At 48.5% G+C, this 52500-nt stretch overlaps 6 protein-coding genes across 6 annotated transcripts; 1 reads left to right on the top strand and 5 right to left on the bottom strand.

Moving 5' to 3' along the window:
* Positions 1-329: 329 nt before the first annotated feature.
* Positions 330-1343, bottom strand: LOC310817981 (12-(S)-hydroxy-5,8,10,14-eicosatetraenoic acid receptor-like; the record flags this gene model as incomplete). Its single annotated transcript, XM_083688739.1, has 1 exon — positions 330-1343. One exon carries the CDS (start codon positions 1341-1343, stop codon positions 330-332), a length of 1014 nt encoding a protein of 337 aa, XP_083544865.1.
* On the bottom strand, positions 1186-5520 carry LOC310818179 (12-(S)-hydroxy-5,8,10,14-eicosatetraenoic acid receptor-like). Its single transcript, XM_083688991.1, has 2 exons — positions 4355-5520; positions 1186-1325 (listed from the first exon to the last, which is right to left on the bottom strand). The coding sequence occupies exon 1, from the start codon at positions 5375-5377 to the stop codon at positions 4355-4357; it is 1023 nt and encodes a 340-aa protein (XP_083545117.1). The 5' UTR covers positions 5378-5520; the 3' UTR covers positions 1186-1325.
* Positions 5521-14143: 8623 nt separating this feature from the next.
* Positions 14144-20365, top strand: LOC310818541 (centrosomal P4.1-associated protein). Its single transcript, XM_083689517.1, has 9 exons — positions 14144-14206; positions 14282-14413; positions 16495-16546; positions 16673-16734; positions 17036-17227; positions 17431-17571; positions 18145-18229; positions 18484-18604; positions 19443-20365. The coding sequence occupies exons 2-9, from the start codon at positions 14378-14380 to the stop codon at positions 19630-19632; spliced, it is 879 nt and encodes a 292-aa protein (XP_083545643.1). The 5' UTR covers positions 14144-14206; positions 14282-14377; the 3' UTR covers positions 19633-20365.
* Positions 20366-20484: 119 nt separating this feature from the next.
* ttll2 (tubulin tyrosine ligase-like family, member 2) lies at positions 20485-23141 on the bottom strand (the record flags this gene model as incomplete). The annotated part of the gene is made up of 2 exons (XM_083688740.1): positions 22721-23141; positions 20485-22153 (listed from the first exon to the last, which is right to left on the bottom strand). Exons 1-2 carry the CDS (start codon positions 23059-23061, stop codon positions 20485-20487), a joined length of 2010 nt encoding a protein of 669 aa, XP_083544866.1. The 5' UTR covers positions 23062-23141.
* A 2175-nt stretch (positions 23142-25316) lies between these two features.
* On the bottom strand, positions 25317-30756 carry LOC310817983 (protein unc-93 homolog A-like; the record flags this gene model as incomplete). Its single annotated transcript, XM_083688741.1, has 8 exons — positions 25317-25693; positions 26281-26412; positions 26844-26979; positions 27246-27457; positions 27971-28096; positions 28799-29028; positions 29626-29807; positions 30682-30756. 8 exons carry the CDS (start codon positions 30754-30756, stop codon positions 25317-25319), a joined length of 1470 nt encoding a protein of 489 aa, XP_083544867.1.
* Positions 30757-31812: 1056 nt separating this feature from the next.
* LOC310817984 (protein unc-93 homolog A-like) lies at positions 31813-37583 on the bottom strand (the record flags this gene model as incomplete). Its single annotated transcript, XM_083688742.1, has 8 exons — positions 31813-32114; positions 32315-32446; positions 32922-33057; positions 34043-34254; positions 34601-34723; positions 35212-35441; positions 36772-36953; positions 37494-37583. The coding sequence occupies 8 exons, from the start codon at positions 37581-37583 to the stop codon at positions 31813-31815; spliced, it is 1407 nt and encodes a 468-aa protein (XP_083544868.1).
* Positions 37584-52500: the final 14917 nt, after the last annotated feature.

Genomic DNA, 52500 nt, shown 5'->3' on the forward strand with positions numbered 1-52500 from the left:
AGACAACACTAAAAAAAATTAAAAACATGAATCAATGAAATTCGAACATGAGGGAGAATCTCATCTTTGAATACAAAGAAGTATGTTTAACAACAAGCGTAACATAAGTAAAACAGATGGTTCATGTTGTTAAAAAAGACACAATATTTATAATCTTATAATAATCTTAATGTTAACATTAAAGCCATTATGTAATAATAAAAAACTAAAAAACATCAGCCCCGTCTATATCATGAATGTACTTATCAAAAAAACAGCTTTAAAATTATAGATTGCGCCTTTAACCCAAACAAATACATTTTTTTAATATTTCTTTAAATGACATGAAATCACACTGTCTTCACCTGGGAGGGAGACTGAGAGGTCATCCTCTGTTCATCAGTGCTTGGATCACTGCATCTCCTCCTCTTCAACAGGAATGGACAGAACGTGGACATGTACACGTTCTTAAACCCTGAGTAGCAGAAGCAGTACACCACAGGGTCCACCAAGCAGTCCATGTAGGACATCACCATGAGTCCGTCGTAGACCTGCACAGTTATCTCCTCGGCCGCCGGGAGGTCCTTCACCCTCACGATCAACAGCACCATCCTGGACAAGGTACAGGGCAGGAAGCAGATGGAGAACACCATCATGACCGAGGTCACCAGGAACACGGCCCTCCTCAGCTTGGTCCTGTCCCCTACCGTCTTCCTGTTGAGCCGCTTGACGATGCGGACCGTGCAGTAGACCAGGACGGAGAACGGGACGAGGATCTGGGTGAAGAAGACGACCTCCCTCATGGTGTCTGTGATGTCGTGGCTGTTGCGGCCATAGCTGTTGCAGCACTCGAAGGTCTTGAGCATGGTGGGGATGGTGAGGGGCAGCAGCAGCATCCAGATCAGGATGGAGATCTGCGGGGACTTCTTCAGCGCTCGGAGGAAGTTGTTCCGTCCGCCGTGGACCACGTTGAAGTAGCGGTCGATGGACGTCACGGTGAGAAAGGCGATGCTGGCGCCGCGGTTGAGGAACTGCATGAAGAGCATGGCCTTGCACACCACCTTGTTTTCGCTGTGCCGTTCGCCCCGCTGGAAGTGGTAGGCCTTGAACGGCAGGCAGATGAGCAGCAAGAGGTCCGCCACGACTATGTTGAAGAGGAAGATGCTGTTGGTCTTCCAGAACTTGAACCTGAAGAGGAAGACGTAGAGAATGGAGAGGTTGAGAGGCAGGGCCAAGAGGAACTCCCCCATGATCACGTAGGAGAAGATCTCGTAGGTCATCTTGTTGGTTATGTTACAGTCGTCCGGCGAAGGAGGAACCTGTGCAGTGGTGTTGGTGGAAGCGTTCTGAAGAAGAACAAACATTGTTGTCCAGAATTAGAAGTTGATTTATGGAACCTGGAACCTCTGCCAGTTAGGGAACCCACTGTATACTATGTTCAGCAAGGCAGAAAGAGCTTCTCTCTGTCTGTGCCTGTGCCTGTGTCTGTGTCTGTGTCTGTGTCTGTGTCTGTGTCTATGTCTGTGTCTACCTCCACCACACAGCGATAAATAGGGACGTGTAGGGCACTCTGCGTCAAACTGCTGCTTTTATCTGATATTCAGAGGAAGAGAAAGTAAGAAGGTGTGGTTTAAAGGGCTTATCTACAGGAACATAGCAGACACATACGTGAAGGAGGTTTATCTCTGGTTTCATCTAGCAGCCATGATACAACAAGTCCAGGAGAGGAATCTAGATAGAGTTTCTAAAGGGATGTACATATTTACCGGATAAAATTACCCATTTACAGTATGTTATTTCATTACTTATAGTATTATTTTCATTATTCTATTCAGTATTGAGCAGCATTGGAATACTGATGTGAAAAGATAATGAAATTACCTGCTTAAAAGGGCAATCTGTAATTGGTACATACATTTAAATTAATGATATATAGCCATTGATTCTTGAAGAATATTACTTATATACTAAATGCCTCATGAGCTTAGTTCAACTGTCTTACCCCATCAGAACCCAAAATATAACCATGTTTTACTTTATTGCTTGTAAACAATGCAATTGTAAGCCAACATTATGTAGCTTCAAAACATGGTTAAAACTATCATTTTGATCTCGTGGATGGTCTGTCCTCTGTTTATGAAATTGAGAGTGGTTACATTTCTCCAGCCCCATCCCTCAGCTGTTTACCAAAAAAGTGGCGGGGAGCCCGCTTTGTTCTTTGAATTACAGATCCCATCTTTAACTCGTTAATTGATATACAGTACCTCGATAGGCATTCATATGACAGTTATACAGTTATGATAAATACTTAGTTAAGAGACTGTTTCTGTCACTCTGCTGCTGCCTATCACTTGACAGGATAAACACTGAGCCAGGAAGTGATGATGTTGAAATATGATCTCTCTCTCAAGCAGAACCAAACTTGCATTCTTTAGAGGATTAAGGCCAACTCAGATGTCAGTGTCTCTCTCAGACTGTCAGCCATCGTTAACCTTCTGAATTCAGTTGGATTTACTGTAAGAACCACTCTCACTGGGCCAAGTTACTAAATATAGGACGGTGTGAAATGTTCATAACTTAAACAGATGTTACAGATGTGTAGTAGATGAGCTCTCTCTGACACATTTAAACTGATGTGGAAACTATTAGGGTTAGGGTTAGAACCGTCCCGGTCAACTAAATTGCTAAATAAATACCTAAATAATTGTTTCATTCCAGTGTTACAGCAATTAAGAAATGTTTTCTTCTGCAGTGTTAAAGCAAGTAAGACATTTTTACAGTATAGTAATTGTTTTTATTGAATGATCATTATTTACATTATTCACACATTGTAATAGGGTTGTACAACATGCAGTGTTTCTCAGTGGTGATTGGACAGAGAAAGACCTCATAGGATGACATTATGTTATTGCTTCCCTTTTTGATATAAAAAAAAACAAAAAACAAAATAATTCTAACTCTTTATCGATGCTTCCTTGAAACAGGAAGACCTAATTTCACCACAGTCTCATCAGATGGAACGTTCCAAACCTTCACCTTCAAGAGGACGGTTCACCAAACTGAATGAAACTCTCCCTGTGTTCCTTCCCTTAGGCGTGCTGTTCCCCACCCCTGCCTCGGGCCAGTGGTTGGGCCTGGGGCCTGCAGCAGCGTCTCCTGAGGTGGATGTGGACAGACCTCCTCTCCTCCCTGCCAGCGACAGCCCACTGAGTTGTTCCAAGAACTGCCAGTGGCCCAGGGAGGTGCACACCTCTCCAGCCTCCCCAGGAGATGGATGCTCGCCTGGGGCCGGGCCTGCGACGACGCGCCCCCCCCGCGGTGAGATCTGAATCATAGCTGACCACATGACCTCACCTTTGTGGGGAACTTTGGAAATGTTGCTCATGGGTGTAGTCTAAATAAGTAACTGTGTTCAGGCCAGGTCTCTCTTGTGTAACATTGTTTGGTAACACATCACATTCAGTATGAGCTGTACCTGTGGAGTAACACTACGTTTACATTACGTTAGCAGGTTATTACATAGTAATTAGGTAATTGCATGGGTATTATTATGGAGTTCAGCGGTTTGTGCTGTTAGGTAGGTACAGTCCTTAGTAATAACACAAACCGCCTTACTCCATTACTATGTAATAACAAGGCAATTACTAACATACAGTACTATGTAACAGAATATTGATGCAGTGTTGTTCCAAGATTAACTACAAAGTTATGACACAGGGTTAAGGGCAGTTTAATGTAATGTATGACTGAGAGTCTGAATGAGACTAATCTGAGAAGCTCAGATTGCAGCTCCGGTTGCCTTCTGATGGGTGTGGATAATGTACTGTTGAAGGTGGATACTTCAAATAGAGGAAAAGCACTCAAACACAACACAGATATAGACACAGCTGTGTAGACAGCCACGTCATTGTAGTGATAACAACACAAACAAACATTTCTCTGACACACAGACACACTTAATGAAGGGAATATTTCTGTCCCAGACAATGATTAGTCCCGACAGCGTTGTCATAATGAGTCGTTTAACGCGATGACATCATAGGTGAGAGACAGGCCAGGTGACTGTATCATTACAGAGGGGTAGGTAGTGAATCACACACACGTGATTGGTCAAGAGGACATTGATATGTCTCACCAGAGCAACAAACAAACAGGGAGAAATGCAGCCGTAAAAACTGGGGTTTTCTGGGTTTTTAGGGTGCGTGGGGTTGGGGTGGATGCATGTCTGGTTGGTAGGCTACCAGCTGAAAAACAATTGTCCACACACACACACACACACACACACACACACACACACACACACACACACACACACACCAAAAACCGCCGTCTCAAAGTCCTCTCTTTTTATAGAAACACTCACAGTTCCTCTTACCTAATACGCTGTGGTTGCGTTGGTGCGTTTAGGATTGGGGGTGTTCCCTGTAGAGTTCCCTGTGCTCTCAGGCAGCTGCACATCTCCCTTCACTAAGAAGGGGAAGTAGTTGGAGAGGTAAAGGCCTTTGAACTTGGTGCTGCAGAAGCAATACACTAGAGGGTCCAATAAACAATCCATGTAGGACAGAACCATGAGCCCGTCGAACACCTGGGCCGCCGTGTCCTCCCCAGTCCACACCTTGACCCGAGCGATGAGCAGAACCATCCTGGCGATGGTACAGGGCAGGAAGCAGATGGAGAACACCATCATGACCGAGGTCACCAGGAACACGGCCCTCCTCAGCTTGGTCCTGTCACCGACCGTCTTCCTCTTGAGCCGGTTGACGATGCGGACCGTGCAGTAGACCAGGACGAAGAACGGGACGAGGATCTGGGTGAAGAAGACGACCTCCCTCATGGTGTCCGTTACGTCCTTGACCAGCGCGTCTTCCCGCGTCCCGTTGTCCCCGCCGCGGCTGTGGCTGTTGCAGCACTCGAAGGTCTTGAGCATGGTGGGGATGGTGAGGGGCAGCAGCAGCATCCAGATCAGGATGGAGATCTGCGGGGACTTCTTCAGCGCTCGGAGGAAGTTCTTCCGTCCGCCGTGGACCACGTTGAAGTAGCGGTCGATGGACGTCACGGTGAGGAAGGCGATGCTGGCGCCGCGGTTGAGGAAAAGCATGAAGAGCATGGCCTTGCAGATCACGTCGTTGTCACTGCGGCGTTCCCCGTGGAGGTAGGAGTACGCCTTGACGGGCAGGCAGATCAGCAGCAGAATGTCGGCCAGCACCAGGTTGAACAGGAACACATTGTTGCTGTTGGACTTCCAGAACTTCAGCTTGAAAATAAAGAGGTGGAGCACGGAGATGTTCAGCGGGAGAGCGAGGATGAAGATGATTATCATAGCAGCCGCGTAAAACGTGTACAAACGGATGTTTTTAGCCTCGCAGTCCTCTATGGGAGAGACGTGTGCCGTCTCCATTCTGTGAATACCTTCGATAAGTCAGAAAAAAAAATCCTCTGCAGTCAGAAAAAAATCAGTCCCCTCGTGACTCAAGTCCAACAATATGTGTTCAGAAATCAGAATGTCCAGAATAGCAAAATAGAAGCAACTAAAATAGAAGTTGTCACTTCCCCGTGTCTGTGAGCTGAGCAGAGCTCCTGAGCTGTCGGGACGGTGGGTGAAACTGACGACTTCACTTGAGTCTGGAATTTATTGCGCTGCTGGCATGCGCACACACACACACACACACACACACACACACCCAACCACACACACACACACACGGCAGCTCCTATTGAGTTCAAAACTGTTCAGACTTGTTTGTGTAGCTCCACCCCTGCCTGAAGAGGCGAGTCACCGCAGGACGAAGCGCGCACACACACACACACACACACACACACACACACACACACACACACACACACACACACACACACACACACACACACACACACACACACACACACACACACACACACAGAAGCACACAGTTGATCCCCTGGGAGACAAAAACATTATAGAAACATTGCACCATCTCTGTCTCACACAGTATACGTCAGCCAGCCATGGTAGTCTATGAGTTGTCATGAGAATTGACCAACATATTCTAACATAGTTCCTAGTTAGTCCTGGGGGGTTCTCCTGAATGTAAAAGTAGTGTTACAGGAAGGGTTGCTCTGGTTGCGCAACCCAATCGGATCCCTGGGAAGATGAGAGATGGAGTTGAGCTTGGCTCAAATAACACATCTGATTGATGAGACGCAGGGAGAGAACCATACGAGACCACAGGGTGATGCTGGCTAGAAGTCAGAGAATATCTCCTCTCCTCTCTTCTCCTCTTCTCTCTCTTTCCATGGATTCAGGAATGCTAGCAATGTTTCTGAGAGGTTGTGAGACCTTCTCTGAGAGAAGTAGAGAGAATGTTCCATGTGGGAATAGGACAGATTTATAATAGAGAGGAATCAGACATGTTGTTGTTGTCTTAACCAACCACGTTTTCTAAATGTAAAGAAAAGTAAACAAGCCAGTCATTTGGAATGTTGAGTCCTAAGGGAGGTGTTTTTTTTTCTCTGTGTGTGTGTGTGTGTGTGTGTGTGTGTGTGTGTGTCTGTGTGTGTCTGTGTGTGTGTGTGGAATTGCATGCCTTAAACCCATTCTGTGGTTGCATTAGTAGCTAGTTCAGACTGGTTGACTTTCTACGGTGATGTCTCAGAGCCAGCTGAAGGACATGACCTATTTCCACCCTGTGTGTGTGTGTGTGTGTGTGTATGTGTGTGTGTGTGTGTGTGTGTGTGTGTGTGTGTGTGTGTGTGTGTTTCTTTCTCAATGTGTTTCCTATTAGATAATCCAGCATCATTTGCCGGCTCATGACTGGGAGTGAATTCAAGAGTAAATGATCAAACAGGAATGGCCTCAAGCAGTTTCTGTCCAAACTATATTCATGGTTTGTCCTTCAGTGAAAAACAACATACTTCCTGTGTATAAAGAAAGCATGTCTCTGTATTTATTTCACACTGTGAGTTTATTCGGCTAAGTGCAATGTGTCTAGTGTAGTGAATCCCAACTTGCACTCCTGTAGCTGGAGGACTGTTATGTTTTGAATTCCCTCTGAACGTCTGGTTACCAGGCTTAGTGTAAACATGTCCCAGAGGCTCAGAGGAGAAGGAAAACGCTCTGTCTTCTCTGAACTGTCTGTTTATGCCATTATCGATTCTTAAAATATCGAATTGTGACTTTATCTTGTTCTCGATCAGTAACAGAGAAATGAAACTCGTCCGCACATTCTGGGTTCAGGCTATTCGCATGTGTTGTGTGGTGAGATATGGCACATCAGCTCAGAAATAGAGAAGAACTCCCACACGTGGTGTAGAATATAACACGCAGGCTGTAATTGTCTTATTGTATGATATATAGACATCCCTTCAGCGGAGCAGAGGAACCTCTCACCAATCAAAGAGGAGAATACAGAGCAGGGGGAGGATCACTGTCCAATCAGAGAGGAGGATATAGACCCGGGGGAGGATCACTGTCCAATCAGAGAGGAGGATATAGACCAGGGGGCGGATCCTTGTCCTGTCAGACCATTTGGGATCAGGAGACAGCTGCCTGACGACCCTGAGGACAGGTATGCTAGCACTTAACATTGCTGCTGTAATGAGGCCAAGGGAGGCTGGTGGAGGCAGAAATCGGAGGATGGGCTCGTTGTAATGCGTGGAATGGAATGAGGAATGGTGTGTTAATATTCCACGCATTACAATGAGCCTGTCCTCCGATTCCTACCTCCACTAGCCTCCCCTGTATTAGGCCTACTGTAATTACCATCACATACCTGTGTAATAACCATTATAATTACCATCACATACCAGTGTAATAACCATTGTAATTACCGTACTCTTTCTTACAGCTCTGAGCCTTACCAGAACCCTATGAGCAGGGTAGAGAAAGCGTTACAATGAGCAATTATAATACAGCTCTTGTTATTACGCTGTAATTACACAGTAATAAGAACACTAAATATAAAGTGTGAATGCAGGCACTTTAACAACACTTCCATTCACCCACTTTTAAAGTCACGGAACGAAAGTGGAAAAAAAGATTGAATACTTATTTTTTTCTCTATCTCATTGGAGACCCATCCGACCTGCTGTCATCGAGAGAGAGAAGACGTTTGAGGAGTTTGTGGAGGAACAGCTGAGAGGGGACAAAGATGTTCGACAAACAGGAAAGAGAACAGCTGAGAGGCGGTACTTCCTGCGGAAAGGAGGGGGCGTGGCCAGGGTAGAGAGGAAGGGAGGGGGCGTGGCCAGGGTAGAGAGGAAGGGAGAGGGCGTGGCCAGGGTAGAGCGGACTAAGGACAGTGTCCAGCAGACAACCAAGAGAAGAGCCTCCCTCAGCCAGACGCCCAGGAAGGTGAGCTCAGGCCTGGGCTCGGACAGCCAGCAGAGACGCTCCTCGGCCCCCTCTCTGGAGCTCTGGGACAGGGCCAGGCTGAGGCCTACACACCCCATGACCTCCCAGAGGACCAGCCCTGCCCTGGGCCAGGCACGGGAGAAGAGGACCAGCCCAGCCCTGGGCCAGCCACGGGAGAAGACGACCAGCCCTGCCCTGGGCCAGCCACGGGAGAAGACGACCAGCCCTGCCCTGGGCCAGCCACGGGAGAAGACGACCAGCCCTGCCCTGGGCCAGCCACGGGAGAAGACGACCAGCCTAGCCCTGGGCCAGCCACGGGAGAAGACGACCAGCCCTGCCCTGGGCCAGCCACGGGAGAAGACGACCAGCCCTGCCCTGGGCCAGCCACGGGAGAAGAGGACCAGCCCTGCCCTGGGCCAGCCACGGGAGAAGAGGACCAGCCCTGCCCTGGGCCAGCCACGGGAGAAGACGACCAGCCTAGCCCTGGGCCAGCCACGGGAGAAGAGGACCAGCCCTGCCCTGGGCCAGCCACGGGAGAAGAGGACCAGCCCTGCCCTGGGCCAGCCACGGGAGAAGACGACCAGCCCTGCCCTGGGCCAGCCACGGGAGAAGACAGCTGGACCTGACACACGAGAGAGAGACAGCAGGGATCACCACACAGTCAGACAGGAGAAGGCACTGAAGCAGAGAGGGAAGATACACAGCAAGGACACTGACAGCACTGTTACTGCTGTGGATGGAGAGAAGAAGGATGGAGAGAGAGGGGATGGAGAGAAGAAGGATGGAGAGAGAGGGGATGGAGAGAGGAGAGATGGAGAGAGAAGGGATGGAGAGAGGAGAGATGGAGAGAGAAGGGATCAGTTGGGTGTTACAGCGTCACAGAGAAGGCTAGTCAGATCGCCACACGTGACCTCTGTGGATCTAAGTGATGAGATGATGATGTCACAGAGTCACAAATATGCAGCTAAAACAGACCCCACACACAAACAGGCTAAGGTGAATGAGCTACAGTTGGTGCAACCTCTTAAAAGTTCCCCCACACAACAACCGAACACAAACAGCACAGTTCCCCCTGAGGTCAAAGGTCAGCGCGTCGGCTTCAAGACCGTCAACGACCGCATAGTCAGAGTCACTGAGAACAGACCTCTCTCCGCTCCGTCTGCGGATGACAGGAGTGGCTCTCGTCGCAGAAATCAGCCAAAAGGTCAAAGGATAACGCAGGGTCGTCATGGGGCGCCAGGTCGAGCAGTGATGCCCGTCTCGTCTCTGAGCAGCCCCAGCAGCGACGAGGAGGACAACCCCAACTCCCAGTGCCGCCAGCGGCCCACCTTCCCCTCCCCCCCGCACCTGGGACACAAGGACCGGCATCTGGACCTGTCCGAGGGCGACTACGCCAGCGACGCCCCCAGCGATGTCGGGGAGAGCCCGCCGAGCGGCCCCCGCGCCCCCGGTGCCCCCCAGGCCCATACACACAGGCCCGGGTCCTCTCTCCTCCACCATCACCTCATCCATCACCCCTCCACCTCCACCCCCACCTCCACCTCCACCTGCAGCTCCAGCTCCAGCAGTGACAGTGACACTGAGCTCAGGGACATACAGTGGTACAAGACAGGACTAGGGTCACCACACACACAGCAAGCTAGGCTAACAAACTCAGGGCTAGGGTCACCACACACACAGCAAGCTAGGCTAACAAACTCAGGGCTAGGGTCACCACACACACAGCAAGCTAGGCTAACAAACTCAGGGCTAGGGTCACCACACACACACGTTATCACCGAGAGAGACCTGCCACACACACATCCTGGTAGGAACACGAGCTCAGGGACAGGGACTGACCTGCGACTAAACACACAGCAAGCTAGGGCCACAAGCTCAGTACACACACAGTCTGGTAGGAACACAAGCTCAGTACACACACAGTCTGGTAGGAACACAACCTCAGTACACACACAGTCTGGTAGGAACACAAGCTCAGTACACACACAGTCTGGTAGGAACACGAGCTCAGGGACAGACCTACTACTCGCACAGCCTGGTAGAGACATGAACACAGAGAGAGCTGTCTCGGGGGGGGACAGCAGCAGCAGCAGCAGAGAGACAGAGCTGAGGTCAAACCCCCCCCCCTCGTGCTCCTCCACCCCCTCCTCAGAGCTCAGAGCCGACCTCCTCCCCAAAGTAACGTCCCAAAGTGAGGAGAACAGGAAGGGCAGGCATCGCCAGGGCAACAAGCGTGGTGAGTGGACTGTATTCTGGCTAGATTCTCAGCAGGGGAGGCCGGTGGTGGTAGAAATCGGAGGATGTGCACATGTGTTTTTATATTACTCCTCCTGCCGTTCCATGAGTTCCAATCCCCCGTTACTGATCCTCATGGCCGGTAGTCTACAGTGAGCACGGTCAATTCAGACTTTAATCCACCCAATGGAATTCAGGAGTGAATCTGAAAATCAATTGATTAATTGAAAATTACCAATAGACTTCCACAAGGAATCATTAATCGAGTCTGAATTCAGTTCTTATATTGAGGGAATTAGAATTTCCAGTGAATTGAGCCCAACTCAGTTGTGGAGGCCTATTGTTTGTCCACCATTCACCATCCTCCTACTCTCCTACAGGAGAACAGGCGTTGTCAAAGCCGTACATGGTGAGAGCAGAAGTGAGTCCCGCGTTCCTGAACCAGATCAACGGGGAACGAGGGAGAGCAACGCACATTCTAAGGTAGAACCTCATCGTCATAGCGATTTTAGTAGATTGGATCAGTCTGTGCCAGTCAGGGGAGGCTGATGTCTTGATATGTACCCCATTTTTTTTTTCCAATGTAAGTCGCTTTGGATAAATGCGTCAGCTAAATGTACCACATCTTGATAGCCTTTACAAGCAGAGAGAGGCTGTGTAGGCGGAGAGATAGAAGAGAGATAATCCAAGACAAGAGATCATTGTGGTTTTTCACGTTTGTCAACTCTGCCAGCTCGTGGCACCATCTTGAAAGTGTTTTTTTCCCTCCGTTTCCATCTGAACTACCCAGGGAAAGGATGGAGCGCAGTGGGAGAGTAGAGAGAGAAGACAACGGCAGCTATGGAGCCTTACCAAGCCACAAGGAGAGACAAACATGGCCGCCTAGAATGGACCCTGACGAGGCCCAGGTAAACCTATGTTACTTGGACCCAGATTAAGATTACCTGGACCCAGATTAAGATTACCTGGACCCAGATTGTGGTTACCTGGACCCAGATTAAGCCCTACTCCTAGACTAGAAACCGGCCCTTGATGTCTGTTTGATTAGTTTATTTGTATATTTGTTTGTTTGACCATTTTAAAGACACTCAAAAGAAAGGGCGTGGGTGACTGAATACAAGGAACTAACATCCAACTAACCAATTCCATTCCAAGGATTCCGAGGTCCATCTTTACAATAACTGATTATTCAGAATTGAGCAATTTCCAATCTCAATGAAATCATAAACACAGAGCCATGATGTCATAAGCAGTCATTGCGGTTATTCCAATTCTTCGCAATTCCACATTCCGACATCTCACAATGTAGAGCCCTCAGGCCATAACTGTCCACTGCACCTTGTTAAACTGGCAACACCTGTCGAGAGCATCATTTGGGAGTTAAAGTGAAAGTGAAAGGGAATGGGAAGTGTGTGTGTGTGTGTGTGTGTGTCTGTGTGTGTGTGTGTGTGAGAGAGAGAGTGCGTGTGTGTGTGTGTGTGTGTGTGTGTGTGTGTGTGTGTGTGTGTGTGTGTGTGTGTGTACACTAAAACAGCACTTATTCAGTTACTCATGGTGTCATGTGACTTCCTATCTACTCGTCGGGTGAGTTTTATCCCAGCTCATTTCCTTTATGTTCATGTGGAAATCTTCCACTATTTCATAAAGTCATTGACAGGTGGAGATTTCAAGGAAAACAGGATGGAGAGTAATAGTGTGTGTCAGAGGGGCAGCAGGACTGGGTTTCAATTCCACACAGACACAGGTGTCTAGGTTAGTCCTGTCTTTGAAGACACAGGTGTCTAGGTTAGTCCTGTCTATGAAGACACAGGTGTCTAGGTTAGTCCTGTCTTTGAAGACACAGGTGTCTAGGTTAGTCCTGTCTATGAAGACACAGGTGTCTAGGTTAGTCCTGTCTATGAAGACACAGGTGTCTAGGTTAGTCCTGTCTATGAAGACACAGGTGTCTAGGTTAGTCCTGTCTGTGAAGACACAGGTGTCTAGGTTAGTCCTGTCTATGAAGACACAGGTGTCTAGGTTAGTCCTGTCTATGAAGACACAGGTGTCTGGGTTAGTCCTGCCTATGAAGACGCAGGTGTCTAGGTTAGTCCTGCCTATGAAGACACAGGTGTCTAGGTTAGTCCTGCCTATGAAGACACAGGTGTCTAGGTTAGTTCTGTCTATGAAGACAGGTTAGTCCTGTCTATGAAACACACACACACACACACACACACACACACACACACACACACAAAGGGCCAGTCCTAACCGCTAGACCAACCCCCTTTTACTGCCCATTTACTCTCATTCTACCAGTGGTAGAGGCTGGCTGACCCATTTCCTGTGTCCGTGGGTGTGAATCACTCTGGGAGGGTAAACACCCTTGTCTCTTATCATGTGTGGTTTGGACAGTTTATAGTTTATAGTCTGTACAAACTAACACCCACTCATCCCCTCATCGAGACTGTGATAAGATCAGTTAAATATGCAATATATTGGTGTGTGTGTCTGTCTGTGTCTGTCTGTGTCTGTGTCTGTCTGTCTGTCTGTCTGCATGCTTGTGGGTCTCTATATGTGTGTGTGTGTGTGTGTGTGTGTCTGTGTGTGTGTGTGTGTGTGTGTGTGTGTGTGTCTGTGTGTGTGTGTGTGTGTGTGTGTGTGTGTGTGTGTGTGTGTGTGCGTGCAGGATCTCAAACAGCAGATTGCAGCTCTCCAGCAGCAGTTCCACAGGAGAGAGTGTGATTGGTCCCAGGCCCACGGGCTGCTGCAGACTCAGATGGAAGCTCTGACCAGGGAGAACATAGAGCTGCGGGGGAGGCTCACCACCCCTGATCAGCACCACCTGGTGGCCAGGATGAGTACTGACAGAATCACTGCATCTCACAGAGCAACAGAGAGCCCAGTAAGAACACATACAGAACTGCACCTCAGTAATACCCAACATAATTCTTACAGTTTCTGCTTATGAAGTCAGCAACATTTGTATTGTTCTGTGGTTAGATATCACCATTCCAATGATTGTCTCAATGTGTTTTTCATGTGTCTTTATTCCACCAGAATAGTCTATCATCAGCAAGTCCTGCGATAGATGAATACATTAAAAAACATAACCAATCGGGGTGCTCAGTGGCGTAGCACACTAACGCACATACCATATCATCGCAAGGTCCCTGGTTTGATTCTGGCCATTGACATATCCTGCATGTCATCCCTCCTCTCTCTCACCCATCCTTCCTGTCAATCTCTACTATCTCTATCCCAATAAAGCAGAAATGGCCTAAAAACATATTTAAAAAGTCAACTGTCCTGATTACCAACCAGCACATAATCAATATGTTCAGATGTGGTCTTCTGTGGCTCAGTTGGTAGAGCATGGCGCTAACAACGCTTAGGTTGTGGGTTTGATTCCCACTGGGACCATCTATACTGAAATGTATGCACACACTGCAATGTAAGTTGCTTTGGATGAATGCGTCAGCTAAATGTACCACATCTTGATAGCCTTTACAAGCAGAGAGAGGCTGTGTAGGCGGAGAGATAGAAGAGAGATAATCCAAGACAAGAGATCATTGTGGTTCTCACATCTTGAAAGTGTTTTTTCCCCTCCGTTTCCATCTGAACTACCCAGGGAAAGGATGGAGCGCAGAGAGAGTAGAGAGAGAAGACAACGGCTTGGATAAAAACGTCAGCTAAATGGCATATATTATATATATATATATATTTATATATATATAATCTATATCTATATATATTCTATAGGTGTCTGTGGTGATCGGTGGTGCCTCAGGTCCGAGGGTGAGGAAGGCTTCTAGCTGCTCCAGCGTCCCTGGACCTCCAGTCAGGAGGAGGCTGGCGATGGACAGTTTACCCACGGACAAGTCTGACATACAGGTAACGATATTCTGTATCAGGGGAGGCTGGTGTAGGTAGAAAATGGAGGACGGGCTCATTGTAATGCATGGAACGGAATAAGGAATGGTATCAAACACGCGTGGGATAGAGATTTCTACCTTCCCCAGCCTCCACTCACACAGACGACCTTCATAGCACACGAGTTTGATACCATTCCTCATTCCGTTCCACGCATTACAATGAGCCCGTCCTCCGATTTCTACCTCCACTAGCCTCTACTGTTCTGTGGCTGTAGCAGAATGAAGGCCGGCTAGCCACCGCTACATGCTGCAGTAGAACTGACCACAGCCATATGAAAGCCTTTAGGCTCACAGTTTTCCTGGCAGGAAACATTCTGAGAATCCTGTATTTCTCAGAATATTTGGGCCCAGATCCCGAGATGTTTGAAGAGCGTGGCGCTGGATTGTATCATCAAAACCTGACTCATGTTTATTCGTGTCAAAATGAGCAAAAAATACAGAAAATAAAACGCTGAATTCACTGAGGAACATCACTTTCGCTTTCGTTTTTAACAACGATGTCGTTGGCGATCAAAGATAGCTATCGTTACTAAATAAATTGTTTAATCTGCCGTGACATGTTTACACGGTGGCGCCGGCAAGTTCACAGCGTGGCGCAGAAACACTCTGACGTTCTCTGAGGAGAACCCTGACATTACCGTGACCGAGAGCTCCTCTCTGTGGACATGCTGATTCAGTGACGGTGTAAAGGCTGATTCAGTGACGGTGTAAAGGCTGCTGTATACTCCTAGAGTCGGATCTGTCGCTGCTACATCAGTCCTAAACGAGGAGGCTGGCGGAGGTAGAAATCGGAGGACGGGCTCATTGTAATGCGTGGCACGGTAAACAGCATTGTAACCACTCTCCCTGTCGTAGACAGAGCTCTGGGTGCAGGGACTGACCATCCAGGAATGAAAACCTATAGTTTTCACCAAGTGACAGAGCGTTTGTTTACAATTGCATTGTTCACAAACAATGGAGTAAAACAAGCTTCTATGTTGGGTTCTGACAAGACGGTAAGACAGTTGAACGAATCTCATGAGGCATTTAGGTTTAGTTATATTCTACATTAATCAACGGCTATGTGTCATTCACTTAAATGTCCAAAAATGGATGTACCAATTACAGATTGCCCCTTTAACTCTGAGATATACATCACATCACTGCCTGCCACTCAGAGCCGTTAACTGCCCCCCACTTACCATTCTAGAATGTGGAAGGTGTGTTCTATCTGCTGTTTCAGCTGATAGGCATTGTTGCCATTCTGCTGCCAAAGTGTCAGTCTAAATCTAATTAGTCTCAAGTTATTCAGCTATAAAATGGGCTCTGAAGTGGTCCTTAAGCACCCCAGGAATAATTCATGACCATTTACAAAAGCTGGAGCCAGACCAGTGACTGTGACGATATGACTTATTCATGGAACGTAATGAATATGCTCATTGCCAATACGAAGAAACGTTTGTGTTCAAACCAGATTTTTCCTTTTCAATAGTTGGCCCTCTTCATAATGTATGAGGTAGGGGAGGCTGGTGGGGGTAGAAATCGGAGGACAGGCTCATTGTAATGCATGGAATGGAATGTGTTTGATACCGTTCCTCATTCCATGCATTTGAAACCATCCCTCATTCTATTCCATGCATTACAATGAGCTCGTCCTCCGATTTCTACCTCCACCAGCCTCCCTTGGTATGAAGACTTCTGAACCCCAGGTTCAATAATAGATGGAACAGTTGAGTTACCCTGACTGGACTTGTTACCCAGGCTGTCATTAAACCTGCATGAGAACCTTTCATAGGTCACCAAGGCCAGATGGACATTCAGCATACTAGATGCAGTATGTGCTAATTGGTGTTGCTTGAAGAAACTACAAAACGTATAAAAAAAAAAAAGAGAGAGTAAACTCTAACATTCAGAATCCGAGAATCTGAGGTTTAAAGTATGACCCTCGGCGGTGTGTGTGTGTGTGTGTGTGTGTGTGTGTGTGTGTGTGTGTGTGTGTGTGTGTGTGTGTACTGTAGTGTAACATATTCATTCATGCATCTTCCTTGTTGTTTTCTTTAGCCATATCGCAACATTCCAACCGGCGCAAGGGAACGGGGACCTGCCTGGACCGGTAAGAACAGGCGTTGTGTGTCTGGTTGTCTGTGGTATTGACAGATTGTGTGGTTTGAGGCCCCAGGAATGTAACAGCCAGAATTCCCATGTGCTTTGACAACTGAGAGCTTCTCATTGTTCTCAGGCAGTTCTGAGGACACCCGTCATGCAGAGGACCCGAAACAGCACAACAACGCTGGGGACCAGGTACTAGTCTGCAGCACACAGGACACAACACGTGATGTACAGCAAGGGAGGCTGGTGGAGGTAGAAATCGGAGGACGGGCTCATTGTGATGCATGGAATGAGGAACGGTATCAAACACTACGTGTAACACCTCTTTTACAGGAACACCTCTTTAGATTTTTTTGTTTGTAAAAGAGGTCCATTTGCTCTCAATGGAAACATAAATACATTTAAATTATGAGTTAAATAAATAAATACAAATATGCTTGTAATACGGCCATGGTTGGAGGCCTGCAGACCTGACTTCTGGCCCTGCCTGCAGTGTGTGTCCAGGTCAGAGGAGAAGCAGAAGGAGACGGGGGTCAGAGGTCAGACACTGAGCCGCAGCGCCACGCCTAACAGCCGGCGGACTCCTTCTGTGAGCAGATCCTCCTCTGAGTCAGACCACACCGGTGGAACACACACCTGCAGAGACAGAGACGTACATGAGGAAACACACTACCCAGACGGAAAGGTAGGAGAAACTACCCAGCATTGTCATTCCTTTGAATGAAAGGCCTCCTTAATTCCCCCCAAAATGTATAATATTCTCTCAGTCATTGAAGCTCTCCTCTTCAGCAATCCTCCACCATCACAGGGGGTTAACCAGTACATTTCACAACAACAACAACAACAAAACCCACAAACATGTCCTGTGACACCTCCCCCTCCACACAGGTAGAACAGCTTCTGTCCAATGGCTGCCGTGTGGTTACGTTCCGTAACGGAACCAGGAAGGAGGTCAGTGCCGATCGGAAGACTGTGAACATTAAGTTCTTCAACGGAGACGTCAAACACATACTGACGGACGGGAGACTGGTACATCCTGTCTGTCTCTCTGTATACCTGTCTGTCTGTCTACCTGTCTCTCTGTATACCTGTCTGTCTCTCTGTATACCTGTCTGTCTGTCTGCCTGTCTCTCTGTTTGTCTGTCTCTCTGTCTACCAGTCTGTCTGTCTGTCTGTCTGCCTGCCTTTCTGTCTGTCTGTCTGTCTGTCTGTCTGTCTGTCTGTCTGCCTGCCTCTGTCTGTCTGTCTATCTGTCTGTCTGCCCGCCTGCCTGCCTGCCTCTGTCTGTCTGTCTGTCTGTCTGTCTGTCTGTCTGTCTGCCTGCCTGCCTGCCTCTGCCTGCCTATCTGTCAGTCTGTCTGCCTGCCTGCCTGCCTGCCTGTCTGTCTGTCTGTCTGCCTGCCTCTGTCTGTCTGTCTGTCTATCTGTCTGCCTGTCTGTCATTCTGTCTGTCTGCCTGTCTGCTTACCTGCCTGTCTGTCTGTGTGTCTGTCTGCCTGTCATTGTGTCTGCCTGCCTGTCTGTCTGTCTCTTTACTGTGACTACAGTACATTGTTGTCCTACAACCAGTCTGTAATAATAACTTCAGTTATGGAATGACAGGTGTACTTCTATGCTGATGCCCAGACAACTCACACCACCTACCCAACAGGCCTGGAGGTCCTGCTGTTCCCTAACAAGCAGATAGGTGAGACTTCATCATGTCCATCATGAACAGAACACATCTAAACTGATAGATTAGGTTATTGTTCATTGAGATGTTGAATCAATCAATGAGTGCAAGTGTAAGTCAGTGAGTGGATGGATGGATGGATGGATGGATGAATGAGTGAATGGATGAGTGAGTGAATGAATGAATGAGTGAGTGAATGGATGAATGAATGAATGAGTGAATGGATGAGTGAATGAACGAGTGATGTTTCACTGAGCTGTGTCCTGTAGAAAAGCATCACCCTGGGGGGAAGAGGGAGATCGTGTTCCCTGACCAGACCATCAAGTACCTGCACCCAGACGGCAGAGAGGAGAGCATCTTCCCAGACGGAACAGTGGTCAAACTCTCACAGTAAGATACTCTCTGTCTGGTGTAGGAGGACTGTCTGAGCAACAGCTGTACTCTACCAGGGGAGGCTGGTGGAGGTAGACATCGGAGGACGGGCTCATTGTAATGCATGGAACGGAATGAGGAATGGTATCAAACCCGCGTGGTATCAAACATGTGTGTTTGACACCGTTCCTCATTCTGTTCCGTGCATTACAATGAGCCCGTCCTCCATTTTCTACCTCCACCAGCCTCCCCTGCCTGTCCTACGATGTCTACCTCCACCAACCTCCACTGCAGTACACAATAGGAAATAACCTGGGACCAAAATAGTCTTTGTTTTCTTTACTCACCTTAGATCCTGGGTAAGCTTGTCCAGACTGGTGTATGTTACTGTACCGTGTGGGCTGAGTGTGACTAGTCTAGGCTCAGACACAACGCCCAGTAACAACAGACAACAACAAATGCTACCTTTGACCCAGATCTGCTGCCTTTTATACCAGGGCAGGCTGGTGGAGGTAGAAATCGGAGTGAGGAATGGTAACACGTGTTTGAAACCATTCCTCATTCCATTAAATACTTTGCAGGGAGCCCGTCCTCTGATTTCTACCTCCAATTTTTATTATAATATGTTTTTTAGGGCATTTCTGCTTTATTGGGATAGAGACAGTAGAGATTGACAGGAAGGATGGGAGAGAGAGGAGGGATGACATGCAAGATAGGTCGAGGGTCGGAATCGAACCAGGAACCTTGTGATTACGTGGTAAGCACATTAGTGTGCTACGCCACAAAGCGCCCCCGGCCTCCAATGATTTCTTACAGTATTGCATTTTCATGTTGTCTGTGCATCATCCTTCATCAGGAGAGGGGAGAAGACGGTGGAGTTCACCAACGGGCAGAGAGAGGTCCACACGGCCCAGTTCAAAAGGCGCGAGTACCCCGACGGCACCGTGAAGACCGTCTACTCCAACGGACGACAGGAGACCAAGTTCCCCACCGGCAGAGTCCGCATCAGAGACAAGGACGGTGTCGTCATTATCGACAAGAAATGAAGGGAGGAAATGTGTGAGTTTATATGTGTGTGCGGGCTTTTATCCAAAATGACGTGTTGCATTTGTCGCAAATTGTTTTTTTGTTGTATGAACGGAGGTGTTTTATTGATTGATGTTTTTCTATGTGCCTTCGTATAAACAGATCTATTTTCTATGCTTTTTATATGTCAAATTTTTTGTGGAAATTATTGTACAGAATATTTGTAAAATATTTGTCATCATTACAGTATTTATATAATTTTTGGAGTGACGATCAAATGTACATACAGTACTGTTCTTGTGAAGAGTGATTTAAGGAATATGATTTATTTTACCTGGGAATATTGTCTTGAGGGTTCTAACCTAAAACTGACCTGTGGATAGGTGTCAGCAGGAATCTTATGTTGCACTGCATGGCCTATTATTTATGAGGTGTCAACATATCCCTTCCTTCACACACACACACACACACACACACACACACACACGCACGCACGCGCGCACACACACACACACACTAGCTGACCTCTGGGTCAATAGGGCCTGTTCGTTAATGAATCACTCAAGAGAATAACAAAATATGTTTGTTTACATACAAATAGTATCACAACATTATTGGCACTGTGGAAAAGTCTGTATGCTACATGTATGCTCTGATGTATGCTGCACTAAACCTAGGAATCAGTGGAAGCTGGTGGAGGTAAAAATCGGACATGACACCATCCCTAATTTTGTGCTCTGATTTCTGCCTCAACCGGCCTCCCTTGACTAGACTTTAAACTGTGTTTTCATTTGTATTTTACACCTTCATTCAGGCTGCGACAATGATTCAATTAAAAAGCTTTATTGTCACTAAACAGTACTGTGTCTCAGTCAGCTGGAGTGGCAGCACTCACTGAGCAGGGGTGGGTCCCTAGGCCCCCAGAACAGAGACCCGAAGTCCTCCTTCTCCTCCTCCACACGTCTGTCCATCACCTCCTCCTCCTCTCTCCTCCTCCTCCTCTCCTGGTTACACCCAGAGCCCAGCTGACTGATGAGCTTCCGGACCTCACGGACAGCTGTCTTGACGTTGAGCTTGTCCTTGGAGGCCTTCAGAGTCGCCACGTTGAAGGGGAACGTCAGGATGAAGTCCCCCACACGCAGCGGAGGTGTACTGGAGCTCTCGTCCTGGGTTCTAGAGTCCCAGGGGAACCTGTTCTTCTGGACGTGGATGGCCGGGAGCCTACATGCTCCTCCTACTGGGTGTCTGGGGGCAGAGACCTGCCGGGGGCTATCAAGTGTTGACACGTCTCTGTCCTCCGTCCCTGACTCCACCTCTCTGTCCTCCGTCCCTGACTCCACCTCTCTGTCCTCCGTCCCTGACTCCACCTCTCTGTCCTCCGTCCCTGACTCCAGGTCTGTATCTGAAACCTCAGACTTGTGACGGGCCTCAGTCTTGTGTGACATCGCCACCGCCTGCGGACGTGTCTTCCTGTTTCTAGTTACAGCTGCGGTCTTTGACTGTGGAAGGAGGTGTATCGGGTTCAACCTTGAGGAGGACGATGAGGAGGAGGAGGAGGAGGAAGAGTTGGAGGCGTGGCTCATGGGATCCCTGGCCGAGCATGTCCGGTTCATCTGCGCGTCGGAGGGCAGGGGTAGGTATCTCCCCCGGTTGGCCAGCAGTAGAGAGCGGAGGCTGGACTGGCTGTAGCTCCTCTTCTGGTTGTGAGAGTGGTGCTCACACACAGCAGCCCTGGCTCTGGCTCTGGGCCCGGGCCTGGCCAGGAGGACCGGGGCCTGGGGAGACTGGCTGCCTAGGTAGCACGGCCGCTTATACCTCTGCCTGAGGTACCCGCTCTGTCTGAGGCTGTCGATGGACCTGTAGCTCATCAGATCAATCAGGTCGTTGATTAACCCTTTCTTGACGGTGACGTCCGCCTGGCAGTCCAGGGAGAGAGCGGGACTGAAGTTGACCTCCAGGAGCCAGGGTTTGAACTTGGCGTCGATGAGGATGTCGAACCCGAACAGCTCGACACAGTGAGGGCTGGGGGGGATGGAGGGCGCGATGGTGAGCAGGGTCAGAGTGACGATGCTGTTGATCTTCTGCCAGAGGAGAAGCTCATTGATGCCCTGGCTGTGGAGAAAGCAGCGGAACTTACTCATGGTCCATTTACAGCCCTGACCCACCCTCTCCTTGTCTGTGGTGTAGAAGGGCCCGAACTTGTTGATGCTGGTGTTGGTGAGGTGGGAGTAGAGATTGTCCAGGGAGGACAGGTTGTATTTCTCTGTAGCGAAGCGCACCAGGCCCTCCTGATGCATGTAGATGGTGAGAGGCTGGAAGCTCTTCACACACACGTAGATGCGCAGGTCAAACTTGTACCCCGAGATCAGGAGGGGGTTGCTGATGTACCTCTGGACGATCACAGGGGAGTCATACACGAGGTCTTTGATGTCGTTGAATATAAAGATCCCCCTGCCACGTGATAGGTCGACTGGCTTGCAGATCCAGTAGCCCCGCCTCTCTCCGGTGGTCATGCGGTGTTTGGTGTACTCTGACAGGAACCTGCATCAACCAATAGGAGAGGGTTGGGTAGGAATTACTTTATGTATTTTTTCGTTTTTATTATTAGTTAATTTATGCATCAATATGAAGGGGAATTCCTGCTTCATTCATGCTTCATAAGCATAAGATGTGGAATTTGTTTTCTTGAATGAACGAATGAATTAATGAATAATTGAATGACTTGAAAATGAATGAGTTATGCGTCAATATGAAGGGGAATTCGTGTATAACAAGTGAAATGTGTTTTCTTGAATGAATGAATGAATGAATAATTGAATGAATGAATGAATAATTTAATGAATGAATGTTTTCCTTTTCATTCATCAAATACTGAATAACTGTTCAAATCCAATGATAAAACAGGAGACCAAGTTTCCCACAGGCAGAGTCCGCATCAAAGAAAAGGAGGGCGTCATCATTATCGAGAATATAGAGATAGAAATAGCATCTTACATATAGAAATAGAAACAAACCTGTAAAAAAACCTGTAGTTTTTCATTAATAATATACTGAATAATTGTTCAAATCCAATGAAAAATACTTCTATAGAAACATTTAAAACCAAACCTGGTGTAGTCGTTGGGGAGGATGAAGGCCGTGGGGCTGAAGTCGTAGAGAGCCGCTCCGAAGGTCCCCCTCATCCTCTTCAGATTGCGCGCCAGGCAGTCCTTCCGCGTGATGCCCACCGTCCTGGGGTGGTGGTTGAGCCGTTGCCAGGGCCGGAGGTTGTCGTAGTCAGAGGTGTGGAAGGCCGAGGCCCGCCAGTACAGGTTCCAGTCTCCCTCCTCCTGCTCCCGCTGTTCATACTCCTCCCAGCCCCGCTCCAGCAGTACCTCCCTGACCAGCTCGGGGGCTCCGTCGTGCAGCCGGAACACCAGGGGCGGGCGGCCGGTCACCCCTACGGCCATGCCGGGGCAACCGACAGACTCTGCCTTCAGTGAGAGAGACGGAGTGGAAGCATAGTGTTAGTCTTGATGTCTTGAACTGGGTGGCGTGGTTGTTTGCGACAGAATCAAATGGCATTGTTCTCCTGAATGTTTCCTCTATTGTGGGGTTGCTATAGATTAGCTACAATTATCAACAACACAAGAAGGATTAAATATCAGCCATTCAGTAAAAGTCTTTGAAAACGTTGCCTCTTTAACTTTATCTACTTACTAACTGGATTGGTTGACAAATAGACCAATAAAGTCAAACCCTGCCAAAGTAACATTTTCACATCAGATCATAATTATTTATGTGGCAATCATATTCAAAGATGAGAGATACTCGGGAAACTGAACTAGTTCGTTGAAAACTGCAGTCAGATGTGTTTTTGGACCAAATCATCACAGTGGGCAGTGGCCCAGAGAAATGTAGAAATGTAGAGACCTCTTCATCCCCACTACCCCCCCTGGGCAGTTTCTCTACTGTAAATAAATTAATAATAACAAAGACATTTTTTTAAATTATTCCTTCTTCTAGCATTGTGACTGCCAATAGCCCCTGGTCATAGCATAGATTACTTTTTCTTATGATGACTGATGGATAGATGATTCACTTACCAAATGTATTTGTTGTAAGTTGCTTTGGATAAAGGAGTCTGCTAAATGCCATAAATGTAAATGTATATCTAAATGAAATCCAGTAAATCGCCCTCCTTTGTTTACAAGTGTCCTGTGAACGCCGGTTAATGACAAAAACGCAATTCCATAATCCAATATACAGTATCTAGGATAATTTACTGTTTTAACGCATTTCTTTACCTTGAGTTGAATCCTGTTCTTTCCAACCTCGGACGGACAGACGGTTGTTCACCGGAGCTGTCGGTCGGTCAGGTCGCTTTACCGAGACCCACGCCCGTCATCCCGGTTGCTAGGAGACCAGCTGCGGGCTATAGATAGTGTATCATCCGGGCAGGACAGGTGAACGAACCCTCACACCAGTGGGTCTCTTAGGTACGTTTTTATGATTAAATGCAGCACATTTTAATGATCTGAAATGACTGAACACATCTAATTGTACATTCTATAGGACGTCCAAGAATCATCCTTCAACGTATCAGGCCATGCTTCCCAGCTGTGGTAATAGATCTAGAATATACTTTAATAGAATACAGAATAATAGCTTTATTTTACCTTAGAAAACTACAGGTTCATATGTTCAGTACATGTGTGGCGTGAGGATTAAATAGTACAATAATTACCGAAAATAATAGCAAAATGTAGGCTGCACAAAATAAGACAGATACAAATACAATACGCCATAGGAGACAATCACAAAGCATTGTATGTGTCACTAGAGTCTTGTCGTTTCTGTGGTCATGTTTATGTAATATCCGTAGAAACTAATTGACACTACCAGAAGTCCAAATAGCGTTTACAGCTTGATGTCCATACATATCAAATTACTGAGAGCAAATGCGATGACGAATCCCACTGACTCCCACAGGCGATAGTTAGCAAAATGCTGCCTCCCTCTGGTCGTAGAGTAGAACTGCATAGACCGCTGAAAAGTGGAGAACATAACAACTGAAGTCGTGTTGTAACTGGGGAGGCTGGTGGAGGTAGAAATGCACATTGTAATGCATGGAACGGAATGAAGAATGGTATCATAATAATACATGTTTTTGATACCATTCCTCATTCAGTTTCATGCATTACAATTAGCCTGTCCTCCGATTTCTACCTCCACGAGCCTCCCCTGGCATACATTATGAAGACTGGGGTCTGACTTTAGTTCTGCTGTGTTCAGTACACTATATCTCCCATAACGCTTAGCCGTGGTGTGGCTAATCTTCTCAGATGAAAACCAAATAAAACTAGAATTTAAAAGTGTGCTCCCATCTGTTGCTTCTCATGAAAGATCATCAGATCTGAAAGGGTCATGGTGAGATCCAAACTGTAAAATCATTTTTTATTTACAGGTACAGTTGACGATACTAATATTAGAATGAGCAAACAAACTTTTGAAAATGTTCAAATCAGCACCGTCTGTCTTCTTTTCTTCAGTGACGTCTATAGGACTCTTGATTTCCTGGGTGTCAGTACTACTAGTAGTATGCTGGTCCATACTGGGAAAAAGGTTAATCTCCTAGTAGTAGTCCTGGTAGTAGTATGGTCCATAGTGGGAGGAGGGTTGGTAGTAGTATGATCCATACTGGGAGTCCATACTGGGAGGAGGGTTAGTAGTGGTCCATACTGGGAGGTGGGTTAGTGGTATTTTCCATACTGGGAGGAGGGTTAGTGGTAGTATTCTTCATACTGGGAGTGGGGTTAGTGGTATTTTCCATACTGGGAGTGGGGTTAGTGGTATTCTCCATAGTGGGAGTGGGGTTAGTGGTATTCTCCATAGTGGGAGTGGGGTTCCTGTGCTCTCCATACTCTACGGTGCAGCACAGACTGATGGAGAGCAGCAGAACTGCCAGCAGGATGTACAGCTTGGTGTCCACACACAGGAAACGGCTGCAGGCGAAGGCTATGACGTAACCCACCGCCTCCCACAGGCGATAGTTAGCGAACGCTGCCTCCTTCTGGCCGTGGAAGAGAACACCATACAGGGCTGGAAAAATAAAGCGAGAGCATTTGTGGTAGATGCTAAGTGGGATCCTTGGGACAACCCTACCCTAAACCCTAACCCTATCCTTAACCCTTACCCTTACCCCAGCCCTAACGCAAACCTTAACCACAACTCTTACCTAACCTTAAATCTAACTGTAACCGTTTTAAATCTCAGCTTCACTTGGGTAACGTCAGAGTCGTGTCTTATAAGCCACGTTGTGCCTATGAGCCTAACCTGTGTGACCTGTGGCACAAGGCTGAGTTATCCCACTGAGGTAAAGCCTAGGAAGTCTTCAGGTCTCAGCAAGTTCACTCATCACTCAAATGTGGTTCACCGAACTACCCCTGTTACACCTGTGATAATGTTCCTATGGAAGGAAGACACAGTGAAGTGTGTATGAGACAGGGGAGGCTGGTGGAGGTAGAAATCGGAGGACGGGCTCACCGTAATGCATGGAATGGAATGAGGAATGGTATCAATCACACGATGAATCACACCATTCCTCATTCCATTCCATGCATTACCGTGAGCCTGTCCTCCAATTTCTACCTCCACCAGCCTCCCCTGTTATAAGGCCAGCAGCCCACCATTGTTCTGTGTCTGCCACACGGCGTCAGCCATGCCCCAGAGAGCAGGGAACACAAAGAAGACAGGCAGCTGGTCTGGGTGTGGCCTCCAGAAGAGGAGGGCCAGGATGCAGGAGAACTGGGTGGCTGTGCCTGGCAGAGGACAAACACTCTGGGTTAAATGGACATTAAATGGACACTCAGGGTTAAATGGACATTAAATGGACACTCTGGGTTAAATGGACAGTACAGTGCCCTCCGTAAGGATTGAAAAGAGGAAGCATTGTCTTCTCTATACTCTTCTCTTGCTCTATACTCCAACAGTTTTGATTTTAAAGCAAACGATTACTGTGAGGTTAAAATAGAGATTGAGCAGAAGGGTTACTGGCGTCACATCTAAGGTGCCTATCACTGCCGTTGTGCCATTGTGCCCTTGAGCAAAGCACTTGCTATCTGCTCCGGGGTGCCGAACTACGGCTGACCCTGTGCGTCCAGTCTCCATGTGTGTTGTGTGGCGGGGTGCGATAAATAACACTTTCCTAACAAACTGATTGTACGGCAAATAAAGCATTTGAGTCTCTTACCCAGAGCGAAGAGAGCCACCCTTCCGGTGTACTGTGACAGCCTCCCAAACAGGAAGGAGAACATGGAGCTGGTGGCTCCAAAGCAGATCATCACGTATCCAACGAAGTGAATCCCCAATGCACAGGTCACGTACTCCTGTGAGAAACCATACAGTCACCTCAGTCGAGACCACTGGACCACCTCTGGTCCAGTGGCCACCCTAGGACAACTGGGCCACCCCAGGCCACTGGACCACCCCAGGCCACTGGACCACCTCAGGACCACTGGACCACCCCAGGCCACTGGACCACCTCAGGACCACTGGACCACCTCAGGACCACTGGACCACCTCAGGACCACTGGACCACCTCAGGACCACTGGACCACTCCAGGCCACATGATCAGCCTTCCTTCCAGCCTACCTTGGTGTATTCCCCGCCGAGGAAGCCCAGCTCCAGGCCTATGTAGGAGGTGACAGGTATGAGCAGCAGCTGCCTCCTGTCCCTCAGCTGGTGAAAAGTGGCCAGGAAGTTGCTGCAGAACGGCTCCTTGCTGCTCCTGGTCTCCTGCGTCGCGTCTTGGTCGATGTTGTCCAGGAACACAGCCACCAGGAGCATGGCCGCTAGACCCACACCTGCAACATTTTGTTATTGTTATGATTTTTTTCATGTTATTTTTTTGCAGTGTGGTAGTCCCACTCTCGTATTTTCCTGTTTTTATTGGATAGAGACAGTAGAGAAGGACAGGAAACTCAGGAGGAGAGGGTAGGTCTGCAGGGAGGAGAGGGCAAGTCAGCAGGGAGGAGAGGGCAGGTCAGCAGGGAGGAGAGGGTAGGTCTGCAGGGAGGAGAGGGCAGGTCAGCAGGGAGGAGAGGGTAGGTCAGCAGGGAGGAGAGGGCAGGTCAGCAGGGAGGAGAGGGCAGGTCAGCAGGGCATGGGACCGGATAAAACCGACATGGGCATGTGTGTGTGCACCATGCTCACTTCTTCTCTACCTATGTAATTACAATGTTATAAGTCTAGTAACAGCATTCTATTAACATATTGTTACATATTACTAACCCTAACCCATATGCACACTTCAGAGAGGGATAGACATTGACTTTACCTCATGTTGAGTGTGTTATTGTCACATACTGAAGGCTTACCCAGGTAGCAGCCCATCAGAGTGTGGACCAGCCTGTCCTCTGGCCTGGTAGAGTTGACCTGTTCCTCTCGGAGGTCGCTGCAGCTGCCCACCCCACAGAACTGCAGGTCGCCCTCTGTGATGTTCGCTGGACAGAGAAACACACAGTGAAATACAGCCGGCAGCCGACTGGCCATCTGGGGAGCCGGGAGAACTCCCGGTGGGCCGGTCGTTCTGTGGGCTGCGGGGCCGGTGGACGGGCGGTGGGTCACCAGAGAAGGCATTACACACTCACAGCCTCTGAATGTGACCTGTAGAGTTGAATGGACAAACAGTAGATATCGATGTAGACCAGGGGAGGCTGGTGGAGGTAGAAATCGGAGGATGGGCTCATTGTAATGCATGGAACGGTATCAAACATGTTCCATTCCATTCATTGCAATGAGTCCGTCCTCCGATTTCTACCTCCACCAGCCTCCACCGGTCCAGACCTATAGACTAGAGTAGAATAGAATAGATCTATGATTTAACATTGTAATTCACAAGCCTTACGTTACTTATTTTTTATCAGTGCCATGAAATTCTCTGGTGTTATTTTCTTTACAGTGGAAAGCCATATAGGGAGCTCTTTAACTCATTCAGTGCCGAGGGTGAATAAAGTCGCCCAGAACATCAACATTCTAGAGTGCCAAGGGTGACTTTATTCGCCACAATGCATACATTATGATGCTTCATTTTGTAGCCAATCAAAGTGTTGTTGCTAGGTAAACACCACATAGAACACTTGGCACTCTAGCTGGTGAGTGTTCCGGAATTCTTTGGCAGTTGGTGAGTTAAAGTCAGTGCTGACCCGAGGTGGTGTCCTGTCCCAGGACGAGGGAGGACAGCAGGTTCCCCCAGACGGCAGAGGACTGGTACAGCAGGTACAGGATGCCAAAGTACAGGTTGATGACATCCTGGCTCCTCTTCTTCTCCAGCTCGGCCTGGATCCTGCCGCTGAGGGTCAGGTAGGTGCAGGCAGCTGTCCACAGTGGAGACTCCCCCAGACCCAGGATGATGGAGGTGGGGATCAGGGTCGCCCTGAGAGGGACGAGCACAGGGGTTGGAGGGGGTTAGAGACGGGAGTCTGGTGGAGGCAGAAATCAGAGGACGTATTTGATACCATTCCTTATTTCATTCTATGCATTACAATGAGACATACCTCTACCAGCCTCCACTGGTTAGAGAGGGTTTGGTTGTCACTGAGACAAAGATAGAGACGTGAATCTTTAACTTGTATAATTGTATAGGCCATGTTTTATGTTTTATCTGTACCAGGGGAGGCTGGTGGAGGTAGAAATCAGAGGACGGGCTCATTGTAATGCATCGAATGGAATCCGGAATGGTGTCATGGTTTCAAAAACACACTTGTTTGATACCGTTCCTCATTCCGTTCCATGCATCACAATGAGCCCATCCTCCGATTGCTACCTCCACCAGCCTCCCTTGATGTCTATCTGTTCAATAACTCTCTGCAGTTTATCCGGTCACTCTGGGGGCAACAACACAGTTATCTTCTTATCAGAGTATACATCACAAACTCTATAAGAGTGAACTTTGTTACTAAATAAAAAACACAAATTATATAATATAATCAATAAAATCACACATCACGCAAGTCATGCCTTCTGGCTGTACCATCCGGGGTAGAAGTTCCCCACAGTGTATACGATGTTGCATCCCATGCCAGCCACGATGGTCCACTTGCAGCCCAGGTATCTGATGACGGTGGGCGTCACAAACATGGAGGACAGGATGATGGAGGCGAACTGCACGCTAGCTGAGGCCACGCCCACCCCCTCCTCCGCATTCAGGCTGCTCTGGAACAGCAACAGACAAATACCATGATACCATTCCTTTCATTCCGTTCCATGCACTACAATGAGCCCCGTCCTCCGATTTCTACCTCCAATAGCCTCCCCTGGTACAGATACCCTGTAAAACATATGGCCTATATAATGATACAAGTTAAAGATTTACGTCCCCAACATTGCATCCTTCCTTCCCTTCTGTTCTTCCTTCTGTTCTTCCTTCCTTCCTTCCTTCCTTCCTTCTTTGAGGTAATCCCTAATCTGGCATGGTTGGATTGGTCAAAGCAAGTTTGACTTACAACCGGCCTTCCTTTCACCAAGCAAGTCCTGTCAAGTCAGTGATTTTAAAGAAGGGAGGACATAAGAATGCATTTGAAGAGTGTTCAATCAGCGCCATGGTACAAAGTCTCCTCATTAGATTTTATTAATGGAGACTACAGTAATAGTCAGGTGTACTATAACCTGGGCTTGGTGCAGGCTGCTAACAGATGTCTGTGGCGCGGAAAGAACTGAGACTGTAGAACTGAGACAAACAACCGTATGTGTAAGGCTATACCAGGGGAGGCTGGTGGAGGTAGAAATCAGAGGACGGGCTCATTGTAATGCATGGAGCACATGTGTGTTTGATACCACTCATTCCATTCCATGCATTATCATGATGAAGGCTCCCCTCACCTGTAGGCTCAGAAGGTTCCCCTCACCTGTAGGTTCAGAAGGTTCCCCTCACCTGTAGGCTCAGAAGGTTCCCCTCACCTGTAGGCTCAGAAGGTTCCCCTCACCTGTAGACTCAGAAGGTTCCCCTCACCTGTAGGCTCAGAAGGTTCCCCTCACCTGTAGGCTCAGAAGGTTCCCCTCACCTGTAGACTCAGAAGGTTCCCCTCACCTGTAGGCTCAGAAGGCTCCCCGTTGCAGTGAAAAGAAGCAGAAATCCAAACGAGACAACTAGAACGTTCTTCATGCTTCCTCCCATGTTCTAGCACTATGATGTTCTATCACTATGGTGTTCTAGAACTACCATGTTCTGGAACTATAATGTTCTATCACTATGGTGTTCGAGAACTACCATGTTCTGGAGCTATGATGTTCTATCACTATGCTGGCAGTATGGAGGTGTTGATGCAATGTCTGGTTTTATTAGGGGGGCGGGGCTGGGCGGGCTGTGTGGAGGGGGTGGGGGGCGGGGGGCAGGTACTTTAACACAGCCCTATGCCCTTATAAAGAGCGGCACAGTATCGAATCGATCGATGTAGAGTTTACATTCCCATGGTGGACATTTAGCACTTTAGGTTGGACCAGTTTTGTTGTTGTTTTTTTCTATTGCAAGAACCATCAAAGGCATTACTTACAGGTACAGGTACGTACAGGTGGATCAAGTCCAGGGTCAACACACATGGTGTCATATCAGGGGAGGCTGGTGGAGGTAGAAATCGGAGGACGCGCTCATTGTAATGCATGGAACAGAATGAGAAATGGTATCAAACACACAGTGTTCACGTGTGTTTGATGCCATTCCTTATTCCGTTCCATGCATTACAATGAGCCCGTCCTCCGATTTCTACCTCCACCAGCCTCCCCAGACACACATGGTGTCATATTTGTTGTAGATGACATCATAATCATGAGATATCATAGTTTCACAAACAGAACAAAACATTTGTAAAAATAGTTTATGAAATACAACATGTCATACATCAAAAAGTGTTTTCTTTTTTTATTTAAATCAATATTTACACCTTCACTGAAAAGTAGTGGGGCCACTCTATGCTACACGTGTTTGATACCATTCCTCATTCCATTCCATGCATTACAATGAGCCCATCCTCCGATTTCTACCTCCACCAGCCTCCCCTGGCTGTGACAGTATAGAAGGTTATGCACTACACTCAGGAAACAATAACTTAAACAGAAGTGCTGTTCATAATCTATCTGCTATGAACGGGGGGGGGTAAATATGTCCAATGTCCATTCTAGAAATTATATTTCTAAAGTGTACCACTGACGCCACACATCTCGACTACAAACTAGTCGAATGGATGATGTGTTTCTCATCCGGTTCGTACTCATTAACCTCCTGCTGGAGGTGTGTGGTGTAGGTCCCCTCCTCGATGGGGAGGGTGGGGTTCTTGTGTTCTTCGTACTCCACCCAGAGGTAGGTGACCATGGATAACAGCAGCACGGCCAGCAGGATGTACAGCTTGGTCTCCAGGCAGATGAAGGTGCTGTAGGCGAAGGCGATGACGAATCCCAGCGACTCCCACATGCGGTAGTTAGCGAACGCAGCCTCCTTGGCTCTGGGGAAGAGGATCCCGTAGAGAGCTGGAAGGAGAGGGAAACACGCTGTTAGGACTAGATACCTCAGTTCTGAACATAGGCTGAAAACCTAGATACCTCAGTTCTGGACATAGGAGGGAGGCTGAAGGCCTACACCTCCCTCAGTCTGGGAGGCTGAAGGCCTACACCTACTGCTTGAAGAAGCCATAGCCTCCAGTAATGTGTGCATACGGCCAGCAGCTCACCATTGGTCTGTGTCTGCCACACGGCGTCAGCCATGCCCCAGAGAGCAGGGAACACAAAGAAGACAGGCAGCTGGTCTGGGTGAGGCCTCCAGAAGAGGAGGGCCAGGATGCAGGAGAAGTTGATCACCGCCGCTGAGGGAGGAACAGATGTGGTGTTTAGATCAGGGGAGACTGATGGAGGCAGAAATTGGAGGACGGGCTCATTGTAATGTGTGGAATGGAATGAGGAATGGTATCAAACATTTCGTTCCATGCATTACAATGGCTTGTCCTCTGATTTCTACCACCACTAGCCTCCACTGGTTTAGAGGGGAGAAGTAGAATGTTCTTTGTTGAAAAACTGACATGATTATGATGATGATTGTCATGTCCTTCTTTCAGGATATTTCAGATTGTTAAGCTCACCCAGCCAGGTGTAGGGCGAATTCCTTCCAGAGCAACAAAGGTATCATTTGTTTCATTTGGTATAATTTTATCGTTCAGTCATTCATTCATACTACAGTAATGAGATCACTAGTCAATCAGATTGTATTCACTGCCACACTGTACTTGCAGCATGGAGGCAGTTAGATCGGTGTATTCAGGACTTTGGGAGAGCTGATCGTACCGAGGCAGAAGAGTGATGCCCGGCCCGTGTACTCAGACAGCCTGCCGAAGGCCAGGGAACACAGAGAGTTGGTCGCTCCGAAACAGATCATCACGTAACCAACGAAGTGTATCCCCAACGCACACGTCACATAGTTCTGGAATAAAAACACAACATGGTCATGCAGTTAGTTAGCGTGAGAATATCACATGTCCTAAGAACAACAGATACCCTGTAAAACATATGGCCTATATAATGATCCAAGCTAAAGATTCACGTCCCCAACATTGCATCCTTCCTTCCCTTCCTTCCTTCCTTCCTTCCCTTCTGTTCTTCCTTCTGTGTGTTCCCTGCTCTCCTTTGAAGCCTTTTCTCAATTGTCAGGAAGACAAAATGCCGGGTCAATGCTTTTATCACCAAAGATGACAGGTTGCAGATTGCACCTTTAACCGCCAAGAGAGATTAAAGCCTTTCCTTAATTGGTTCTCCACTTGCATACTAGAGAAAATGCATTGGAGGAGAAGAAGGTTTCTGAGCTTTTTAAGAGAACGTGAGGAGTCGTGTTCCTAACAATTAAGAAAAGGCTTTAGTCACTCTTGGCGGTTAAAGGTGCAATCTGCAGCCTCTCATCTTTGGTGATAAAATCATTGACCCAGCAGGGCTGAGGGGGAGTGTCTCTTATTTGCTGAAATTGAATACCATTTACCACAACATCCCAATGACCAAGGGCCCATTGGACAAAGAAGATACAGATTGCACCTTTAAGATCTCTTGAATGGCTGTTTCTCAGCGGCAGGTTTGGTATATGCACCATGTTACTTTCCTACTCAACCATTTCTTTAAGAATGTCGTAACATTTTAACAACGTTAATCCTAGGATCAGACTGCCTCTGTAATGTTTGTTATCTACTTTTTGACGTTTTAAATCATGTTTAACAATGTCACATTTTGACAAATTGTGAGACCAGTGGAAGCTGACGGAGGTGGAAATCGGAGGACGGGCTCATTGTAATGCACGGAATGGCATAAGGAACGGTATCAAACAAACGTGTTCCATACCATGCATTACAATAAGCCCGTCCTCCGATTTCTACCTCCGTCAGCCTCCCCCGGTGTGAGATCCGGCCCGCTCTCGTCCTCACCTTGGTGTACTCCCCGGACAGGAAGCTCTGTTCGAACCCGGAGTACATGGTGAGGGGGATGAGCGTGATCAGCCTCCTGTCCTTCAGGAGGCGGAACGTGGCGAGGAACGTGCTACAGAACGGTTCTCTGTTCCCGCGGAACGCCCGGGTCTGGTCCCGGTCAATGTTGTCCAAGAACACCGCCACGATGATCATGGCCAGCACGCCCACGCCTGGAACATCGCAGGGACACACGGTGAATACACACACACATGCAGGCACACACACACACACACACACACACATACACACACACACACACACACACACACACACAGACACACACGCACACACACGCACACACACACATAGACACACGCACACACACACACACACACACAGACACACATACAAGTACACACACACACACATGCAGGCGCACACACACACACACACACACACACACACACACACACACAGACACACACACACACACACACACACACACACACACACAAACACACACAAACGCACACACAAATACAAAGGTCTGTCTCAATAAAGTGACCTTCTTCTTACCGATGTAGCAGCCAACCAGGATGTGGACCAGCTTCTGCTCAGGCTTGTTGGTGGTGGCGTTAAACGTGACCTCAGAGCAGGTAGCTGCTCCACAGAACACCAGGTCCTCCTCAGGGATCTCAGCTAGCAGGACACACACACACACACACACACACACACACACACACACACACACAAACATAAACATTACATCATGACAGGGAAGAGGAAATCAGAGGACGGGTTCATAGTAATGCATGAAATGGAAAGAGGAATGGTATCAACACCTCCGATCTCAACCTCCACCGACCTCCACCAGCCTCCCCTGGTGCTGTGTGTCCTTATGGCTGTTGTTAGGGGAAGGTCCTTACTGCACTATCTATAAAGCACTTGTCTTTATGGGCTGCATACTGTAGCTGCCATTCCACACACGGCCATATACCACATTAAACCCTCATTCCTGAACTTATACCACTTTGACGAGCATGTTGAACCTTTACCTGTTGGGTGTGTGTGTGTGTGTGTGTGTGTGTGTGTGTGTGTGTGTGTGTGTGTGTGTGTGTGTGTGTGTGTGCGCGGGCGTGTACATGTGTGTGTGTGTGTGTGTGTGTGTGTTACTCTTTCTACCCTACCTATGTTTGAGTCCTGGCCGAAGATCAGAGAGGACATGAGGTTTCCCCAGACAGCAGAAGACTGGAAGATGAGGAAGAAGATGCCAAAGTATTTGTTGATGATGTCGGAGCCCTTCTTGCCTTCTATGGGGGCCTGCAGGTTGCCACTGATGGTCAGGTAGGTGCACTTGGCTGACCAGAGGGGAGACCCTCCCAGGCCCAGGATCACAGAGGTGGGGATGAGTGTGTACCTGGAGAGGAGGGGGTGCTGGGTCAGAGCCTGGGGTGGGGGGGGGGGGGGGGACCTAGGTCAGAGCCTGAGAGAGGAGGAGGAGAAGAAGGGGGGAGAGGAGGAGGAGGAGGAGGAGGAGGAGGAGGAGGAGGAGGAGGGAGGACAGTCCTGGGTCAAACCCTGAGAGAGGAGGAGGAGGTGGAGGTTAGACAGACCTGGGTCAAAGCCTGAGAGAGGAGGAGGAGGAGGAGGAGGAGGAGGAGGAGAAGGGGGGACAGACCTGGGTCAACCCCTGAGAGAGGAGGAGGACAGGGGTGGACAGTTACAAAATCCCCAAACACTAAGACTATTTTTAGTCCAACGATTGATGTGAAAATTATCTTAGATACAAAGCTCTGCGTGTGTGCGCCTGCGTGCGTGTGTGGCACATATAGTTTTATGTGTTATTGTTTGCTCGTTTGTATTGCACTGTATAACAGATACCCCCATTCATTGTTCATCATTTTATCATAGTACTTTATGGCTGCATATGGAGGCATGTACCGCTAGAGGGCAGGCACGAGGTGGTGGAGAGTTCGCTTTTGGACTCGAGCGGCGGTTGTGTCCTCAGTTGGCAGTTGAGACTCAGGCGACACTGAGGACAGCCAGCTCACCCTTTTTAATTTCTATCATTCTTTCAGGTTTGTGAAATGTCGACAAACACCTCTACAGTTCGATTAGGCCTATTTGGTAGCTAAGCCGAATATGTAGTTGGTGTTAATTTTGAATGTTGATTGAGGTTGACTTGTACTCGGCTAACCGTCAGCCTGCTAGCTAGCGAGTGAAAACCGAGTGGGTTCAGTGCCAATGTTTTCCTGACCTGTCACATTTGGAGTCAAAGGTAAATGTGGCTGGACTCCGTGGTTCTGTGTGTATACGTGTTTAGGATTATTTGTTGTTTATTAATATCTGTTGGTTTTCCATGACGGTTTGGTTCTTAGTCAAATACAAACTAGCTAAGGTAAAGGCTAGCTAGCCCAGTGGCTCGAGCTGCCATACGCGTTGCCATGGTAACGGTAGCGTTGCCCGTGACGTCGTTATTGTAGATCTATGAATTCGATCGTACCTTTGTACATTTGGGAATTGGATAAAATAAATTAGAATAAGACATTTAATAACAAGAATGAATGTTTACTGTGAATTGTTAATTATTGTAGCCTATATATTGGTATAGCTCAGTTGGCAGTTATCCCACTGAGGACCGCCAGCTCACCCTTATTCATTTCTATTATCCTTTCAGAATAAATTCATCCTTAACACACGGAGTCCGATCTCTACTTCATGTGTGTAATGCGTGTGTGTGTGTTTACCATCCAGGGTAGAGGTTGCCAAAGGAGTAGGAGACGTAGCAGGCCATGGAGGCCACGATGGTCCACTTGCAGCCCAGGTTCTTGATGAGGATGGGGGGCAGGAACATGGAGGACAGGATGATGGAGGCGTAGATCACACTCAGAGACGTCACCCCCATCCCCTCCTCCGCATTCAGACTGCTCTGGAACACAGCAGGGAACACACACATGTTCACACACTGCAGCTACATACAGACCAGGGGAGGCTGGTGGAGGTAGAAATCGGAGGACGGACTCATTGTATTGCATGGAATGGAATGAGGAATGAAGGATCAGACACGTGTGTTTGATACCAATCCTGATTCCATACCATGCATCACAATGAGCCCGTCCTCCGATTTCTACCTCCACCAGCCTCCCGTGGGATACACAATTAATTAACTACATACTGTACTGTATATGGATGACCTCTCTTTGAACAGAGGAGAAAACACTGGGCCTTCACTTAGGAACATGCTGGATTATGTCTCTGTCATGGTGATTGTTGGTGTTCTATTCTGTTGCTTGTTACCCCAGCAACAATTGCCTCCGAAGCATTGTAATGCATGTAATGCAACAAAACATGTTTTATGCCATTCCTCATTCTGTTCCATACATTACAGTGAGCCCGTCCTCCGATTTCTACCTCCACCAGCCTCCCATGGTCTACAGTCCCTGATCATCTTGTCCTCGTCTCTGTCTACCTGTAAACTCTGCAGGCCTCCGTAGGCGGTGAACAGCGACAGGAACCCGATGGACACCACCAACACGTTCTTCATGTTCCGGTCGATCATCTCTGCAGCCTTTAGAAACCCGGTGGGTCCGACACCAAGACAGATAGAAAGATATATTCCCAAATCAACTCCAACGAGAACCGGTACAGTGTCAGTGATGGTCCCAGCAGAGTCTCACTCTGGCCCGCCCTCTATGGGGGGCTAATATAGTAGAGCAGCTGCTGCCAGGGGTAAAGTTCATCACACGGGAGCCTATAAACTGGGTTCTGTGGACTGCGAGGTAGACAGGTCCTTATCAATAGCCTGATCAATCATTAAAGGAATGAGGTAGAGTTAGTCTCTTGGGTGTTTGCTCACCTCCTCTCCTCACTAGAGGTGGGTCTCTCGACACGAGTGTGGGCCTGGGGAGTAGGGGCTTGGGGTTCTCTCTGGATAGGCCAGTGTGGGCCTGGGGAGTAGGGGCTTGGGGTTCTCTCTGGATAGGCCAGTGTGGGCCTGGGGAGTAGGGGCTTGGGGTTCTCTCTGGATAGGCCAGTGTGGGCCTGGGGAGTAGGGGCTTGGGGTTCTCTCTGGATAGGCCAGTGTGGGCCTGGGGAGTAGGGGCTTGGGGTTCTCTCTGGATAGGCCAGTGTGGGCCTGGGGAGTAGGGGCTTGGGGTTCTCTCTGGATAGGCCAGTGTGGGCCTGGGGAGTAGGGGCTTGGGGTTCTCTCTGGATAGGCCAGTGTGGGCCTGGGGAGTAGGGGCTTGGGGTTCTCTCTGGATAGGCCAGTGGAGGCAGGTGGAGGTAGAAATCGGAGTGCTCATTGTAATGCATGGAATGGATTGAGGAATGGTATCAAACACAATTTCTACCCCCACCAGCCTCCCCTGGGATAGGCCTATAGTGTCCTCTGCTACAGTATGTTTCACTGTAGTTCAGTTTAATGTGAGAGTGCATCCCACCCAGAAGAGAGAGTACAAAGGTTAATTGACTGTCTTAGTTATAGTGGACTCTAGTTGTGGTAAACACTAAAGATATCGTATATATCCACCTCTTCCTTATTGTTTTCCTGGATAACAACACTGTAACTGCGGTCCTCAGGTAGTGGAGGTGGTTAGGAGTCACGCCCTCGTTATGAGGTAGCCCTGTCTGAGACATGTCAACTCAAGTGTCGCCCTCAGAGCTTCGAGGATGTCTTTTAGGTCTAATGGTTGACACTTAGGTCTTCCACGCTGGAGACCCAGGTTTGAACCCCCCCTGTTGCACTCAGAAGGAACTGTGGCATGAAGCGGATAATCTAATCTAATCTAAAATTATTTTAACCCTGTAAAAGTTAATCTCACATCCTAACACACAGAACCACTCAGTCTCTGTGGCCCACATCCGCTCTGGGAATGTTTTATTTTGTATGTATTTATTTGACCAGATAAGTTGACTGAGAACTTGTTCCCTTTTACAGCAACGACCTGGGGAGGAGTTTCAGGGGAGGAAAGGAGAGGGGATCAATGAGCCAGTTGACTTGTGGAGCATGATAGATAGTCAATCTGTGTGACATTTCTGATGTTTATCAGTTCTCTGATACGTGTCCAGTAGTAATGAGCGATAACTGGACTTTGTGAGCCAACATGATATGTGTCACAATGACTCACTACTACACTATGCAGCAGGAGAGGCTGGTGGAGGTAGAAATCATGAGGAATTTTCCACCTCCACCGGCCTCCCCTGAAATACAGGCAAACACAGGCTGAGTGACTTACTGCACATGTCAATGGACAATTAACTCTCCCTCTTGTTGATTCTATATTGCAAATTTGTCCTGCATCTCAAATAAGTTACACATACAAACCCATCAAGTAGAGTGACAGTATTATGGGGTGCATTTGGCTTAGCGAAGTACATTTTTGCAATCTGATCCTGGATAACGAAAAAAGAATCTGGATCATTCTGATCCAGATTAAAAGTTTTGAAATCCCGGGCCCAGAATAGATAACAACATAGATGGCGACATCATCATGATAACCTTCACTTGAATGTGATTGTTTACCACCTGCTGTACATTCCATGCTTATCATCACTGTGACGTCATAGTGACTGTAGAATGCAGTGTACTTCGATGTAGAAAACGTATCATGACAGTAGACCCTAATTCACACAACAGCTGAACTGAGCAAAGCCGAGCTGAGCTGTCCTGGGCTGGCCTGGTTACACATCCACCATAGCCTCTGAAACTGTGCTGGAAAGGACAATGTGAAAGGAGCCAGTCCGAGCCAGAACAGTATGATTCGGGTCAGCCCTGTAGTGTGAATTAGGGTTAAGAGACTCTCATACTGTAACTGGGTACTGTGTGGTAAACAGGTAATACTGAAGTTGTTGGAGTGAAATCAGATATGTTGCTTTCAGGGGAGGCTGGTAGAGGTAGAAATCGGAGGATGGACTCATTTGTAATGCATGGAATGGAATGAGGAATGGTATCAAACACGTGTTCCTCATCACGTTCCATGCATTACAATGAGCCCGTCCTCCGACTTCTACCTCCACCAGCCTCCCCTGGTGCTGTGTGATCACCAGGTCCTACTGAAGATGTGGTAGTGATATCAGACATGGCGAGGGGCGTGCTCTGGTTAGAGTTTATGTGTTTATGCTGGGTTACGAGAGCATTGGACAGCACCTCCGCCCTGTGATAAAGACATCACTGACTCACCCCAGAGAGAGCAGGGAGCCTGGCCTCCTCCTTCCCCAACCCCAGAGAGAGCAGGGAGCCTGGCCTCCTCCTTCCCCAACCCCAGAGAGAGCAGGGAGCCTGGCCTCCTCCTTCCCCAACCCCAGAGAGAGCAGGGAGCCTGGCCTCCTCCTTCCCCAACCCCACAGAGAGCAGGGAGCCTGGCCTCCTCCTTCCCCAACCCCACAGAGAGCAGGGAGCCTGGCCTCCTCCTTCCCCAACCCCAGAGATAACCAGAGACTGTGGTGTGTCACTGTCACCTCTGGGGAGTTTTTAGCCTGGCCTGCTTTTTTGGGGCTCTCTGGTTTTGTGTTAGATCATATTTGTGTCGTATTTATTGTTTATATTGTTTAGTATCGTTCTTGTTGTGAAGCCCTTGGCAATGTTTGTCTGTGTAAAAAGTGCCATACAAATACATTTGATTGAAACATTTGATTGACTGTAACATACAGACTCTTGTCCTCCAAAGGCTGCCGTTTTCCAGAACCAGATTAGGCCAAGACTTGGACTATAGGGAGGACAGTCAGTCACCACAAGATGCTTTTTAGTCCAGTGTGGCGTAATCTCGATTCAAGTGAAACATGAGGAATGGTATCAAACACGTCAATACTGACCCATTCCATGCATTACAATGAGCCTGTGCTCCGATTTCTACCTCCACCAGCCTCCCCTGATGTAGATAGCTGTAGCTGTATGAAACTCACCTGCACGGTAATCATTTGCTGTCATACGCAACATGACCAACAGGGGGAGCCGGACACCATTTACATTTTACATTTATGGCATTTAGCAGATTTACAACAAATACATTTGTTTAAGTAAGTGAATCATCTATCCAACACTCATCATAAGACAAAGTAATCAATGCTCACACCAGGGGCCATTGGCTGTTGTAATGCCAGAAGCCTTTAATTTTTTTTATTATTAACAGGAGAGAACTTGTACAGGGGGGGTAGTGGAGGTGAAGCGGTGTTTAGGAGGGACTGTTAAGATGTAGCTTGAAGAGATGGGTTTTCAGTCTACGGCGGAAGATCGGTAGTGACTCTGCAGTTCTGACAGTGGGGGAAAGCTAATTCCACCAGGACAGTGAAAAGCCGTGACCGAGTGGCGCGGCCGCTGCATCCACGTAGAGGTGGCGGTGCCAGGCGGGCAGCCGAGGTGGAAGAGCGGAGTGATCGTGCAGGGGTTTGGGAGCTAACCATTGCTTGCAACCAAACACCTCATGATGTCAGAACTAGTTTTGCCTGAGAAGAGACGTGACAAGCTCCTCGTACGAATTGCCACATCTTGTGGAATCAGATAGCGGATTGTTCATAAATTCATAAAATACAATCCATGTTGTTTTCATGCGCAAGTCACCGATCGACATTTACAATGACAATGATGACAATCTGTGCCAGTTGAGGGTGAGATTAGATTTGGACCCCTTTCAGAATCCAGAGCTTGTAACTGAGATTTAGCAGTCTTAAGTATCTGATTGGCTACAGAGGTCATGTGATTATTGCTGCTTCCTATCAACAACAGCCTGTCAACAGTAACAGTCATTCTAGTTCAGCAGCAGTGCCTACTACAGGAGGAGAGGAGGGGAGGCTCTGTTCACTAGTTACTTCCATTGAAGGTGGAGGCAGAAATCGGAGGACGGGCTCATTGTAATGCATGGGACGGAATGAGGAATGGTATTTTCTCATTCCATTCCATGCATTACAATGAGCCAGTCCTCTGATTTCTACCTCCACCAGTCTCCCTTAAAGGTGAAAGGTGAAAATAACAACTAAAGCACCCTCTCCCGTAGAGCTGAGAGGCACTCTGACAGGAACAGCTAGGAATTAGATATTCTACTGTCAGGGATTTAAATGTGCAAATTCTTTATGCTCAGTGTATCCAAAAATATCCCCCAAAGTGTGCTGCTCTTCATATTGATAAGTAAGAGGATATCTTGGCACGGAAGGAGGTAGGCGGAGAGAAAGATAGAGAGAAAGAGTGGAGGACTGTTGAGTTTCAGAGCTGCACACACGACATACTGGATCGCCACGAGGATTAAGATAACATGGTTCAGTGCTGCTACAGACTAGGAATCATGTTAGATTCTAGATTCTCAGAACTCCTACAAGGCTTTAGTGGAATCATACAACTACAGAGACTCTCTCTCTCTTCTTCTTTCTCTCTCTCTCCCTCTTCCTCTCTCCACCCTCTCTCTTTCTCTCCCCTCTCTCTCTTTCTCTCCCATCTCTCTCTAAGGCTAACCCGTAGGTATAGATTCATCCCAGACAGACTCCTATCATTAAACTAAACTGAAGTATGTCCTGTTCTGTGTTTGCTGAACACAGCAGGATCTCTGTGAGAGTTCAGGGAAAAACCCCAGAGGCTGTGACACACAGATACTACACCTGAAGCGCCTACTATGTAGTGAACAGGGGAGGCTGGGTGAGGTAGAAATCGGAGGACGGGCTCATTGTAATGCATGGAACGGATCAAGGAATGGTATCAAATATGTGCGTTCGGTACAATGCGCGTTTGGAATGAGCCCATCCTCCGATTTCTGCCTCCAGCCTGTTGTAGAGGTGTGAAGTGCTTTTGCCAGGGGGTTGCAGGATGGATCATAGGACTCTGGCTCTGACTCTCTCTGGCTCTGGCTCTCTTTGGCTCTGACTGTGACTCTCTCTGCTCCCTGGCCAGATGTGGTCTGCAGCCAGCACTCTACGACACACGCCTGGGGGCACTGGCTCTCCCAGTGCAGCCAGGCTCTCCAACCCAAACAAACATCTCACACACACACACACACACACACACACACACACACACACACACACATGCAGGCACGCAGACAGGCAAACACAGCCAGCCAGCACAGACAAACGCACGCACACACACACACACACACACACACACACTCTCACTGACGACGCTGTCACACAGAAGTCATACAGAGGTCATCGTCTCCCAGCATGTTTCAACACTTCCTGTTTTCTCAGCTCCCTCGGAGCGAGGCAGGCGGCTGGTTGGCTGATGTGTTTATTCACTCTGCGTGTTTATTGGTTGAGAGGGCCCTGGGGGCTGCACACGCACAAGCACACACATGCACACACATACACACACACACACACACATACACACACACACACACACACACACACACATACACATAACCCCCTGGGTAGTTCATTAAAGAGGGCTAAACCATTTCATCTCGGACATACCTGTCTGTCTGGCCTGGTAATGCTCCACCTCAGGGTCTGGCCGTGTGTGTGTGTGTGTGTGTGTGTGTGTGTGTGTGTGTGTGTGTGTGTGTGTGTGTGTGTGTGTGTGTGTGTGTGTGTGTGTGTGTGCGCCTCCTGATTGCCACCAGGGGGCTCTGTTGGACATTAAACCACTGACCCAGGAGAGCTGAAGCACTAACATCAGTCTTGTGTTATTAGTTCAGGGGAGGCTGGTGGAGGTAGAAATCGGAGGACGGGCTCATTGTAATGCATGGAATGTTAAAAGGAATGGTATCAAACACATGTGTTTCTTTCCCCTGTCTTAGTTATACATCAAAATCCATTCTACCACTCAATCTTATAGAACTATTCTGAACCTAACCCAAACTTTTTTCCATGTTAACTCTGATTAGTTCTGGTTGGATATGGAATGATAACTTTAGTAGCATATGAGCTAAAGCTAGGATATCACAACGCAGTAAACATGCCTTAATATAGATTGTTCACCGCTCTCCTGTTTCCCACATGTGTTTTAGACTGTTCCCAGTCTTCACCGGAGGATAAGCCACAGCTTTACCCTCTGGCTTCAGTACCTGGTCCATAAGAAGGTTATAGATGGAAACACATACACTTGATCCGGACCGGGCTCAGAGAGGCTAGCTTATCCTCCCAGACCTGTCTGTCTGCTTGCCTGTCTGTCTGTCTGCTTGCCTGTCTGTCTGTCTGCTTGCCTATCTGTCTGTCTGCTTGCCTATCTGTCTGTCTCTCTATGGACCACTCTCACTCGCAGAGCCACACTGAGTCTTCCGTGGGAAACAACTCTGCTCTCTCTCTCTCTCTCTCTCTCTCACCTCCTGCACTCTGTAAATCCTCTGAGGAATCTCAGACATGCAGGAGAGGAGAGAAGGGGAGAGAAGAAGGAAAGGAGAGGAGGGGAGAGGAGAAGAGAGGTGGAGGAGAAGAGAGGAGGTGTAATCCTCTGGGAAGCTGGAACCCTCTCAGTCAGCTCCACTAACAGACCAACGACCACCTGAAGCCAAAGCTAGGGAGCCACAGTAATGCTAGTCTTACCTTCCTCTAAGTCTCAGGGTGTGTGTGCTTGTGTGTTACCTTCCTTTGAGTCTCAGCGTGGCTGTGTGTGTATGTGTATGTGTGTGTGTGTGTGTGTGTGTGTGTCTGTCTGTCTGTCTGTCTGTCTGTCTGTCTGTCTGTCTGTCTGTCTGTCTGTCTGTCGGTCGGTCGGTCGGTCGGTCGGTGGGTGGGTGGGTGGGTGGGTGGGTGGGTGGGTGTGTGTGTGTGTTGCTAGTCTTACCTTCTTTTGATCTCTTCCTCCTAGAACCTCTCCAGCACCTTGTGAACTCAACTAACAGAGACTGTGGTCCCCTGTCAGACTGGTCCCCTGTCAGACTGGTCCCCTGTCAAACTGGTCCCCTGTCAGACTGTGGTCCCCTGTCAAACTGGTCCCCTGTCAGACTGTGGTCCCCTGTCAGACTGTGGTCCCCTGTCAGGACTGGTCCCCTGTCAGACTAGTCCCCTGTCAGACTGTGGTCCCCTGTCAGACTGTGGTCCCCTGTCAGACTGTGGTCCCCTGTCAGGACTGGTCCCCTGTCAGACTAGTCCCCTGTCAGGACTGGTCCCCTGTCAGACTGTGGTCCCCTGTCAGACTGTGGTCCCCTGTCAGACTGGTCCCCTGTCAGACTGTGGTCCCCTGTCAGACTGTGGTCCCCTGTCAGACTGGTCCCCTGTCAGACTGGTCCCCTGTCAGACTAGTCCCCTGTCAGGACCGAAGCACAGCCACCTCCTCCCAGTGACCCATAGTTATGAAATAGAGTGTTTATATAACTGACCAGATTCAGCTGAACCCACACCCTCTTACAGACTGACCTCTGACCTTGTGACCTTTATTTCCAATGAGTCTTCAGATCAGGAGTGTGAGTCAGCTAGTTACGACACTGTGGAGGCTGGTGGGGGTAGAAATCGGAGGACGGCCGCATTGTCATGCATGGAAGTGAATGAGGAATGATATCAAACACGTCCTACCTTTAACAAGATATACAAGAAGTGTATTGGAAACTACTAGAATGAACTCAATTTATTTGTATTTGTATTCTACCCCTGTGTGCTTGTGTTGGCGACTGGTGTGTGTATACAGATGGGCCCTATGCACCATGCCACAGTAGGGGAGATGGCCCCCTCTCCCCCCAGTCACTGTGGGGGTGTGTGTGGGTGTGTGTGTGCGTGTCTGGGTGTGTGTGTGTCTGTCTGGGTGTGCGTGTGTGTGTGTGTCACTGTCCCTGGCCTCTGGGACACTGACTCATTCTAGTGTTGTCATCCTAACGTGTGTATACTGTATCAGCGTCAATGTAGAGACCACATCATTTATGACTCATACATACCTAACACAGCAACTAGCATTAAAGCACTGTAGGTGTGTGTTTGGCTGTGTGTGTGTCTATGTGTTTGCGTTTGTCTCTCTGTATGAGGTGAGTGTGTGTGTGTGTGTGTGTGTGTGGAGGGGCGGGGGGTGTTTGTGTGTGTGTGCACATGTTATCTGTGTGTGCGAGCTCATGTGTATATCTGTGTGCACACGCACTTCTGTGTGTGTGTGTCTGTGTGTGTGTGTGCCAGCGGTGTTGTCCTGCTGCTAGCCTCTGGTGACTGGGTGAGGGGGGTGAGGGTGGTGACAGGGGTGAGTCACTGGGACGGCCATTGTGTGCTGTTTGCTGATGTGGATGCGGAGCTCTGGGGTATTTTCTGTTGCTGTCCCCAGCACAATGCACAATGGCATAGGCTGCTGACTCCCTCACTAAATACCTTTATTTAGCAAAAGCCACATGCAGCCTCCGACATGTGTGTGTGTGTGTGTGTGTGTCTGGTGTGGTGTGTGTGTGTGTGTTTGTGTGAGCTCCACAACAACAGAAAGGGCGCGGGGGACCGAGAGAGAGAGACACACACACACACACAGAGGGAGACACACACACACAGATAGAGGGGAGGGGATAGAGAAAGAAACGATGACATGAGCTTTTTTTGTAAAACTGTAGTTGCCTTGCTCAGTGCCATGTTTTAACAGGATTGCTGTTGTAATTGGGGTAGAAAAGTTCAATGAGAATTTAGATTATGATTATGAGATTATTATATCTGATGAACAGGAATAGGGTGATATTTCATAAAACAAGTTTCTGGTTTCCATGGAGACAACTCTCTATCTTTCAACAATCTGTTTCTGGTTCTTTCTTCAGCCACGGTGGGTCTTCAACACCGGGGTGGAGAGAAGGAGGGGGAGGAGGGGCTGGGCGAGGGAGAGAGGCAGGAGGGGCTGGGAGACGGCAGTTTAGAGATGGGGTGTTAGGGTGAGGGAGGGAGAGCGACCGCACTTTTCAGTAGAAATATGCAGAGACGGAGAGAGAAAGGGGGGGGGGGGGTGAGAATAAGAGAGAGAGAGAGAAAGAAGATAGAGAGTTCCCCTCTGCAAAACTACCATGAATTATTCAGCTCCTCTTTTGTCTCCTCTCCTCTTCTCTTCTCTCCTCTTCTGTGCTGGAGCTGCGCTGACAGGTTGATTCTAGCTCTGTCTGCCTAAAGGAGTGTGTGTGTGTGTGTGTGTGTGTGCGCCTTTGTGTGTGTGTGTGTGTGTGTGCGTGTGTACGTGTGAGTGTGTGTATGTACGTCCGTGCGTGTATGTGTGTGTATGTGTTTCAGTGAGAGTGTGTGTGCGTGTGTGCATGCATGTTTGAGTGAGTGTGCGTGTGTGTGTGTGTGTTGCCCGCGTCCCCATCACGCAGCTCAGAATGACCCCGGTAATTAGACTGGCAAATTACAGCCGCTCGCTGTTGGTGGAACAAGGACCAGGAGACGGTGGGAAATGCATGTTCCTCAAGAGCCCTTTATTCTGACAGCCTGGAGGAGAATAACTAGGTAGAGGGAGAGGGGGAGAGGGGGCGCAGAGAGAGGGAGGAGAACTGTGGCAGACTGAAAGCGTTGTTCGGATGCAGCTCTTGAAAAAGGACTCCTGAATATGCTGATGAGAGAGGGAGGGGGTGGGTTAGAGCGGGGGTGGCCTGGTCCCAGATCTGTGTGTGTTTTACCAACCTCATGCTGTATGGTTGTCTTAGTCCTGCCATATGGCCTGGTCCCAGACCTGTCCTTGTATGTGACTTAGGCAAGTCTATCATTGTCCTGCCATATAGTCTGGTCCCAGATCTGCCTATGACGACACAGTATGGTTGTCATGTCAAACATTTGGCTAAACAGGAGTTGGCTAGACAGATCTGTGATCAGGCTATATGGCATGACAATGATAGAGTTGTTTGATACCATTCCTGATTCCATTCCATGCATTACAATAAGCCCACCCTCTGATGTCTACCTCCACCAGTCTCCCCTGCTTTACTGATAGTATTCTCATTAGCTGTGTGCATGGTGATTAATGGGTCAATAGTGATTATACTTCCTGTGTGCGTGGTGATGAATGGGTTAATAATGAACGGTCTGTCACCTGTGGAGAGAAGGATCAGGTGGTTTACTGTGTCGAATGCAGCAAACAGGTCCAGAAGAATGAGAACAGAGGAGAGGGAGGAAGCTCGAGCAGAGTGGAGGGCCTCTCTGACAGCAAGGAGAGCAGTCTCAGTAGAGTGTCCAGCCTTAAAGCCGGATTGGTGAGGGTCCAGCCTTAAAGCCGGATTGGTGATGGTCAAGGAGGTTGTTCTGAAGGAGGTAGTGAGACAGTTGGTTTGAGACAGCACATTCAAGGGTTTTAGAGAAGAAGGAGAGAAGGGATACCGATCTGTAGTTATGGACAGCAGACGGGTCAAGAGTTGGTTTCTTGAGAAGAGGCTTGACTCAGGCTGTCTTAAAGGCAGCTGGGACAGATCCTGTGGATAGAGAGAAATCCTATTACCTTGCAGAATAGTTTCAGGCCCTCCCACTGGAGATTGACAGCAATTGGCTTCAAACAGATAGCTTTCAATAGAAACTAGGTCCCAAAGCTTAAGACAGGATAGCCACAACGAAATACAGCAAAACTACCAGCAACACACTGACTTTAAAAAAATATTAAATGAACTTAGACTGGAGAACAGGCTTCACCCCTCAATCCCAAATGTAATAGATGAACAGAACATAACCCTGATGAACAGGCTCAACCACTTCCTGGGGAGCAGCAGGGGGGAGGAGCCACGCCTAAGTGTTGTTATGATCACATGGATAGGCCAGTCACCTGTCTGTCACCTGACGCCCATCAAACAGGTGTGACAGCATTCTGACACCCTGGGCCTCTGCTTCTTTCTAGAGTTGAGGACTTGGATATTGGCAATGACGTGTCAGTCAGGGGAGTGGTGGTGGGAATCGGAGGACGGGCTCAATGTAATGTGTGAAACAGCATGAGGAATGGTATCAAACACAGGTATGATCGATAACATTCCTCATTCCGTTCCATGAGCCCATCCTTCGATTCCTACCTCCACCAGCCTCCCCTGATGTCAGTTGATGAAACAACCCTACAACCTGTTTGCCTGGACCCAGATCTGTACTTCAGCCAAATCTATTAACTTCTGCTACTGTTGTTGCCAGGCCAAATACGCACAAACAGAGCCTGTCCTCGCATTTCTACCTCCACAGGTACACAGTACAGTCACATGTTGTCTGTATACAGTATAGATTCTCTTGTCAAAGAGATTTTAATGTCAGGCAGACCAACCGGGATATGAATGAAGGTTCAATTAAAATTTAGAACCAGATATGCATAGTTAGTTATACACCTACTAAAAGCTGTTTTCTATCCATCAAAAACCCCATTGTTGGCACTTTCCAGTGTGACCACACAGCTCAGTGGTTGTGTTGCTCTGATCTAATTGGAGAGTCAGTTGGATAGAGGCTGTTAGTGTGTGTGTGTGTGTGTGTGTGTGTGTGTGTGTGTGTGAGTGTGTGTGTGTGTGTGTGTGTGTGTGTGTGTGGATGGATAGAGGCCTTTGTCTCTGCGTCCGCTGTGTTTACCATGACAGCATCCACATCACAAAGAGAGACTTAATAACCCGGCGCTTAGGGACGGGAGAAGATTGGGGCTCAACACACACACACACACACACACACACACACACACACACACACACAGACACAGACACAGTGCACTCCTGACCACACACGCACACACACTTGCATGCACGCAAACACACACACACACACACACACAACGCACTCCTGAAAACACACACACACAACACACTCCTGAAAACACACACACACACACACTCCTGAAAACACACACACACTCACTCCTGAAACACAGTATTAGCATGAAAAGCTGCGTTCAGTCAAGCACAGCAGTCCTTCACACACACACAGGGGCTGGGAAGAGTTGGCCAAGGCTGGAATGCACTCACTCACCAACCCACCAATCACAAGCAGGAGCCCTGTGTGTGTGTGTGTGTGTGTGTGTGTGTGTGCGCCTGCATGTGCCTGTGTGTGTGTGTGTGTGCGCCTGCATGTGCCTGTGTGTGTGTGTGTGTGTGTGTGTGTGGCTGAGGCCCCCCCAGGACATAAAAGGCTGGGATGGTACATTCCTGGGCCGCTGCAGGACAATGCCAGAACAGGAATGCCAGTATTCCCAGGCAGACAAACTGACAGGCAGACAGACAAACAGACAGCCAGGCAGAAAGACAGGCAGGCAGGCAAGCAGGCAGAAAGACTGACACTGACAGGCAGGCTAACTTGGTAAGGGGAAGTTTTCACTTTTTACCACCAGTAATAGTCCTTTCATCTTAGATCTATGAGGGGGCGTGAGCCAGGGAGAGAAATGGAATGGGGCCTTGGAGGGGCAGGAGAGGCTCCAGAGAGATATGATGGAACTAGGCCTGTGTGTGTGTGTGTGTGATGGGGTCTGGGCCTGCCAGTCTCTGGGTGGGCATCCATCACCAGCCTGCCTCCCTCTGTCACTGGGGGGATGGAGGGTTGTATCTCTCACTGACACTTACTCTCCTGCACCCTGATATAAAGGTCTCACTGTGTGTGTGTGTGTGTGTGCGCTTACATGTCTGTCTGTGTGTGTGTGTGTGTGCGCTTACATGTCTGTCTGTGTGTGTGTGTGTGTGTGTGCGCCTGCATGTGTTTGTGTGTGTCTGTGTGTGTGTGTGTGTGAGACCTAGGCCCAGCTCCTGGCGCAACACTGAGGGAGGATGATGCGGCTCACAGCAGACTGGAGCAGACACACCAACAACATCCTGGTGTCTCACACACACACACAGACACACAGACACACACACACACAGACACACACACACAGACACACTGCTGTTGCTACATCACCATCTGACACAAACAATATGTCACTTCACCATCATCAGTTATTCATGGGAAACCTCTGGGAAACCTCTGTCAGGGAACTACAAACACACTACAAAACACTACACAAACAGACATCAATCAGTGTCATGTTTTCAAAACTCCACTCAACTTCATTTAATACAAAGTGTTACTCATGAGGGCAGTTACGTTACGTTAATACACAGACAAAATCATGTTTACACACGTGCACGCACACACAACATTGTTCACAATGTTGCCTCCTCTGGGGAGTGTGCGTGCGTGCGTGTGTGTGAAAGCATCGTCCGTGAAAAACACATTTTATTGCCTGGTGGATCCTACAGACAGACAAGCAGGCAGGGTTGTTTATATCTAGAAGTGTTTTACATTGAGGGTTCCTATAAATCACCCAATACTAAACTACTATAATGGCTTCTCTCCTGGTCCAGGCTCTGTGTGTGTGTGTGTGTGTGTGTGTGTGTGTGTGTGTGTGTGTGTGTGTGTGTGTGTGTGTGTGAGAGAGTGTCTGTGTGTGAGAGTGTGAGTGTGTGTGTGTGTGTGAGAGTGTGTGTGTGTGTGTGTGTGAGTGTGTATGTGTGTGTGTATGGAGGCTCAGGGGTCGATAGCTACAGTCTCTCCTGATAGGCCATCCATTTGGTCTTTGAACACTTTTCAATGCTCCGTCAAATGCCTCCCCTCCTCCTTCTACTCAACCCCCCCCCCCTCCTCCTCCTCCTTCTACTCAACCCCCCCCCTCCTCCTCCTCCCTCTACTCAACCCCCCCCCCCCCTCTCCTCCTCCTCCTTCTACTCAACCCCCCCCCCTCCTCCTCCTCCTTCTACTCAACCCCCCCCCCTCCTCCTCCTCCCTCTACTCAACCCCCCCCCCCTCTCCTCCTCCTCCTTCTACTCAACCCCCCCCCCTCCTCCTCCTTCTACTCAACCCCCCCCTCCTCCTCCTCCCTCTACTCAACCCCCCCCCCCTCTCCTCCTCCTCCTTCTACTCAACCCCCCCCCCCTCCTCCTCCTCCTTCTACTCAACCCCCCCCCCCTCCTTCTACTCAACCCCCCCCCCCTCCTTCTACTCAACCCCCCCCCCCCCCCTCCTCCTCTTCATCTGTTGTGAGGAGGTGTTGTGTGGGGGCAGTCCTGACAGACTGGGGGGAAAAAACAAAAGCTTGCTGTTAATTAGTCCCTCTCATCTCCCCCTTCCCTCCTCCTCCTCTCCTCCTCCTCCTCTCCTTCTCCTCTCCTCCTCCACCCCCTCATCTCCTCCTCCTCCTCCTCCTCTTCCTCCTCCACCCCTCTTCTCCTCCTCTTCTCCTCTCCTCCTCCTCTCCTCCTGTTAAAGACAGCAGAGTGTGGGCAGTACACAGACAGGCTCTGGGGTGTAAACAGCTTTGCTCTTAATTAATCTCAGTTGGGTTTGTGTTCTGTGGTTTACAGATGGTTGTGTATGTGTGTGTGTGTGTGTCTGTATGTCTGTATGTGTCTGTGTGTGTGGTTTACAGATGGTTGTGTATGTGTGTGTGTGTGTGTGTGTGTCTGTATGTGTCTGTGTGTGTGGTTTACAGATGGTTGTGTATGTGTGTGTGTGTGTGTCTCTGTGTGTGTGTGTCTGTATGTGTCTGTGTTCTGTGGTTTACAGATGGTTGTGTATGTGTGTGTGTGTCTGTGTGTGTCTGTATGTGTCTGTATGTGTCTGTGTGTGTGGTTTACAGATGGTTGTGTATGTATGTATGTGTGTGTCTGTGTGTGTGTGTGTCTGTGTGTTTGTGTGTG

Source organism: Argentina silus (genome assembly GCF_951799395.1).
Source record: "Argentina silus genome assembly, chromosome: 17".
Classification (NCBI taxonomy): Eukaryota; Metazoa; Chordata; class Actinopteri; order Argentiniformes; family Argentinidae; genus Argentina; species Argentina silus.

What these genes read in the sequence shown, in the direction of transcription:
- LOC310818179 (XM_083688991.1), bottom strand. Translation starts at nt 5,377, where the DNA reads ATGGAGACGGCACACGTCTCTCCCATAGAGGACTGCGAGGCTAAAAAC.
- LOC310818541 (XM_083689517.1), top strand. Translation starts at nt 14,378, where the DNA reads ATGGACAGTTTACCCACGGACAAGTCTGACATACAG. An exon ending in ACGGGGACCTGCCTGGACCG is followed by an intron (nt 16,547 to 16,672) that starts GTAAGAACAGGC and finishes CATTGTTCTCAG; the next exon opens with GCAGTTCTGAGGACACCCGT. An exon ending in TACTGACGGACGGGAGACTG is followed by an intron (nt 17,572 to 18,144) that starts GTACATCCTGTC and finishes ATGGAATGACAG; the next exon opens with GTGTACTTCTATGCTGATGC.